Genomic DNA, 66,586 nt, shown 5'->3' on the forward strand with positions numbered 1-66,586 from the left:
TTCCCTCTCTGAAATCTGAGATTCTCCAAATTCCAATACTTTTAAAGTATCAACATGGTACCACAAATCTGATGATTCAATGTACATAAATACTGTTTCATTCACGAAATTGATAGAAAATATCATATAAAATTACCTTTAGGCCATGTGCATAAGACATTCATGAAACAATTGATTTTCATTTTCAGACCTGTGTCCCATCCACAAGATACTTCATTGTATACAAGAAAGTATTCTAAAATCAGAAAAATATCTGAAATTCTTAAAACTTCTGAACACAAGAATTTCAGATAAGGAATATTCAACATGTAATAATCCTAAACTGGAAACTCTTCCATTGCTTTTAGATGGATATATTTGAGCTCAGCTGGAAACCACACAGGGACCTATTGCCCAGGGCTCATGATGGCAAGATAAGTGTTGTCACAGGGACACAAAGACATGTGTACACTAGGCAGTTCCATGACCTAGTGTACACATGTCTACATGCTCCACTTTAAATTCAGCTTCAGAATCATCTGTACTATATGTTTCTCCTGAAAACATGAAATTAAAATCAAACTACTAAAAAATGAGCAATTTGCCAACAAGTATATCTCTATCTGTGGTTTGGATATGAAATGTCCCCCAAAGGCCCAGGTGTCTAAGTTTTGCTCCCTAACCTTACAAAATTGGAGTTTTGACAAGTGGTGAAAACTTTTTCTTTCCTTTCCTTTATATTATTTTATTTTTATTTAAAAGCTCTCCCTGTTCCCCAGGTTGGCCTTGAACTTCTAGATGTAAGTGACCATCCTGCCTCAGCCTCCAAAGAGCTAGGACTATGGACTCATGCCACCACACCTAGCTTTAGGTAGTAGAACATTTAAGATGTGAGGCCTGCTGGGAGGAAGTTAGATCACTGGGGTCATGCTCTCTAAGGGGATAGTGGGAATCCACCCCCTTCCTTGCTATTTCCCAGTTAACTATCTCCTTCCCCGTGTATTCCAGCAGAGTGCCTAGTGAGAATCAGAGCGTGGCCTGCTCTCCAGGGACTTCTGGGGTCCTCCACCTCTGCCCTGTGGACACCAGGACCTTGCAGGTCTGCACTGGCTAGCTCAGGACTTGAAGGATCCTGGAGCCTCCTCCACCATCTAGATGACATGAGGGTGGCGATGACTTGAGGCACCCAGAACCCTGCTGACTGCAGGTCTCCTGGCCCAATCCTGCTCTTCCCAGCACAAGCCACTGGTGAGGGCTTGGAACCTTTGGTGGCAGTTGTGGCAAGGCGTGGCGTGGGTGGTTCGGAATTCTCAAAGGGTGGCCAGGGCTTTGAGAAGGCATGTAGACCCTGGAGACCTCTGCCACACACTGGGCAGTAGAGCCGTGAAGACCTGGGCCCTCAGTGATGGCTCCATGCTGGTTCCCAGGGACCGCACCTTGTCAGATAAGGCAAAGGACTTAACAGCCCTAAAAGGTGAGTGAAGACCCTGCGGAAGGGGGGTGGAACTCTTAGAGACCCTGGAGCAGTGCCTCTTCCTTCTATCCTAAAGGACCAAGGGAAGATATCATGTTTGGCCAATGGGAAATGCCCACTTTGGGGAAGTTGGGAAAATTTAGGGCCCTTTGTAGAGGCCTGTGTATATAATAGGAAAAGGCTATTCACAGTTTGACCCCCAACCTTTTAAAACTTTTGCTACATCTGAACATTCCAGATGTCAGGAGGTTGCCGAGGTATGGCAGAGTTAGATTGGGTGGGTTTATGCAAATACCACACCCTTTTGTATAAGGCACTTGAGCATCCACAGATCTTGGTATCTGTAAAGGGTCCTGGAACCAAATCCCTTTTGGATACCAAGGGAGGACTATGCTACTATCACCTCTGCTGTAGCTACCATTACTACCATTCTTGCTCATCGTTCACACCAGGCTCCATCCTCTGAGGATGGCTGTGTAGGCTTTACCAGACACAGATTGTTCTCACTGGGACAGTATGGGAATATTTAGATTAAATGTGCATATACAAGAATAGTTCCAAAATTGTGGCTTTACTTTAAAAATTGACTAAAAGTAAAACCAGAGGTTAAAGTTCCCTAAATCCAGTTATTTCTACCCATTGGTAAAATTTTTGAGCACATATCTCTAATTCATTCTTATTAAATTATATATGGTAACACTTTTTTAAATATTATTTTTAGTTGTAGTTGGACACAGTATCTTTATTTCATTTTTATGTGGTGCTAAGGATCAAACCCAGTGCCTCACATGTGCTACCACTGAGCCACAACCCCCGCCCATGTAGTAACTTTTTGATAATTTATAAAGCTTGTAAAACACAAGTGAAAATTAAAAAAAAATAAAAAGCAAGAACTTTTTTAAAAAATATGTACATTTCTGTGATTACAAAAATATTAAAAACTAATAAGTATAACTGAATAGGTATTTATCTTAAATCTAGGTTCAGTGCTTTGAAAAAAACAGTAATTTGAAGAACTGATTTTAGGTTTCATTTATTTCCACACTTGAATTAATGACTATCACAGAGAAAACTATTCTCAGGAAGATGAGCTTATTAAAACAGAAAAAAGACATCTGTGGTAAAGGTTTACTAAACCTTGATCCATGTGCTAATTATGTAGAGGGTTTTTGGATGAAATCCAGCAAGGACAGATTCATTTATTTACATGAATATCTGTGTTATTCAGCTTTCCTTTGCTATAACAAATACCTTGGGTAATCAATTTAGAAAAGGTTAATTTGGCTCAATTTGGGAGATCCTAGTCTATGATTACTTGGGCCTATGGCTTTGGGTCCATGGTGAGACAATGTATCATGGAGGAACTGAATGATAGAACAAAACTGATCACCTCACGGCCTGAAGCACAAGAGAGAGGGGCAGGCTGGGGTCTCACTATCCCCCTTATGGGCACATCCCCAATGACCCAAAGACCTCCCAGTAGGTCTCACTACCTCTCGATAGTACCGCACTGGGACCAAACTGTTAACATATGGGCCTTTTGGGGGACCTTTAAGATCCATATTATAGAAATATCAATTTATTTGGAAGCTAATTTTTAAATGTTGCCTTTTTCCATGTTTTAATTGCTTGAGATCCACCAAGCCTCTTATTTCAGGTTTATGTGATTGTGAGGGTGAAGAAATACAATGTCTGCAGAGTAAGCTGACAGAATGGAGACCCAGGGAAGAGCTGCTGTTGTGGTACAAATCCAAATCCCATGGGGAGGCAGAATTTTTTTTAAAAACTTTATTGATTTATTGCAGTACTGTGTTAAATCCAGGGGTTCTTTACCACCAGTCTACATCCTAAGCCCTTGTTTTATTCTTTGAGACAGGGCCTCACAAACTTGCCCAGACTGACCTCAAACTTGTGATCCTCCTGCCTCAGACTTCTGAGTTGCTGGGATTAGAGATACTGACTGAAAACTTTATTTTTTTAAGAGTAGTTTTAGTTTCATAGCAATATTGAGCAGAAGAAACATAGAATGTCCACATGTCCCTCCTCCCACACCTACACAGCATCCCCATTATCAACACCCCCCATCAGAGTGGTCCATTTGTTACCATCAATGAATATATATGGGCACATTGTTATAACTCAGACTATACCTTAGGAGTCACTCCTAGTGTCGGACTATCTATGGATTTAAATAAGTGTATAATGACATGTACCCACCATTGTAGTATAATACGGAGTCAATTCACTGCCCTAAAAATCCTCTGTACTCTGCCTAGTCATCCACCTCAGTCCCAAACCCCCTGGCAAACACTTATATTTCTACCATCTCCATGGTATTAATTTTCCCAGAGACAATAGACTATGTAGCCTTTTCAAATTGACCTTTTTTTTTTTAGAAATATGTGTGTAAGTTTCCTTGATGTCTTTTCACGGTTTGACAAGTTATTTCTTTTTAGGGCTCAGCAATATTCCATTATGTGGTTGTTGACCTCAGTCTTTTCCTCTTAAGGACTTCAGCTGATTAGATGAAGTCTATGCGCACTGTGGAAGGCAGTCTGCTCATATAAATGTTAATTATATCTAAAGAATACCTTTACAGAAATAACTATAGACGGGTGGCTGACTGACTTTCCGGGTATGATGACCAAGTTGACACATAAAGTTAATCACCACAGAAAGTGGGTCTCTGTTTCTCCTCTCTCCTGTGGTCTCTGTGTGACCACCAAATGAATCTAAAGGGAGAGAAAAAATGATCACAGTTGGGTTTTAGAAAGATTTCCAGGCTGCATTATGAGGAGTATATCATGGAAGGCTGCTGTCATGGGCAATGGTGAGAAAGAGGAAAGATGAAATGGGGTCAAGTCAGGCAGGATGCAGAGACCTCAGCGACCAGTGAGAACACAGTCCCCAGTGAAGTTCCAGCTTCTCTTGTGTCATTCATAGGTCTTCAACCAAGACTTGAGAGTATCTGTGTCAAAGATAAATAAAGCCAGTTAGGGTTTTAATGAATAATATACTACACAATACAATAGTTACAATAGTGAAGACGGTCCAGCATGAACCAAATTCAACTCTGTACAACAATGACAGGGTATTTTAAAGGGAGAATTGAACTAGTGAGAAGGGAGGACGTGGGAAGGGCTGAGGAAGGAAAATGAAAAATTACAAAGTTAATCGTCCAAGTTCAGGTTCTGTCCTCCCACAGAGACTGAGACAGAGGTCCTGTCCTTCCTAATGATTGCATTCCAAAGCAATGGCTTTCAGGTCCTTGAGAAACATACTCCTGGGTTGTAGGAGATGCACACTTCTATATCCCAAGGGACAGAGGAAAGACTCACAATGGTAAATCCCTCAAGAAAGGGAGGGCAGACCCTCTCATCAAATGTTAGCTGAAACAAATGGTGAATTCTTTGAGCAGTCTTGAGTTTTCTGAGGTGGGTACTATAAGGGGAGGGGGTGGGTTCATCCTACAGACATGACCTTGAACGGTTGGAAACCATGTGAGTGTTTGTTCAAGTCTTTTAATGTGGAAAAGAGCAATAAACAAAATCACATGTGCAGTTTTTATAGGCCATAGTTGAGTTCTAGTTGAGAAGGAGGTTCAGCAGAGCCTGCCTAGAGCTTGGTCCAGAAGAGAGTCTGTATGATTCACTGCTGCTCATCCCCCAGTCAACCTTGGACCTAGTTTTGCCAATTCCCTCAGCTCCAGATTTGGCATACCTAAGGAAACCCTCAGGCTGGGCTTCCAGCATCTCTACCTCAGACTTCTGCTGGCCCAGGGGAGGAGTGGAGCCAGATAGCATCTGAGTCCCCAGGATGGGTTGAAATCCCTTGACTCCCTGTGGTGAGATGAAGAAACCCCATGCCTGAAAAAGAACAGGTAGGACTAGTCATGAAGCAGCATATGTGGCTTCTAGCTAGGTCCCCACCTTTACATTCAATGACTGGCCATGTTGTTCAGCCACAGCCACTCCCTATATCCCTGTGTCTGCTCTCCTCATGAGATTTCCATCAGGCTCTTATGGTTTTGAGGAAGCATGAGGTAAAAACATATTCACCATGTTAATTAATCCCAGACGAACATTACAAACTGCAAGAGCTACAACGCATGCTAAGGGGATTGTTGACTGTGCTCCTTGTACTTCCCAGGAGACAGGAAAGGAGGAGGAGTCTTTGTAATTTAATCAGGCTCCCATGGAGAGTCCATGGAAAAAATAAGTCCAAGGTCCCTATGTCCTCCTTACTAGAACAGAGCTTTCTCTTTCAAGTCCTGTGGTAATAATATTTTCCCAAGACAACCAAAGTGTTCCCCATATTCAGTGAGGGAAGAAGAGTATAATTATGATGAGATGTACTGATGAAAATCAGGGGCCAGAGTAGGGGCACAGCTCAGTGGTAGACACAAGCTTAGCCTATGTGAGGCCCTGGGTTTCCTCTCCCCCAACCCTGGAGGAGGAGATGGAGGAACAGGAGTAGGGGAAAGAGGAAGAGGAGGTTGTTAGTTGAGAACCTTTAAGGAATGGAATTTTCATTTTCTCCGACAGCAGCCAGGCTAAATAGCTCATTCTACATAATCTGTGATGCTATTTTATAGATGTTAAATTGTTATTTCAACTTGAAATAATATGGACTGTTTGATGCTGATTTGATTGAGTTCAATACACCTGTACTAAGATATATATTGAATTCTCTTCTCTCATCATACCATTTCTCTCTATTCAAATGGTTATAGAACCTTCTTAAATACTACCAGGCCAGTTCATAGAGTTGATGCATCATTTATTTATTAACTGCTGTTCTTTTTCGTTCTCTGCCACATTTAAGTTAATACTGTTCAGCATCAACACAGTCTGAAAGTTGAGTCCTCAGCTATAAAGTGGTCATGTAGATAATCCAAAACATGCTAATATAAAAATGTTTACAAAGTTCCCTAAATGAGAGCATGCTGTTAGAGAGAAATGATAGGAACTCATCACTGACATAGGAATATGCAAAACAGTGGGTTCCTCAATTTGAAAGCATCATATAGTTACTTCATTGAATTTTGTACCTGAAGGAAATTGTGAGAGAAACAAGTGTTTCTCACGTGACACCATGAGATGTCTGTCATTGTTATTCTCTCCATTAATTCTAAGGAAATACCTGGAGGTATCAAATGACAAGGTGTTGGATGCTAAAAAGGGGAATCTGTTTTATAAATATATCCATTACTTTGGGGGTGCCTTGATTGGGTGTATGTACTATAGATAGAAAATTTAAACAGGAAATGTAATCCGCACATTCTCTTGGAATACAGCATATCAACAAGATGACCATACAACTTGGTTTGTCTAAGGTCTCAGTTGTATTTATGACCATGGTGTTCTTCCCATTTCAGCACTGGACATGGTTTTTCCATTTTTAATGAAGTATTTTTTATTAATAGCTACAGGAGACACTGTGGCAGATCTTTACAGCAGTCCACTTATCCATCAGAGGGATCCCAGGATCCCCAGTGGATACCTGTAGCCACAGATAATACTGAACCCTATAGAGACCATGTGTTTTCCTTAGGTCAAGGATTTCCAACTCCTCATTTAAATGAATGACTATATAGCTTCTCTTTGGTGTGTTTAACTATACAGAGTGGATCCCCTGGACAAAGGGATGATTCACACCCCAGGCAAGACAGAGAAGGATGGTGTGGGATTTAACATGATACATAGAATGGTGCTCCAGTTTAAATTTAAGAATTGTTTATTTCTTGAATTTTCCATCTAATAATTTTGAAACCTGGTTGACTGCACATAACTTAAACCACAAAAATAAAATCCATGGATAAGGATTACTACTATACTTGTGCTTCAAATTTCTGCCACAGTGTTTCCTAAGTGCATATGAGATACTGGTGCTGCACAACAGCCTTAATGGGACCCAGGCTCACAGTAGGCCCAGGGCCAACCCTCCACTGGCAGGGCAGACACACACCAGAGCCCAGCCTCTTGCACAGCACTGTCTCTTCCACCAGCAGACTACTGCGAGAGCCCAGACCTGGCCTAGATCTACCCACACCGACTTGTGCAGGACCCAGATCCAGGGTAGATTCGATTTCGCTCCCCACCCCCATCCCCACTCCCTGTCGACCTGGGAGCCTAAGCCTAACCCACTTCCAAATTGGAACACTGTAGTCATCTCCATAGCCTTCCCCACACAGTAGCTTCTAACTTTTTGATAGGAGACAGGGTCTACAAGCAGCTGCATCTCAGAGCAGGCATCCCAAAGAGAGTGTGAAGCCGACCCTTTCAGCTCCATCTCTGTAAGACATTGCTTCCATCTTGGGGCACCTTAACTATTATCTTGATTTACCTTGGCTATTGCCATCACCACGTTTAGCATACATTGAGGGACACCAGCAGAGTCAGGAAGCCCAACATAAAGGTGAGGTACAGACAATCTGCATGGGTACTGCAAGAATATAAGGAAGAAACTGTAATATCTCAGATCCATGCTGCAAGAAAGGAAGACATATAGACAACATGCAACATGAAAAAACAAGGGAGGAAAGTGCCCCAAACAAGCCAGCATACTATAATAACAGAACCTGTGAACAGCAAAGATGATGAAATGTCAGAGAAGGAGTTCAGAAAGTTCATAATTAAAATGATCTGTGAATTAAAGAATGACCTAAATGAGCAAATACAGGCAAAAATTGATCTCTCCAACAAAGAGATCAGAGAGCAAATAGAGGTAGCAAAAGATTACTTCAAGAGGGAGAGAGAGACTCTGAAAAAAAAATAAACAGGCAGAAATTCTTGAAATGATGGATACAATAAACCAAATAAAAAACTCAATAGAAAGCATCACCAACAGACTAGAGCACTTGGAAGAAAGAACATCAAATAATGAAGACAAAGTTTACATTCTGGAAAATAAAGTTGACCACACAGTGAAGATAGTACCAAATCATGAACAGAACATCAAGAATTGTGGGACAGCATCAAAAGACCACATATAAGTGTTATTGGGATAGAGGAAGGCACAGAGTTTCAAACCAAAGGAATGCACAATCTTTTCAATGAGATAATATTAGAAAATTTCCCAAGCATAAAGAACGAATTAGAAAACCAAATACAAGAGGCTTAGAGGACACCAAATGTACAAAATTACAACAAATATACACCAAGGTACATTATAATGAAAATTCCTAGCATACAGAATAAGGATAGAATCTTAGAAGCTGCAAGAGAGAGGAATCAGATCACATATATGGGGAGACCAATTCATATCTCAGCAGACTTTTCAACCCAGACCCTCAAAGCCAGGAGATCGTGGAACAATATATACCAAGCTCTGAAAGAAAATGGATGCCAACCAAGAATCTTATACCCAGCAAAACTAAGCTTTAGATTTGATGAAATAAAAAACTTCCATGATAAACAAAAGTTAAAAGAATTTACAAATAGAAAGCCTGCACTACAGAACATCCTCAGCAAAATATTCCATGAAGGGAAATGAAAAATAATGATGAATATCAGCAGAAGGAGGGATTACACTAAAGGAAAATCTAATCAAGAGGAGAAACCAAGTCACATTAAACACCAAAAATAAACAAAAATGGCTGGGAACACAAATCTTATCTCAATAATAACCCTGAGTATTAATGTCCTAAACTCATCAATAAAAAGACATAGACTAGCAGATTGTATAAAAAAAAAGACCCACCAATATGCTAACTCCAAGAGACTCATCTCATAAGAAGAGACATCCACAGACTGAAGGTGAAGGGTTGGGGAAAACTGTACCACTCATATGGACTGTAGACGCAAGCAGGGGTGTCCACTCTCCTACCAAATAAAGTAGACTTCAAGCTAAAGTCAATCAAAAAGGATAAAGGAGGATACTACATACTGCTCAAGGGAACCATACACCAACAAGACTTAACAAATATAAATATATATGCCCCAAACAATGGAGCATCTATGTTCAACAAACAAATTCGTCTCAAGTTAAAGAGTCAAATAGACCACAACTCAAAAATTTTGGGTGACTTTAACACACCTCTTTCATCATTAGATAGATCTCCCAAACAAAACCCTAATAAAGAAACTATACAACTCAATAATACCATCAATAACTTAGACTTAACTGACATAAATAAAAAATTTTAGCCTTCAACGAGAGAATATACCTTCTTCTCAGCAGCACATGGACCCTTCTCTAAAATAGACCATATATTACGTGACAAAGCAACTCTTAGCAAATATAAAAAAGTTGAGGTACTACCCTGCATTCTATCAGATCATAATGGAATGAAATTAGAAATCAATGATAAAATAAGAAATAAAACCCACTCTAACACCAGGAGACTAAGTAATATGCAAAACACATCAAGGAGGAGACTAAAAAAAAAATAGTGGTGAATGAGAACACAGATACAACATATCAAAATCTCTGGGACACTATGAAAACAGTTCTAAGAGGAAAGTTCATTGCATGGAGTTCATTCCTTCAAAGAAGAAAAAGCCAACAAATAAATGACTTAACACTACAAAGCCCTAGAAAAAGAAGAACAAATCAATACCAAAAGCAGAAAATAATTAAAATTAGAGCTGAAATCAATGAAATTGAAACAAAAGAAACAATTGAAAAAATTAATAAAACAAAAAGTTGATTCTTTGAAAAAAATAAATAAAATTGACAGACCCTTAGCCATGCTAACAAAGAGAAGGAAAGAGAAAACTCAAATTACTAACATACATGATGAAAAAGGAAATATCATGACAGACACTACAGAAATACAGAAGATAATTAGAAATTATTTTGAAAACTTACACTCCAATAAAACAGAAAACATTGAAATCACCAAAAAATTTCTAGAGTCATATAATTTGCCCAAATTGAATCAGGATGATATTCCTAATTGAAACAGATCAATTTTAAGGAACAAAATAGAACATCAAAAGTCTACCAACCAAGAAAAGCCCAGGACCAGATGGATCCACAGCTGAGTTCTACAAGACCTTTTAGGAAGAACTAATACCAATACTCTCCAATTTATTTCAGGAAATAGAAAGAGGCAGTACTTCCAAACTCATTCTGTGAGGCCAATATCACCCTGATACCAAAATCAGGCAAAGACACATCAAAGAAAGAAAACTATAGACCAACATCTTTAATGAACATAGATGCAAAAATTCTCAATAAAATTCTGGCAAATTGAATACAAAAACATATCAACCCACTTGAATCAAAGTGTGGAATATGATATGTCAAGAAATTTGTAATGTTTTGAACAACCAACAATAAAAAATTAAAAAAAAAAATATCAAAAAGATCCTGTACTACAATCAAGTGGGATTTATCCCAGGGATGCAAGGTTGCTTCAACATATGGAAATCAATAAATGTAATTCATCACATTAATAGACTTAAAGGTAAAAATCATATGATTATCTCAACAGATGCAGAAAAAGCATTTGGCAAAATACAGCATCCCTTCGTGTTCAAAACACTAAAAAAACTAGGGATAACAAGAACATATCTCAACATCATAAAGGCTATCTATGCTAAGCCCAGGCCAACATCATTCTAAAGGGAAAAAAATGAAAGCTTTCCCTCTAAACACTGGAATAAAACAGGGATGCCCTCTTTCAGCACTTCTATTTAACATAGTTCTTGAAACACTGGCCAGAGAAATTAGACAGATGAAAGAAATTAAAGGGATACACATAGGAAAAGCAGAACTCAAATTGGCAATATCTGCTGATGACATGATTCTATACCTAGAATACCCTAAAATTTCCACAAGAAAATTTCTAGAACTAGTAAATGAATTTAGCAAAGTAGCAGGATATAAAATCAACACCCATAAATCAAATGTATTTCTGTATATCAGTGACAAATCCTCTGAAAGGGAAATGAGGAAAACTACCCCCTGTACAATAGCCTTAAAAACAAAACAAAAAAATACTTGGTATCAACTTAATGAAAGAAGTAAAAGATTTATATAACGAAAATTACAGAATCCTAACAAAAGATGTCAAAGAAGACCTTAGAAGATGGAAAGATCGACCTTGCTCTTGGATAGGCAGAATTAATATTATCAAATTGACCATACTACCAAAAGCGCTATACAGATTTAATGCAATTCTGATCAAAATCCCAATGGTATTCCTCATAGAAATAGAAAAAGCAATCATGAAATTCATCTGGAAAAATAAGAGACCCAGAATAGCTAAAACAATCCTTAGCAGGAAGAGTGAAGTAGATGGCATTACTATGCCAGATCTTAAACTATAGTACAGAGCAATAGTAACAAACTATAGTACAGAGCAATAGTAACAAAAACATCATGGTATTGGCACCAAAATAGACTGGTACACCAATGGTATAGAATAGAGGACACAGAGACTAACCCACAAAATTACAATTATCTTATATTAGATAAAGGTGCCAAAATCATGCATTGGAAAAAAAACCTTTTCAACAAATGGTGTTGGGAAAACTGGAAATCCATATGCAACAAAATGAAATTAAACCCCTATCTCTCACCATGCACAAAACTTAACTCAAAATGGATTAAGGACCTAGGAATTAAACCAGAGACCCTGTGTTTAATAGAAGAAAAAATAGGCCCATCATGTCGAATTCTCCATCATATCATATTAGGCCCCAACTTCCTTAATAAGACTCCTTTGGCACAAGAATTAAAAATCAAGAATCAATAAATGGGATGAACTCAAACTAAAAAGTTTCTTCTCAGAAAAAGAAACAATTTGTGAGGTGAATAGAGAGCCTACATCTTGGGAGCAAATCTTTACCCTTCATACATCAGATAGAGCAATAATCTATAGGGTATATAAAGAACTCAAACAGCTAAGCACCAAAAACACAAATAACCCAATCAATAAATGGGCCAAGGATCTTAACAGACACTTCTCAGAAGATGACATACAATCAATCAACAAATATATGAAAAAATGTTCATCATCACTAGCAATTAGAGAAATGCAAATTAAAACTACTCTAAGATTTCATCTCACTCCAGTCAGAATGGCAGCTATTATGACGACAAACAACAATAAGTGTTGGCAAGGATGTGGGGGAAAAGGTACACTCATACACTGTGGTGGGTCTGCAAATTGGTGCAGCCAATATGGAAAGCAGTATGGAGATTCCTTGGAAAATTGGGAATGGAACCACCATTTGACCCAACTATCCCTCTCCTCAGTCTATACCCAAAGGACTTAAAAACAGCATACTACAGGGACACAGCCACATCAATGTTTATAGCTCAATTCACAATAGCTAAACTGTGGAACCAACCTAGATGCCCTTCAATAGATGAATGGATAAAAAAATGTGGCATATATACACAATGGAATATTACTCAGCAATAAAACAGAATAAAATCATGACATTTGCAGGTAAATGGATGAAGTTAGAGAAGATAATGCTAAGTGAAGTTAGCCATTCCCAAAAAAACAAATGCTGAATGTTTTCTCTGATAAAAGGTGGCTGACTCACAGTGGGTAGGGAGGGGGAACTTGGAAGGAATAGACAAACTCTAGATAGGGCAGAGGGGTGGGAAGGGAAGGGAGGGGACATGGGGTTAGAAATGACAGTGGGATGTGATGGACATTATTGTCTAAAGTGTGGGAGACCATCCTTGCACGTGACTAAGTTTCCTCCCTGGCTGGGTGTGAGGCGCTCAGTCACTTTTAATGTGGCAGAGCTTTCCACACCCTTCTTGAGTTCGAGAGCTTGTCCGTGTGGAGGCATGTCTCACCACTGCCCCAAAGATCCAATCATTGCACCTGACCTTGCAACACTGCCCCCCTTGACCTTCATTGGATGGGATTTCCCCAGAATTCTTTGTTCCCCAATAAAAGGCCTCTCCCTAGCATGCTCTCTTTCTCTCCCTAGCCTCTTCAGTAAAATTTCACTGCCCCCCTGGGGAGCTTGACGCTGAAGGTTCAAGGAGCTGTCCCAGAGCTGGTTTAAAGGTAAAAATCGTGTCTGTGTCTTTAATTTAAACTCCCTGATGATTTTCCCACGATGCCGAACCATTCACACCATCTTTGCTGGCCACGGACTAAACTAAAGTACATGTATGAAGACTCAAATTCGTGTGAATATACTTTGTAGACAACCAGAGATATGAAAAACTGTGCTGTATATGGTGTAATAAGAATTGTAATGCAGTCCGCTGTCATATATTAAAAAATCAATTTAAAAAAGAGAGATACTGATGCTGACCTTCAGGCAGTGTGCACTCAAAAAATAAAATCACATCAGTTATTTGACCAGAGGAGATTTCATATAAAATTGTTCTTTCAGGAAAGGAGAAAAGTAGCATGTGAAAAGGGGGGCAGCTGTAACCTCGAGGCCACAAACAAGTAAATGATGAAAAGTCTGGGGTCTCCGGAGACCAACATGCACGCACATACAGAGTTCAGGCTGATGAAAACCCTTTTGAAGAGGACAAAGCTGCCATGGGAACAAGAAGATGACCACTGGCAAAGGCAGGGTCCGCTGGGGCAGCTGGCCCACAGAAGTTGTCTGTCATAGCAGCAGGGTATGGGCAGGCTAGATGGAGCTGGACTATACAAAACAATTTGCCAAGTAGGCATACAGTTGCTTGAGGTTGCAGCCATTGTGACTACAGAAATGGCCATCACACAGGGACCACGTGAGGGTGTGGCTAGAGATGGTCATCATGGATTGCTGGGCTTCAGCACTGAATAATCTGGGCAGGGCCAGAACCTGGAAGGGAAGTGCTTTTCTACTATGTCCTCCCAGGGTCTCACCAGTACCTTCTATTGACAAATCCCTGCATTGTGACAGCTGGTAAAGTGATAACCTTCCAACTCCAGTTTTACAGACATGCCAAGGAAAGGTGGACTTAGAACTGAGAGACAATAAATTGATGACCAAAGCAACAGTGCACAGGGTCTCACTTTAACCTGTGGTTGAATTCAAAAGGTAATCAGATAATCTGTTTTTACCTCGCTGACACTTTCCTGAAATCCCACACTTCAAAGACAGCATATAAAGAACAAACTCACTGATACAAAACCATATGCTTGGTCATGAGTGGCTGGGTAAAAGTAAGTCTTCTGGACTCTAGTACTGGGAAGAGAATCATTTGATGCTGCCTTCCTGGTCAGCCACTTGCCTGTGCTGTTACTCATGCTTTGGACTTGTTACAGAAAATACAGAATATAGAAAATTATGGCAATGGAAAGAGACAAGCAGCATTGGAGATGGAAAGAGCAAGGTTTATTCACCACCAGTGTGGACTTAATGGAGTCTTTTCCAAAGGCTGACCACTGCCCTTTGTTCTCAGCATCTTTTATATAGTATACACTTCCGAGTTTCAAGACTTTCTCATAAAAAAAAAGACTTTCTCATGCAAGTAGCCTTGAAGGCTCCCCCTTTCTCCAGGCAGCTCTGGTTCCTTCCATAGCTGCTGAACAAGCGTGATTACAGAAGCAGAAACTAGCAGGTTGCAGCTATTAACAGAGATAAAAGGAAACATCTTAGGTAGGAGTTGCAGCTGCATTTTCCTCCATCTTGACGGTCAGAATGCATCTGATGCCTGTAGAAAAGATCAGTTTTACCACTTGTTGGTATTCTCTCATGAGTAATAGATGAGAGGCTGTCTCTTTTATGAACAACCCACATGGAGGCAGAGTCCACTCACACAACTCCAAGGACAGCATGACACCCAAGATTGCATGACAACTCTGGAACATGCCCATCGGATAAGTAAGCATCCTCAGTCCCTTGGTGAGTAACCTTCATCCTCAGTCCCATGGTGAGCAATCCCATTGGCCCCACTGTCCTCCTTCCAAAGCTCTTCCCTCACCCCTCCCTTCTCTGCCCTCCCTCCTCTGGCTCCACTTCAAGGTGCAGAGTTTAGTGAACATCTTAGTTTCTGCCTCCCAGAAAATTTTCCTGAGACTCAGTCCTGTTGGTTTAGCTTCCCACCTTAATCAGACAAATGGAAAACAAGCTTGTTTTGCCCCAGATAATTCTTGTCACATAAGAAATATGTCTAGTTAACAAATTAAGATAAACAAGCATTTATTGTGAAAAGGCAAGTATTGTTCTAGATACAGCCTGTAAGGTCCTTGCTTAGCATCTGGATGGCCATCTTATGTGACAGCCAGCATTTTAAGAAAAATTTCACTTTCCCGCCCAAAGGCATTTCTGAGAAAGGCTCACCACTACTTCATACCAACCCAACCCTTCACCGCCCTCATTAGGACCTGCCCGGCTCTGATCCCTGACCCTGCACCATAAAAGTCCAGAACCCCAAGCCTGTTTTGCCTCTCTCCATCTATGGAGAGACGGCCTCTATTTTTCAGCTCTGACAAATAAATTCTTGTGTGTATCTCTGCCTGGTCTCCGACTTTCATTTCTCGCTCCCCGGTCTCCCGGTTCCTCGCTTTCCTTTCACAGCCGATAACATAGTGCACAGAAGAGCAGAACTTTGCTCTTCAGAAGTTTCTATCCATAGAATATTGCTCAATGAGTCTGTGGTGGTGGACTGGGGTCAGGGCATCAAGACAGAATCATGCTTTATTGTTGTGGGGTCAACACACCTGCCTTCCATAGCAAGGTGATGAGAGACCAACAGGACGTGTCCACCCATTAGATAAACAGAGTCGACCACCTCAAAGACAGCCTGGGAAGCCATGTGTCCATAGTACATCATGTGGGCCCGAGGCATCCCAGCCTAGACACCAAGTTAGGGATGGTGGGTTTTACTCCAAGCAACATAGGAACCTGCACTAGTTTCCTAGGTGGTGATTTGGAAAAAAAGTACCACAAAAGTGGGTGCCTAAAAACCAGCAAAATTGCATCCATAAGAGGGATTGACATCTGCACTCCTGAAATCCTGTGTACTCCCTGTCCAAGACTTTTAGCAACAGTCATGAGATGATTTTGTGTGGGAGGCTGTGTGGAAGGTGCTGAGGCACCCACCACTGCTGCAGGCACCACCGGCTCACCTCTTTCTTCCCTGCACACAGTATCATGAAGATGATGCCATAGAACATGGAGGCCTCTCCTGCCTTCTCAGATGTGATTTCTCCAATAGTTGCCACCCACCAGCAGGGAGAGATTCCTCCTGGCCAAGGTCACAGCTAAAAATCATGTCTACACTGGCTCCAGAGGAGCTGGCAGCTCTCTCTTAAATCACTGCTACCTTAGAAGCCCCCATTTCCTTGTTGGAATTGGAAACATGTCTTTTTTTCTAATGTTAGAATTTACAGTTGGGAAATCTGTTTTCCCTTAGGGCTGGAAATGTCACCTGATCACCTGTTTGAAACCTGAAAAGTAAAGCAAATAATAACAGTGGCAGAAAATAAGCTGGTACTTACTATCAGGCGTGAGGATGTTTCAAAATATTTAACTTTGAACATTTAGCATGGAGAAGAATGAACTCTAAACCCTGGACTCCATGTGTGTCTGTCTGTCCTTAGGATGTTTTGAAGTTTTACTGTTCACCTCTATGAAGGTATATTTCTATTATCCCAAAGTTAGGGCTTTTTACTCTCTTCTTTTGCCAGATGGCACTGCTCAAATGATTTTCAAAGTGAATATTTTAGCCTTCAAAAAAATAAACATGAAATGGCATGGATGGAGAATTATACCCATTTCATTTCATTCACTATTTTGTTAGATGTATAATTAGAATACGTCATCAATCTGGACATTTTCGCAAATATTTTTATCAATCCCCATGTTCTGTATCACTGATCAGTCTGCTCACTGTGGTATGACAATGTTTTTTAAATTCTTTTCCAAATAAAAAATAATCTTTCAATGAAATGTGCTTAGATTTTAAAATGCACATACTCTCTCTCAGGCTCTTTTCAGTAATACAAACCAGTAGTACTTTTGCTTCCAAATGTCTTTAATCTTCAGCTTTATTAGAACAGTATTTGTGTACTTGGGGACAGAGGATTTTTAATTGAAACCCAAACCCCACCACACTAATAAAACATTTGTGTGATATGGCAATTGGAAGGTTATTGAAAGGAAATTCAGAACCAGATCTTGGTTCACTCAAGAAAGTTAATAAGCCTTAGCCTTATTTGAGAGATAGGAACCTAGAAGGACACATGCTGGTAAAATGAATAATTTTAAAATGATATACTTTTACATTCTATGTTCCAGGTACTATTCTAAGGGATTAACTTGGAATAACTTCTGATTCTTATAATCTTGGGGATAGGTGCAATTATAATATCCATTCTGTATATTTAAAAAATGAAGGATAGAGAAGTTAAACGACTTTACTTGTCTAAGGTTACATCAATCACAAACACTGGTGGCAGATTTTGGAGCCCAGGGTTCTAGGGCCAGAATCAGAATGAAACGCAGCCATTTGCTCTGAGATCCCAAGAACTTCCTGGCATAGTTGTGACTGATCTTAATTCCATCCCATTTTCTACTTCAACTAACACTTTAGAGAATCACAAGGATCTTCTTGGATCCATCTCTTCCCAAAGCATCCATCCAGTTGCCCCACTGGTTGGGCTCTTGAAGCTTCCCTATTCTGCATGTGTTCACCATCCCCACCAGCTGGATTGTGACAGGCTGAGGGACCCTGAGGAGTCTTATAGATCTTCCATGTGCCTGCAGAGTTTGAGCTTGGGCAGGGCACCTTGGGTGCTCAGGAGGGCCCTCCTCCCAGTGTTTGACCAGGTCTGTAACAAGCACACGTAAGACTTCTCTTAGGCCTCTCCTTCCAACCTCCCAACTTCCCCATCAAAGCCCAGAGCCACTTGATCTGGCAACATCTGTCTGTCCTCCAGCATTCCTTCTTCATTGCTGTTCTCTTTGAAGGGGGGAAATGAGGTCACACAAAGTGACACCATCTTTCTCTCTTTCCAGAAGCTTCCTCTCCCAGCTGACCTGACTCAAAGCTCTCCAGTCTGACACCTTTCAGACTTACCCCCTCTTTATGTTGAATTCCCATTCAGTTAGAGCACACCCTGTCTCCTGGCTGTCTATCTTCCTCTTATCTGACATTCGTGCATGGAATCATTTAGACTTTTAGAATTTTGTCATCAGGAACAAAAGCTGTTACAGACTAGAGTAGGCTTGGTGATGGGATAGGACAGAGTTCTTCCAGGACCACATGGATGGGGGAAAATGTAAATAGTTGTGAGCAGTTTTAGATGTGGTTCTCAAAGTGTAGTCCTAGCACCAGTGGTGTTAAGGAAAATATGGAAAAATAGGGAACACTGGCATTGGAAAGAGAAGAGCAGCCCGTGGAGATGTAGAAGAGCTGCAGGCTCAGCAGAGCCTCCTCCAAAGGCTGAGCACTGCCCTTTGTTCTCAGTATCTTTTATACAGTACAGACTTCTGGGTTTCAGGACTTTCTCATGCAGGTAGTCTTGAAGTCTCCCCCCTTCTCGAGGCGGCTTCTGTTTCTGCCACAGCTGCTGAGCAAGCATGATTATAGAAGCAGAAACTAGCAGGTTGCAGCTATTAACAGAGATAAAAAGAAACATCTTAAGAAGGATTTTCCACTTCAGACTATGTATGAGAAGCTATCCTTTGGTAAACTCAATGGAAAACTATAGTTTGGACACATAGAAAATACATATAGGGAGGGACTGAGGTTGTGGCTCAGTGGTAGAGGGCTTGCCTAGCATGCATGAGGCACTGCGTTCAATCCTCAGCACCACATAAAAATAAAATAAAGATATTGTGTCCACCTTAAAAAAAAATACATACAGGGAAATAGAAGTGGAAGACTAGTAGAAAAAGAGACCAAACTCTTCTGCTACAATGGTTTTTTTCACTCATTGTATAGTAAACAATCTCTAACCATTTATTTTGTTTAAAATACAAGGAAATAACAGCAACTCCTTTAAAGATTAATAGTGTTTTGTTTTTAGCACTGGGGATAAAACACAGGGCCTTATGCATGGTAAGCACATGCTCTACCACTGAGGTACACTCCCAGAACCAAGTTAGTAATTATTTATAAGAAATTTTTTTCCCAAAGACAACAATCTAACCCATGTGACAGCAAAGGATATATTTATATATGAGTTTGTATAGCACACTTACCGTTTGATCAACTGTGATTCTAAAATAATTTTTAAATTAATTTCTAAATCTGTTTGCTGCCCCCACCCAGCTCAGGCAGCTGAACTAAGATGGCATGTGTGAATTTGCAGGCACAGCAAATAAAACACAGACACGATTTACCTTTACACAAGCTTCAGGTCGGCTTCCCCCACTCTTGGCCTCAGGCTCTCCAAAAAGGAGAGAAAGAGAAAGTCATGAGAGGTTGGAGAGAGAGAGAGAGAGAGAGGATGTCAGCTTTTATTGGGGAGGACTATTGTTCTTAGAAACTTCTATCCAAAAAAGGTCAGAAGAGGCAGGACTACAAGGGAACAAGTGAGTGTAACTCAACCCTAGGGGAACTTTCCACAAACAAGACCTCCTTGCAAGAGCATGAGAAGAAAATTACCTCTAGATAGGGAAGAGAGGTGGGAGGGAAAGGGAGGAAGAAGAGGAGTTGCACGAAAGATGGAAGGAGACCCTCATCGTTATACAGAATACATGTATGATGTTGTGAGGAGAAAAAAAAAAAAGTGTGTCACATTAGATTGGATAGAGAGAAGTGATGGGAGGGGAGGGGAGGGGAAGGGGTGATAGGAAGGGCAGCAGAATAGAATAGACATTATGATTGTTGTATGTATATAGATGACTGTATGATCAGTGTGATTTTGCAATCTGTACAATCAGAAAAAAAATGAGAAATTATACCTCAATTGATTCAAATGTATGAATTGCCAGAACTTGCCTAGCATGTGTGAGGCACTGGGTTCGATTCTCAGCACCACATATAAACAAATAAATAAAGGTCCATCAATACTAATAGGTTTTAAAAAAATGTATGAATTGCCAAGATCATTGTAATGTCATATGTAGCTAATAAAAAAAAAGAAAAGAAAAAAGAAGAAGACCTCCTTCTATCCAGGTGGTCTTGGACCAGGTCATAACAAATGCAGTGGTTGGCCAGAGCCTGAGCCATCAGGGACTGGAAGGTGTGGTCATTCAGTGTGGCTCCACACATCTGTTGTTTTCAAAAAAAAAAAAAAAGGTGAATCTACCCTTTGGTAAACTCAATGGAAAATTATAGTTTAGACACATATGGGCTCCATTAGCTGAATTTATGTTGTGAATTGGCCAAATAAAACTATTTAACACATGCTTTACCCATCATTTATTTTTTATGTGGTAAGAACCCATAAAGTCTACTTTCTTTGCTACTACAATATATTGTTATTAATTGTAATTATGATGTACAATAAGTAAATTTTTAAAATAAATCCATCTTCATTACCTTCATCATCCACTTTATTTTTACGTGTCCTGTTTGAACACACTACACAGGCAGCAAGTCATTTGTAGATGTATGTAGGTGTCATGGAGGTTTCAGACCCTAAATAAATAAATTCTATGTTTTCAGGAAAATGTGCAGATGATTATCTAATCTGATTTCTCTGTGTGCTTAGCTTTTCTGTTTCCTCTAAGCATGAGAAAGGAAATGTTATTTCCAAAAAGGGTATGTTCCATGACCTATACATTCAGAGGAGCCAAAACACTTACTTTCACCATTCACCTTCCCTCTAGGAGAGGGCACATCTGCTTCCCAGAATGCCCTGCAGTTGCAGCAGACACCACCATGTGCAGAAACTAGAGCCAGAGGGATGGGGTGGGGAGGGGCAGTTTCCATCCTGAGAGAGCCACAAGAGCTAAATTCCAGCCTGCCTTTGACCAAGAAAGTGCTTATTTTAAGTGCTTACTTAGGAAATTCTGGGTTTTGTTTTTATTAAGAAATGGTAAGTTTTCCTTAGAGACATTATTTTCAATGTGGCTGTAAGTCGAGTTAGATTTGTGCACGTGGCCAGTCCAAACAGCCTGAATAGACAGGATTACTGCCACCAATGACTGACCTTCCTTCCAGAAAGTCTCCAAATGACAGAAGAATGAATCCAAACTATTCTCTTTTGTTTATCCTTTTCTTTAAGTGCGTGTTTTCTGTCCCTTGTTCCACTGTAGGGCTGAAAACACCGGAAGCATCCTGTTTAGCAATCCCAAAGGAAGAACTTGGAGGACTCAACGGAGACATTTTGGACATTTGAGTACTCCAAGGATACAATAGAGGGCCACCCCATACCAACAAGCCGGGGGACTATGTAGGATGTGTTGCACACCCCTGCACAGATGGCTTTCTTCAGATGTTTTATGAGTTCTTTTCTTCACAACCAAAGTCACTCTCTTCAGATCTTCTCCCAAGGAATGAAGATAAAGGGAGTGGCCAGCTCCACCTGTCCATGTCTCTTATTACCACATTCCTTTAGAAACCTTATCTCACTGAAAGCTTTTCCAGGCACTCAATACATGCATAATTTTATGGTTGTGAATTTTGAGAAAATGAGTAATATACTTTCCCTTGACGTTCTAAAAAATATCTAAATAACTATGAGAAGAATGGATATATATATATATATATATATATATATATATATATATATATATATGAGTCTGGGAATGTTTTTCAAAAGATGAAAAGAAAATGTATCAAAACTTTTGTCTGTAGATAAAATACAATGTTAGAAATGATGTCTATGTCAAAAGGTTCCTATCAAAATGAAATTCACATATGTGAAGGGGTTTGCATTTGGCCTAAAACAAGAAAAACACACACATCCATAAGTGGGCCTAGGGGGTTGGGGGTCAAAGCTGTGCTAACCATTTGTGTTTAATCATCTTGCCATTACTGTGGCAAACTATCTGAGATGATCAACTTACAAAGAGAAAAGGTTTATTTTGGCTTAGTTTCAGAAATTTCCATCCATGGTTGATGGACCTGCTTTTAGGTAGTATATCGTGTCGGGAGCTGATGGAGGAAGCTGTTCATTCATTGTGACTGTTGAACAGAGAGAGATAGGAAGGGGCCAGCATTCCAATAGCTCCTCCAAGGTTATGCCCTCATGACCTAACTTCCTCCAGCTAGGCTTAACCTCTTAAATGTTCCATCCTCCCAATAAATACCACTATTTTGAAACAAAGCTTTTAAGCCACAGAACTTAGAGGATAGTCCAGATCCAAAATATACCTGTAAGATTGAATTGGGATAATTTGTGCCTTGAGTGCCACATTCAGTATCCATGTGGAAATCTGAACCCATGTTCCACCTGATTACAGTTTTGCCCTTTGCCCCAAGATGTGAACTGAGGGAGGGGGAGAATGAAAGCTGAGCCCCAGGGTAGGTGGAATATACTTGGCCTCAACCCAAGATGCCATTCTCCTTTCCCAGACTATGTACTATAACTAAGGGAAGAATAATCCCAAGTCCAAGTACTTTATTTTACATGAGTGTATCCAAAACCAGGCACCTCACGTCCTGGCTCTGGCTACCACATGCATGTGAAAGCCATTCATCTGAGCTCAGAGTGTGGTCCAGCCAGGAACTGGGCTTGTACTGATTGCTGGGGCTTAGTCACTTCAACAAAGAGTCAACTGAAATGACATGAAGTCAAAGGGAGGGACAAAAGGATAGGAGTGATAAGAACAAGAAAACATCTTTGCATATAAATTTAATGACTTATGGGGAAAGAACAGACCCCTCTAAATTCCATAATATTTAAATATATCAGAAAGGCTTATTTTCCTGTGGAGTTTCAAAATAACATTTTTCTGATTATACATGAATACAAATTGTTACTCAACTTTGTGTCACTGTGACAAAATGCCTGAGAGAAAAGGTCGAAGGAGGAAAGGTTTATTTTGGTTCATAATGTCAGAGATTTCAGTCCATAGTCATTTGACTTCATTGTTTCTGGTCCTGTGGTGAGGCAGCACATCATGGCAGGGATCCATGGTAGAGCAAAGCTGCTCAACTCATGGTGGCCAGGAAGCAAATAGAGACAGGAAAGAGCCAGGGACTAGAGAGAGCCTTCAAGGGCTCGCCCCCATGGACCTACATCCTCCAACTAAGCCTCACCTTCTAAAGTGTCCACCGCTTCTCACGGCCCATTAAGCCATGAGATCAGAGCTCTCACGATCCAATCACCTTCCAAAAGCCCCAACTCTGAACACTGGAGACCAACTCTTCAACACATGAACTTTTGGAGGACATTTCAGATCTAAATCATAGCAATTATAGAAAATTTAAAAATGAAAAACATTCGTAAAATTAAGGCACAAATCACCCCCAGGGTCCCAGTGTCTTTCATAAAAGATGGAGAAGCATTTTTAGGTGATTGTTTTATTCCCCTGATATGGAATCAAATTCTGAGTGAGGCCATTTAATAGACAACCAAAGTAATGTAACCCAGAAAGTACCAAAAAGCCTCTCAGAGTAGGACACTTGTTGCTTACGGGTCGCTTACTGTCATAGGTCTGTAGCAGATAGGACCACTGACATTCACCTTCATAATTTAGTACTGTTATGGCCCCCTGGTCCTTATCCCAGAGAAAGGAAAGAAGAGCACCTTGATCCCTGGATGGTTACAAACTTTTCCGCTCAGCTACCACCAGCCCTGGTCCCCTTCTTCCCCCTAGCCAGACCCTTTGCAAGGCTGTGTGGACATTAGGTTGTGGCTACTGGTGGTAGCTCTGTGACACTCTCTGCAGTGGAATTGTTGCCAGAGATGAAAACTTTTTTTTTTCTGAGTCTCTTCTCATTTTTATTTTTTAAAAAAGATTTAGGAATGGGAAGAAATGACTAAGTTACTTTATTTTTTAAATCTGTCAATGCTACAGTAACTGAATAAATAAGATTTTTTAAAGTTCAATGTTTATAGATACTTATTAAAAGTGAATTATAAGCCATTAAATAATAATGATATACACCAGGAAGGGATTTAAGCAAGAAAAGTCATGTCATTTCACCACAAGAAATAAATAAAGACTATAGCTGGAGTTTGATAGCCACAGCTTTAAATCTTTTTTTTTGAACATTTTTTTAGTTGTAGTAATAATACCTTTATTTTATTTATTTAGTTTTAATGTGGTGCTGAGGATCGAGCCCAGTGCCTCACACTTACTAGGCGAATGCTCTACCGCTGAGCCACAACCCCAACCTAGCTTTAGATCTTGTGGTAGAATTCCCAGCTCTGTCAGGTCTTTATGGTAGAATCTTTCTTATGGTTCTTAGCTGGAATAAATAGAAAGCAGTTAGGAAATTTCTTGCCCTGTGATCCTAACAATGTTAAAAAGAAAGTACTCTTTTTTAACAAGCCTGATATGGAAAAGAGAAGGAACAATTACAAATGTTTTGGTGGCACTGAAAATCCTATGAAGATGGGCTGGGGTTGTGGCTTGAGGGTAGAATGCTTGCCTAGCATATGTGAAGCACTGAGTTCGATTCTCAGCACCACACACATTTTTTAAATAAATAAAATAAAGGTCCATCAACAACTAAAAAATATGTAAAAAAAAAAAAAAAAAAAAAAAGAAAGAAAGAAAAGAAAATCCTATAAAGGAGTTTGGTTGTTTTTTTTAAGCAATACAATAAAATAAGATTAGCCAGTTTATCTGGCTGAATTAGACTTTTCCAGTTACAAAGTTAAAATTTCAAATAAATACTATATTTTTCACTTCTTTTCTTGTAGATGATGGACATGGTATAGACATAAATAGCTGCCATACTTCACCTCAGGTGACGCTATGTGCCAAAGTTTACTCAAAAAAAAAAAAAAGGATCTTAGATAATATTCCATTTATAGGGAGTTTTTGAAAATAGCACTAATATGCCTGGCTAACTGGCTATCTACAACATCAAAGTGAACATGAAATTCTAACAATAAGAGGTTTACCAAAGAAATTTGTTGATGGTACAATGGTTACTGTGCTTTTAGTGGAAAGTCTAATAGACATAAGCAAAACTTGTTCTGGGTCAATTTCCCACAACCAATTTTCTGTCACAAATTTGTGTCAAATCTCTATTTCTTTCTGTCTAGACTTTGAACCTAGATTAGTTTGAGAAATGGAATCACTCTAAGGAAACTACATAAATTTTAGTGGTATTTAATGTATATTAAGTGGTATGTGTGTGTGTGTATAAATAAAATGGATGTTCAGGATAAAATGGTATATCAAAAAAATTGAAAACATTTAGGAGGGAGGCAAGGGAAAACATCAATATCAAAAATATTAAAAATGGTAAATGTAAAGCAGGGAGCATCCTATTCACGCCACCAGATATGTCTTCATTAAGTGTACTCTTTCCAGTTGGTGTGAACAGCCCAGATGAATAGAAGAGAAGCCGTGAACTGTAAGGGAGTGGAAACACAAGCCAGGTATAAGGACCATCCAGATTCACCAGACACATCCTTGGGTAGCTCTAGATTGTGCTGGAGTAGGCCAGCAACCAAACAACTTCCTAAGCCCAGTGTACACAGACCAGCCAGGAGACGGAGAATGCCCTTGGCATGGTGGGGGGGGGGGGGGGGGGCGGGGGGTACGAGCTTCGGCAGATACAAGCACAAAGTCCAATCCAAGCCCCAAAGCACATCAAACCTAGACTAACAAAAGGAAAAAGGAACTGGCACTGCCAAAAGTAGTTCCCCAGTAGATCAATTCCACTATTATGTTTTCGGGATCAACAAAATTTCTCCATGAACCTCTCATTTAGTATAAAATGCATGCATTTTGTCACCTTATCAGATTTTGTCACCTTATCAAATGGCTGTCCTTTCTGGTGGAGCATACCAATGTGTGTTTTGGGGTATGGTGATACACTGTCTCCATACTGTGCCATTGTATCAGAAAAGTGCATCATTATAAGTCTTTTCATCTGCCTCATCACTAATGAAGTCTTCCCAGAGGCTTTTATTCAAATCACTTGAATCAATTGAACTGGAAATCAATATTCATACCCAAAGCTGTGCCAACTGAGGCTGCCATGTAGGTGGTGGAAATGAGGCTCAGCACACAAGGAATTAATTATAAATGCTTTAGTGAAACAGTTATCCACTCTGGCATTCAGACTGCCCACCTGTGTCTTCTTGCTCTACCAGCTTCACCTTCAGCTCAGAACACAACACCCTACTCTCCCGGCACCTCCTCTGAGGCACTTCCCCCAGAGCTCACCCTCTTCATAATCCAAGATGGGAACTTTTGATTCAGAAATGGTGGAAACAAAACTGAGCCAAGGTTTGGGAGCACATGCAGGGAGGGCTTTAATTGGGGAATAAGTAGGACTTCCGCTGAAGGGAAACAGCATGATGGAAGAACCAGGCAGCTTCCCTAACAAAGGGAGATGGAAGGTTTTAATTGATATGCGGTGGGGGGGGCTAGGGTCTGGTAATTTACCACCTGCCCAGAGCATGGTTCCAGTTACATTTTTGTATCAGACTCAGACACCAGGTAGTAACAGTAGAGTTGTCCCAGGATTGGCTGAGCTACTCTTGAAGCTGCCACCATCATCCTGTGCAAATGTCCTGGCCTCGTGGCTTGATCTGGGTCTTAGGAAGGACCTTGGATGCTTGTGCTGCTGCAGCTGGTGGAAAAGCACCAGGGTGGCAGAGTAGAAGAAAACACAGAGCAGCTTCCCCCACCAATCAGTGTGTCCACAAGCAGAGCTGAGTGGAACTGACCCAAGTGCTAAGGCAGCAAAGGGGGCAGAGATTAGCATGAAGACAGAGATAACCAGCCTTTTCATTCCATCCCAGTCACCTATCAGACACCTACTGCAGGCCCAATGAAGTCAGTGTTTTCAACAGAAGTGGCCCTCAGGTCCCTAAAAAGTAACCTAGGCCACCTTTATCATTATATCCCACATCAGAGGTGTCATCTACAGTAAAGCTACTAGGAAACCAATAACGTGTCCACCCAGCTGTGTGACCTCCAATATTAGTGATTTTTAAGTTGACTAGGAACAAGCAAAGCTAGAGGGTTTGCTTCAGTTATTCCCCTAGTAATAATTCCATCTTATGCAAATAGTCAGCTTCTGTTTTCATCAGTCTTGATGACAGATCTGTTGAAAGGAACACAAGAGTAGAGAAAAATATTATGCTACTACAAGGGGTGACAGTTTATTATACCTAGGAGTTTATGTCATTGTCCCAGCCTTTTGCCTCCCCAGGTTCTCAGAATCATCATGTTAAAAACTGATCATGCCCCATGTTCAAGTCCTTGTTCCAAGACCCTTGTCTAAATTCTTCAGAAAATACCAAGTGTTATACAGAGGAGGGAGAAGGATGCTATTGTTTGACTGATTTGTCCCCAAAGATTTCTGTTTGCCACAAAGGCTTAGTCCTCAGTGTGGAGATGCTGAGATGGGGGAAGCTTTTAAGAGGCAATCAGGTCATGAGGGCACTGCCCTTGGAAAAGATTAATGCAGGTCTCATGGAACTCGGTTAATTCCTGTGAGAATGGGCTGTTATAGGGGAATCTGGCACCTTCATACTCCACTTGGCACTTATATGCATGCTCCCAATGCTATGATCTCAGTTACCATGAGGCCCTCGCCAGAGCCAAGCAGAAGCCAGCACCTAGCTCTTGAACCTACAGAACTGTGAGCTAAACAAACCTCTTAAAAAATAAAATTCCCAGTCTCAAGCATTGTGTTATTGCAACAGAAAACAAACTAAGACAAAGGGTGAGTTACCAAATCAGCAAGCACTTGCCACCCCCCACTTTCCTTTCCTCACCTCAATCCTAATTTCCATGTTCCCTGACATTCACCAATTCCATTCTGTCACCACAGCTTGAGTACCATAGGTAAAGTGGACCAGGTGCAGAATCAACATATGAGTAGCAGCAGTGAAGTCAGAGGCGGGCAGTGGAGGTCCTCCCCACCATGCCTTGGAAAAGAGAACCTGGCCCATTGGTTTCCCCTGTATTGCTGAATGCTACAACTGCATTTCCAGCAGGTAACATTAGTGGCTGCAGAAACCATGGCCACTTTTTTTGATAATATTTGCCATGAAGAAAGTCACCTGGTATAGACTCACACATTTGTTAGGTTATGTCTCTGACCCCTGGCACAATTTGACTTGTCAAGGTAAGGAGGCAGTATGTGTGTGAATAGACCCATGACCCACCAAACCACAGGGAAGTAGAGATGCACGTGGAAAAGGGACTGATTTCTCACTGGGCCTAGTTACGTGCTCTCCCACCTCCATGGAGTCTTCCAGAGAGCTCACAGAAATTTTAGAATTTTTGAGCTCCCCATAGGAGATTCCTGAGATGAGCCCTCACCCCTCACCCCTCCTCACAGCTCTGCATTCTACTCTAGTCTCTCACTAAAAATGAGATGAGATTTTTCATGCCACGGTGGAGAAGAGAGAGGCACCACTTATCTTCTTATGCCTGGAGAAGGGCCAACAGTGATGGCAGTTATCTGCCCACAGTGAAGCCACAGGGTCCTTCTCAGCTGCAAGGGGGTAGGTGACGGCTCATCCCCGGCAGGGATGAATGAACCCAGCAGCCAAAGTGACCACAGACCCACAGAGAAGGGCAATTTCAGATCCTGGAAAAACATCTCACATGCAAACAGTAGTCGACATGGGTATCCAAAATGGGCCCTTTATTTCTGAATTGTTACACTGCACTAATAAGGTCACTTGGGTCACAGGCACGTGGTGGAGTGTCAGAAGAAAAGTGGGTCAGAGGGTGAAAGCAGAGGACTGCACCCAGAGATGACTGTTTCCTCACGGAGAAGAAACTCGTCCGCAGAACAGAATCCCTCTGGTCCTGCTGTGCTGGATGAAGAAGAGGAAGGGGTGGTCTGCACAGAAGCGCGCAGTGAACCTCATGCACCTCATCATCATGATAGCGGCAGTGGCGGCTGCAGCTTCAGTACCCTCCTCATTGACCTCCACAAAGGACTTGTGCACGACCTTGGACAGATACAGGTCTTTCCTGGATGACATTCCAGAAAAGTCTGCCCTGGCCTCATCGAAGGCATCGGTCATGCCCAGGCTGCGAAGGACTTCCTCCAAATCATAATTTTCCTGTAGCTTAAACCGAGGGAGGAAAACCTCCACCTCCTCTTCATCCATCAGGTCTGGGTTGGTCCACTCTATGTATTTCTCATAAGTAAGTTCCTTCTCCACCTAGAAGGGAGTTGAACATGTCAAGACAGAGCACATGCTGTCACACAGGGCCACGTGCGATAATGGAGATGCTCCATGTTGTGAGTGGGAGCCTCACCTTGGCCAGAGGTGGTGCTAGTAGTAACCAAGGTAAATAGAGCTCAGGGACAGCTCAGCAGGAGAGCTTGCCTAGTATCTGCAAGGCCCTGGGTTCCATCCCCAGCACAGACACAAAAAATAAAACAAAATAAAAGGCTAACTGGGAACGGGGGAAAGCAGCTACACCAGAAACCCAATGCCCTTCCCCTGCCATCACGGCCTCGTTATGGCTTAGTGCTCCTTACCGTTTTCAAGTCAATGTGCTCATCGGGCAGCATGATGATCATATTCAGCTCCTCGCTGACGTAGGGAAGGACTAGAATCTTGGTGAATATTTCCCCTATATAGGTCATTTTAAAAGTAGACTTCTTAAACATCATTTGCACAGGCTTCTCCTCATTCTGTAAGGAAATGGACAACTGTTGAGTAGAAACTTGACCCAGCTGGCACATTGGACTATACCACAGAGGTTAGCCCCTGTGGGCCCCCGGAACACTCTTGACCCAGTTTCTAGGACAGGCCATGAGGTTCCTCCTGAACCCCTGTTATGGTTAGACACCAAGTGTCCCCAGAGGCCAGTGTGTTAACGGTTTATCTACAGTGTGGAGCTATTGGGAGGCACTGGAATCTTTAAAACGCAGGGCCTAGTAGAAGTTAGGTCATTGGGGCAAGTCCTTGGAGGGGACTCTGAGACCTGAGCCCTTCCTCTCCCCTTCATTTCCTGAGAGGTAAATGGTCTTGCTTAATCACGTGCTCCCACCTTTGCCATTCACAACCTCCATGCCTAAAAGCAAAGGGCCTGCCTCATCATGGATGGGAAACTCTAAAAGTACGAGCCCAAATCAATGTGTTCCCTGTATAAGTGGATTAGCACAATATTTGGCACACTGACAGAATGCTAAGAAACCTCCAAACACTGAGGTGCCCAGACTCACACCCAACACCTTTCTTGGTGACTTCACCTAATGACTTTGAACTTAATCCACAAATTTACAGTTCTAGCTGGGACCTCTCCCCTGGACTCCAGGCTCATGTATTATACTGGCTGCGTGACACCCACACTTAGACTAAAAGAAAGTCCTAATGTCACACATGACTATGGGCTCCTTATATCCCCTTCCTGCTCCACCTACACCTCTGCCCATCACAGTGGGCAGTGACACCATGCATCCAGTTGTCAAAAGCCACGGTGCGTCCTTGCTCATGTCTTTCTCTTACACTCTGCATCTCACTCCTTAGCAGATTATGTTGGCTCTACCTTTGAAATACAACCAAAACCTCATCTGTTGTTCTTTCTTCCACTGCCATCACCCTATCCCTGGAGTACAGAGATGACCTCAGAGGGATCCCAGTGAAATGTAAGTCAGATCACACCCCTCTGACTGGACACCATTCCATGACACCCCTTCTCCTAGGAGCAAGATCTGAAGTGCTCAGTACATCCTATAATCACAACAACAGCTCATCTCCCATTCCTTGTCTCTCCTCACCTCTTACTACTCTCCCTCTGCTGGTTCCTACACTCACAGGGGTCTCTATGGAAAATCAGGGTCATTCTATCCCTCACCTGTCCACTCATCCCTACAACCTAGAGGGTGTAGCCTTTGCCTCTTCCTGGTTTTTACTCAAGTATCACCCTCTCAGTGAATGCTTCCTTGATACACCTGACCTGCAGCTGTACCCCCAGCCACAGTTTCCTGTCTGCCTCCTTTGTGTCTCTGCAGCACTTACCACTGCCTAACAACTACTAATGTCTTATTTAAGATTCTGGTCTCTCTCTCAAGAAAATGTAAGTTTCATGAGGCAGACATGTTCAGCTAGTCAATACGGGGCACACAGTAGGCACTCAATTAACATCAGCTGAATAAATGAATAAAAAAATTGATAAGCACAAATAGCAAAGGGCCATCCTCAGACCATGAGAAAAAGACAGAGGACAGTGACCACATCCTACCCTACAATACTGCTTAACTTATGAGTACTCCACAGTTTGATACCAGCAGCTACTATGAAGTTGTTTTTAGCTCCATGCAACAGGCCCAGCTGAGGGAGCTCCCTAGTTCTCTGGCACAGCACACCATTCCGGATCAAATGCAGTAAACCAAAGACATATCTGCTGTCACTTTCTGTCTCCGCCTTGTCGAGCTTGCCTGAACTAGACCTCAGCCACAACAGTCTCCTGCCCTTGGCTCCTCAAACATGTCCTTGGCCAGGACTTGGCACACTTTTTCCACAAATGGGTGGACAGTAAATATTTTGGCATTTGTGCTACAGATAGTTTCTATCATAACTACTGGATTCTACTGCTGTGACACATATAGACAAATAAGTATGTGTGTGCACCAACAAAAACTTTATCTGATAAACTTGATATGGGCCGACTTTGGCCCACAGGCCTCAGGGTGCTGACCCCACCTTATTCAATTTCTCTGCATTCCCCTCCAGGACCCAAGGTCTCCAATCTTATAATAGAAAAGAATCTAATCTTGGTAATTTAATGACTCACTAAATATATAATTATGTTAGTAAGCTTAATCTCACTTAGAAATGAGGAATCCAAATGAAAATCCTTATCAACTCAAAATCCATGTCCCTGGAGACACCCCTGCCACACACTCTGTGGGCTGGTACAGTCAACCCCTGCTGCAGCTCCACCCTCTCCCTCCACTGCAGAAAGCAAGGTAAACTTCTTCACTGCTCTGTATCGAGCAGAAACCATGTGAGAGCAGTTCTGGTTTCCCTCTGAATACAGCGGCAGAATCTCCAAAGAAAGCCTTTTGCTCTCCATCGTCTGTCCTTCCTGCTCCATCCTGCCTGGACAGTGGAGGCAGTATCTGAGCCCTCCTGTGAGCACGAGGAAGAGGCCACAGGCTGAGGGTGGCAGAGCAGGGAGAGCTGGTTCCAAAGAGCATCACCCCAGTGCCACATCAGCCCTGGGTTCTCCTCTCCTCTAGGCCTCCTGGGTGGTGAGATGAGCTGTGAGCTAAATTGCAGAGATCTGAGCTAAACTGCAGAGATCAGATGAATGAAGCCCTAACATACATCTTGTTAAAGATGAATTTCAAGGATAAAAAAATCATATTTTGAGGGGAAAACAGGACAGTTCAGTGCATAATAAATCTCAACACAAAATGTATGTCTTGAAAAACTGAAGGTTCAGATCCAAGTGGACGAGGAAGATCTAATTTATGGTCAGTGATCAAGAACACATTAGTCCACCCTGTCAGCTTTGCAGCATGTCAAAAAAAAAAACTCTATGATTAAAAATACTTTTAAAAAATTGGATTCTGTGAGAGAAAGACACCAGGCCATCAGCAAACAACACCTTCCAAGCTGAAGGTGGTTAAACTCAAGAGTCTAATTCTGTGTATTTATCCCTTTGCTTGTTTTTAAACAAAAATATGTACTGGTGTTATCCTTACAAACAAAAGAAGACTGAAGATCAGTGATTGGTTCAGTATTTCCTGAGCACCAGCTACATACAAGTCAGCATTTATATGACAGCCATCTGCCCTGGGATGGTTTTCCAATAAAAGTAAAAAGTACTTCAACCACTGCAGTGTCTTGGAGAGACCAGCAGAGGGCATAGTGACAGCTTAGATAAAGGGGCAGAAATCAGATACGGCTTCCAGAGGGGACACCACTGTTAAGAAAGAAGTGTGGTGGGGTCCCAGATGCAGAGTCCATTCACCTGTCCCATGCCACCACAGCTTATGGGGTTCCTTATTCACCAAAGCTTGGCTCTACAGCCCAACATCATGAGGGTTGAGGGTTGAGGGTTGAGGCTGCCATTGCTATGAAACTGGCATACTGACACTTCTATCAAGAGACAACAATAAGGACCTGGTAAGATGTCACCAAGGTCACTGTGGCCTGGCTGCACCAGAGGTTTCTCTATTAGGGTGCTAAGAGTTATCCTGTTGCTGAAGTAACAGGGAATCTTGCATGGGATTGCCTATCTTTTATTTCTCCTACTAACAGCCAACTTCTTATGATTATACTAGTCATATAATCTAATACCTCCATATTGTCACATCCTACCTCCTAAACACCTCAGCCAACCCCCCCAAGCGCCCTTCCACCATGAAACTGTAAACCATTATGCAAACCTACTGACTATATGGTTGAAGATAACCAAACTCATCATTTCTGTTTATAGTGACAAAACTGTAAAATATAACAAAAATGTAAAAATAGAACCTAACTGATACATGGCTGTTCATTGAGTGCTATAATATTGAAATCTCCCTCAAAAGTGAGATATTGGTAACCTGTAGGCACACTATAAGACAATAGGACAGAAGCTGTAATACCTCAGATCTACACTGCAAGAGAGGAAGACACATAGACATCATGAAAAAATAAGGGAGAAAAGTGCCCCAAACAAACCAAGACACTGTAATAATAGAATCCATAGACAGTGCAGTAGGTGAAATGTCAGAGAAGGAGTTCAGAATATACATAACTAAAATGATTTGGGAAATAAAGAATGACCTAAGTGAGCAGATACAGGCAAAAATCAATCACTCCAACAAAGAGATAAGCGAACAAATTCAAGTGACTATTGATCACAAAAAAAAAAAAAACAAACAAACAAGAAATCCTAGAAATAACAAGCCAATTAAAAAACTCAATAGATAGTATCACCAATAGACTAGACCATTTGGAAGACAGAACTTCAAACAATGAAGACAAAATATATAATCTTGAAAATAAAGTTGACTTCACAGTGAAGATGGTAAGAAACCATGAACAGAACATCCAAGAATTATGGGATACCATCAAAAGACCTAATTTAGGATTTATTGTGATAGAGGAAGGTTCAAAGATTCAAACCAAAGGAATGCACAATCTCTTCAATGAAATAATATCAGAAAATTTCCCAAGCAAGAAGAATAAATTAGAAAATCAAATACAAGAGGCCTATAGGACACCAAATGTACAAAATTACAACAGATCTACACCAAGACACATTAAAATGAAAATGTCTAGCATACAGAATAAGGATACAATTTTTAAAGGCTGCAAGAGAGAAAAAATTAGATTACCTATAAGGGAAGACCAATTCGGATCTCAGCCGATTTTTAAACCCAGCCTCTCAAAGCTAGGAGTCTTGGAACAAAATATACCAAGTGCTAAAAGATAATGTATGTCAACCAAGAATCTTATATCCAGCAAAATAAAGCTTCAAATTTGATGTTAAAATAAAAACCTTACATGATAAACAAAAGCTAAAGAATTTACAGAAAGCTGTACTACAGAACATTCTTGGCAAAATATTCCATGAGAAGGAAATGAAAATAACTATGAAAATCTGCAAAGGGAAGAACTACAATAAAAGAAAAGCCTACCAACGGAGAAACCAGGTCAAGCTAAATACCAAAAATAAACAAAAATAACTGGTAACTCAAATCATATCTCAATAATAACCCTAAATGTTAATGGCTTAAACTCACCAATCAAAAGACATAGGCTGGTAGAATGGATTAAAAAAAAAAGACCCAACAATATGCTGCCTTCAAGAGACTCATCTTATAGGAAAAGAAGCCCACACATTGAAAGTAAAAGGTTGAGATAAAATATACCATTCACATGGTCTATGTAAGCAAGTAAGGATTTCCATCCTTATATCAAATAAAGTAGACTTCAAGCCAAAGTTAATAAAAGGAATAAAGATGGACATTTCATATTGCTTAAGGGAAACATACATCAACAAGACATAACAGTTATAAATATATATGCCCCAAACAATGGAGCACCTACATTCATCAATCAAACTCTTCTCAAGTTCAAGAGTCAAATAGATCACAACACAATAATTCTGGGTGACTTTAACATACCTCTTTCACTACTGGATAGATCCACCAAACAAAAGCTAAACAAAGAAACTATAAACTCAATAATACAATCAATAATTTAGACTTAACAGACATATATAGACTATTTTATCCATCAACGAGCGGAAACACTTTCTTCTCAGCAGCATGTGGATCCTTCTCTAAAATAGACCATATGTTATGCCACAGGACAAATCTTAGTAAATACAAAAATGCAGAGATACTACCCTGCATTCTATCATACCACAATGGAATGAAATTAGAAATCAATGATAAAATAAAAAATAAAAACTACTCCAACACCTGGAAACTAAATAATATGCTATTGAATGAACAATGGGGTGCAAAAGATATCAAGGAGGAGATTAAAAAATTCTTAGAGGTAAATGAGAACACCAATACAACATATTGAAATCTCTGGGATACTATGAAGGCAATGCTAAGAGGAAAGTTCATTGCATAAAGTTCATACAAGAAAAAGTCAACAAATAAATTACCTAACACTACATTTCAAAGCCTTAGAAAGAGAAGAACAAATCAACCCACAGCAGTAGAAAACAGGAAATAATTAAAATCAAAGCTGAAATCAATGAAATTGAAACAAAAGAAACAATTGAAAAAATTAACAAAAAGTTGATTCTTTGGAAAAAATAAATAAAACTGATAAACCATTGGCCATTCTAACAAAGAGAAGGAGAGAGAAAACTCAAATTATTAACATCCATGATGAAAAAGGATATATTATGAAGGACACTACAGAAATACAGAAGATAATTAGAAATTATTTTGAAAATTTGTACTCCAATAAAATAGAAAATATCAAAGGCATTGACAAATTTCTAGAGGCATATGATATTCCTAAACTAAATCAGGATGATATACACAATTTAAACAGATCAATTTCAAGCAAGGAAATAGAGGTCACCATCAGAAGCCTACCAACCAAGAATAGCCCAGGACTGGACAGATACACAGCTTAGTTCTACAAGACATTTAAAGAAGAATTAACACCATACTTCTCAAACTATTTCATGAAATAGAAAAAGAGGGAACACTTCCAATCACATTCCATGAAGCAAATATTACCCTGATTCCAAAATCAGACAAAATCAAAGAAAGAAAACTCAGACCAATATCTCTAATGAATATAGATGTAAAAATTCTCAATAAAATTCTGGCAAATCAAATACAAATACATATCAAAAAGATAGTGCATCATGATCAAGTAGGGCTTATCCCAGGGATGCAAGGTTAGTGCAACATACGGAAATCAATAAATATAATTCATCACATCAATAGACTCAAAGATAAAATTCATATGATCATTTCAATAGATGCTGAGAAAGCATTTGCTAAAATACAGCATCCCTTCATGTTCAAAACACTAGAAAAACTAGGGATAACAGAAACATACCTCAACATTGTAAAGAATATCTTTGCCCCAGGCTAACATCATTCTAAATGGAGAAAAATTGAAAACATTCCCTCTAAAAACTGGAACAAGACATAGATACCCTCTGTCACCACTTCTCTTTAACATAGTTCTTGAAACTCTAGCCCAAGCAATCAGACAGACGAAAGAAATTATAGGGATACAGATAGGCAAAGAAGAACTCAAATTATCACTATTTGAAGATGATATGATTCTATACCTACAGGACCCAAAACATTCTACCAGAAATCTCCTAGAACTAATAAATGAATTCAGCAAAGTAGCTGGATATAAAATCAACACCCATCAATCAAAGACATTTCTATACATCAGTGACAAATCTGTTGAAAGGGAAACTAGAAAAACCACCCCATCTATCTCAAAATAAATTTAAAAAATATTTGGGAATAAATTTAACAAAAGAGGTGAAAGAACTCTACAATGAAAACTACAACACGTCAAAGAAAGAAATTAAAGAAGACCTTAGAATATGGAAGGATCTATCTTGTTCTCAGGTAGGCAGAATTAATATTGTCAAAATGACCATACTACCAAAAGCACTATACAGATTCAGTGCAATCCCAATCAAAATCCCAATGCCATTCCTTATAGAAATAGAAAAAGCAATCATGAAATTCATCTGGAAAAGAGTAAGAGATCCAGAATAGCCAAAGCAATCCTTAGCAAGAAGAAAGAAGCTGGTGGCATTACTATTCCAGACTTAAAACTATACTACAGAGCAATAGTAACAAAAACAGCATGGTATCGGCATCAAAATAGATCTATACATCAATAGTACAGAATAGAGAACTTAGAGTCTAACCCCAAAACTACTGTTATCTTATATTAGACAAAGGCACCAAAAACGTACATTGGAGAAAAGAGAGCCTCTTCAACAAATGGTGCTGGGAAATCCACGTGTAACAAAATGAAATTAAACCTCTATCTGTCACCATCCATAAAACTCAACTCAAAGTGGATTAAGGACCTAGGAATTAAACCAAAGACCTTGTGCCTAATGGAAGAAAAAATAGGCCCAAATCTCCATCATGTCGGATTAGTCCCCAACTTTCTTAATAAGACACCTGTGGTGCAAGAATTAAAACCAAGAATCAATAAATGGGATGGATTTAAATTAAAAACTTCAGGGCTGGGGATGTGGCTCAAGCGGTAGCGTGCTTGCCTAGCATGCATGCGGCCCTGGTTCGATCCTCAGCACCACATACAAACAAAGATGTTGTGTCCGCCGAGAACTAAAATAAATAAATATTAAAATTCTCTCTCTCTCTCTCTCATCTCTCTCTAAAAAAAAATAAAAATAAAAAATAAAAAATAAATTAAAAACTTCTTCTTAGCAAAAGAAACAATCCGAATGGAAGAAATCAAAGGAAGATTCTACAGAAAATTCTACAGAATGGGAGCAAATCTTTACCACAAGCACATCAGGTAGAGCACTAATCTCTAGGGTATATAAAGCACTCAAAAATCTTAACACCAAAAAAACAAATAATCCAATCAATAAATGGGCCAAGGAACTGAACAGACACTTCTCAGAAGAGGATATACGATCAATCAACAAACACATGAAAAAATGTTCAACATCTCTAGCAATTAGAGAAACGTAAATCAAAACTACTCTAAGATTTCATCTCACTCCAGTCAGAATGGCAGTTCAAGAAATACAAACAACAATAAGTGTTGACGAGGATGTGGGGAGAAAGACACACTCATACATTGCTAGTGGGACTGCAAATTGGTGCAGCCATTCTGGAAAGCAGTATAAAGATTCCTCAGACAATTGGGAATGGAACCACCATTTGACCCAGCTATTCTATTTCTCAGTTTATATCCAAAGGATTTAAAAACAGCATACTACAGGGACACAGCCATATCAATGTTTATAGCAGCACAATTCACAATAGATAATTATGGAACCAACCTAGATGCCCTTCAGTAGATGAATGGATAGGGAAACTTTGGTATATATACACAATGGGACATTATTCAGCATTCAAAGAGAATAAAATCATGACATTTACAGGTAAATGGATGAAGTTGGAGAATATAATGTTAAGTGAAGCAACCCAATCCCAAAAAACCAAAGACCAAATGTCTTCTTTGATATGAGGATGCTGACTCATAATGGCAATGGCCAGGGGAGCATGAGAGGAATGGAGAAACTTTAGATAGGGCAAGGGGTGGGGGGGGGGGCGGGAAGAAAGGGGCAAGTGGATAAGAATGATGGTGGAATGAGTCAGACATCATTACCCTAAATACATGTATGAAGACGTGAATGGTGTGAAAATACTTTGTGTACAATCAGTGACTTGAAAAATTGTGCTCTATATGTGTAATATGAAATGAATTGCATTCTGCCATCATGTATTACAAATTAGAATACATGAATAATTTACTTTAAAAAAAGAGAAAGGAGTGTGAAGGTATTGAGGAGAATGGGGAGGATCCAGGTCCACGAGGACCCTCAAACACCAAATTTGGAGTTTGAACTTTATCTCAAAAGTTCTGAGAAGCCAAGAAAGACCTAAAGTTAGCCTGAGAGCTACACCATCAGATTTGCCTTGTAGATTAACACACCAGAGCAAGTATGGCAGGTGACAGTAGGGGGTGCCAACAGAACCCTTGGTGTCATATAAAAAGAGGATAAGTATGAAAGCAAGGCCCCAAGGCTTCAGGGGGTCCTTGCTGCAGGGCTACCCTACGCCTTGCAAGACACAGGCTCCATGTGGTGGCCTTCATGATCTAGAAACCACCGCAAACACAGGCCCTGTGTCTGGGAATCTCCTTTGTTACTATGCAACATTCACCTTGCTGACTTTAAATGGTCTCTCCTGGGTGAGCTCTTTGTCAAACTGTTTATCCCAGTTTCCTTTGAAGTAGATGGCATTCACGAGAACCAGTTTAGTGTTTGTATTCAATGAACCTGAAGACAGCAACTCTGTAATTTTATCTGAAAGGAAAAATTAAAGAACCAGTTAGCTAAGAGTTTTCTGATGGGTGCATCAGTGATGATACGGAGAGGGGCCCACCTCCTCAAATGGTCAAACACAGAGATAAAGGATCACATATGCCCCAAATAATATAAACAGATATTTGTCATCAAAACAAAGCAACAGTCCTGGCACCAAGAAAAAAAAAAAAAACTTTAAAGTTCTGGCAAGAAAAATACCATCATTTGAATAAAACATAAAATGAACAAGTAGATATCAGTAAGTGAATTAAAGGACTATTAAAAGAAGGATTATAGATTTAAATTTTTGAGGGGCCAGATATGTTTACCCTTATTTAAACACTGCACTACACCACACACACACACACACAACACACACACACACACACGTATGTATTGAAGCATCACGAACAGTTTTGTTATTATTTTTAGTACAATTTTTAACAATACTATTATTATCAACTAAAAATATTTAAATTTTTAAAAAGATGACTGGTTACAAGATGCTCTTTACAAATGTAAAAGCACAGTTTACCCAGACATAGTGGTACATGCCTATAATCCTACTGGCTTGGGAGGCTGAGGCAGGAGGACTGTAATTTTAAAGCCAGCCTCAGCAACGTAGGTCCTAAGCAACTTAGCAAGACCTTATCTCTAAATAAAATATTTTTAAAAGGACTGGGGATTTGGCTCAGTGGTTAAACACCCCTGGGTTCAAAGCCTGGTACCACAATTTTTTTTTTTTTACTTTTACATTAACTTACATTAAAAACCACAGGTAAATGAAGATACTGCTAAGCAACTTGCAATAATGCATGAAAACTGTGAAGCATGAACCCACACTACAAAAGACACAGCCGAGACCTGTCATGTGAATTTTTCCTTTGGTGAAAAGAAAGAACAGCCAACAACAAAAAAATTTAAGTGTGGATTGCTGACTACTGGAAAACATCACGGACACACTGAGAACAGCAGAGAGAAGAAGCTAGAGAAAATGTCATCCACTGACAGTATTTCAGCAGCAGATTTTAAAGTCTTCAAGAAGAAAAATATCATTCTTCATATTTGACAATCTTGTTAAGGAACTGAAAATAAGACTGATTAAAATACTTAAAAACAGAACAGGATGGGACTGCAGCTCAGTGGAACAGCATCTGCTCAGCATGCACAGGGCCAAGGGTTGGATCCCCAGCACTGCAAACAAAGCAACAACAACCCCACCATCAACAGAAACAACAAATAAAAACTATGTTTTTACCTTCTGTCTTTTTAGCTACCCAGGTGTTTATGTGTTTTCTGGACTCCTCTGTAGCATTCAGAAAGTCAAGCTCTTCCATCTCTGCTTGGTAGAATTTCTGGCAGGAATCTTTAAAAGACTAAATCAGAACGACATAATTGCATGGTTCCAAAAATAATTAACACCAACAGTGTACTTCTTTAATGTACAAAGCACAAAAATCAAAAATGTGCAGATTTAAAGATGTAATTTACAAATAAATATGTAGAATGAACCTAAAATCCACCTTCTCAGTTCTTGGCCATCTTTAAATGGCCCAAGTATCAAATAAACTTCATTGCATAAAGATGGCTGGATCTTTATGGGACTTGCTAAGCTTCAAGAGGTAACTGGGAGGAAGCTGGGATACAGTAACTGTGGAGAGAGTGCTAACCCAGCAAGAGCTCAGACACCACTGCGCTCTAGAATGAGAGAGGCTGAACACAGAAAGTAGAACACAGGAAAGCAAGCCATGATGATGACGATGATGATGACGACAACCCTGAAGTAGATCCGCATACGCTGACAATTGAAGAACAAAAGAAAAAAATTGCAAAACAACATATGTTGGATAAAGGCATAAGGCAGGGAAAATTACTACAAAACAAAATTTCTACATGTGCAGGAAGAACATATCAAATCCACAAAAGCTCTAATTCTGGGAGGGATGACGGGTTGTGGGAAAGAGGTTGATGAGGGCTCTTGCTTTGCTGGCTTTATTGCATTCTGCACAAAAAATATACTCACGTGTGACTTGAGTAGTTTTCTAATTTTTTAAATGAAAGGGTGTGAACAAATACATGAGTAACCAGAAACCTGAGTGAATTCACAGCCCAGGCTCTTTCAGCTGCACCACGAGTCCCCCTCCTCCCAACCACCTTGCTTCATCAAAAGCAGCGAGTATGACTTACTGAGAGGAAATCATAAGACTTTTCTCCAAAGAGCCTGTTGGCTGTTCTAAGCAAGTACTGTGTGTCCGTCTTGTTCACTTCAGTGAGAAGGGACTGGAAGCTCTGGTGGACATCTCCACCTCCACTGTTGCTGCTTTTATTTAAAGAAAGTACCTGAAATCAGAAACACAACAAAAACACACCATTGCAGTAGGCCCTGACTACAGGGAACAAGCAAACTATACTAAACTTGGCATAAGAACTGTGCAGATTCAAACCACCAACCAATTAGAGACAAAAAGTATCTTGAAAGCTCATTCTCCAGTGTTCCTCCCAGGTTCCTTCTCCGTACCCTGTCAGTATTGGTCTAGCGGAAATGGCTTTCCACAATGCAGGTTCTTTGTATCTATAGCCTAGCTGGAGACAGGGCTACCAGCCAGACCTCCCATCTCTGTGAACACAGACTGCTCCTAAAAGTTGTAAGGTACAGTTTTTCCCACCCTTAGGTCTGGAATGGCTCTGACCAACAGAATTCAGCAGAAGCAATGCTGTCCAGGCCTGAGCATTAAAACCCCTAGCAGCTGTCCCATTCACTCTTTTGTACCCTGCTGCCATGATGGAAGGAAGTCCAAGCTATCCCCTTGGAGGATTTGCTACACACAGGCTGAGTTGCCTAGAAGAGAACCAAGATGCCAGATGTGAAAGAAGACTCCTGGGACCTTGCAATCCAGCTGCCCATTGCAATAGTAGCGTGAATGACCCCAACTGGTTTATATAACAGGGAGCATTAAGAACTGCCTGTGAGGCCACCGAATCTGAAAAACAATCCACCATTATTATATCTAGCCAGTAAGTTTGGGGATGGTTTGTTTTGCAGCAACAGATAACACATGCAGCAATGCAGAAGTGTTCTAACATAATGAAAATATAAAAAACGTGGTACTGGATTTGGACATGGCAGTTGACAGAGGCTGGAGGTATAGGGATGAAATTACTACTGCAGACTACAGAAACAGGGGCTTGTGATATGGTAGACACTGCTGGGGAAATAAAATGTTCACCTGTAGCAAGAGGTAAGATAGGGCACGTTCCCAACTCCCACATCTGCCTAAGATGCCCGGGAAGCATGTACCTGCCTAAGTTATAGAGTATGGGAAGAGAGAGATGAGCCAAAGAAAAAATTATTCCATTTTCAAGCAGAATTTCAAGGAACTATTTCTAACCCAGGTCTTGATGGGTAGAACATAAAGGTGTTTCTTATCTCGGAGCTCCCTCTCCAGTTGACAAAATGATTCTCAACATAAGAAATGACCTAATGGTAGAGCTCAAATCCATGGCTTCAGGAGCAAGGTCAAGATCCACTTTGTAAAAACCTTGGGACAACAAAGGCAGCATCTTGTAGACCTCTAGACAAAGGGGTTTCTAAGCAACTCAAGGACATTGTCCCACATCACCCTTACTTCCAACCCAATACACAGTCTGTCTCAAACAGGCTTGTGCGTGTGGCTTGGTCCAGTGCAACAGGCTATTTTACTTGAGACCCGGAAATCCTACAATGGTTTTAAAGAAGTTATAAAACCTTGTAACTAAAAGGTGAGACAGTTCAAAGTGAAGAGAGGTCCTTGAACCCCAACTCTCTTTTGGCAGGAAGAAGGCTACAGGAGCAACAAATATGGCCCATTTCTTCTGGAAAAGGAAGGGAGGTGCCAAGCGCTAAGTCCAGAATGCACAGGGGAGTGCCATGGCCTGACATGTGAGGGACCAGGAATGCTCCCCAGGAAACCTAGGTGGAGCCAATCAAGGAATATTCCCACCCTGAGGGCAGAGGAGCCTGGCACACACACCTGGCTGGATTTGGAAATTGCTACAGTTCAGGGACTGCAATGTGCTCACAGGGGTGCTCAGCAGGGGTAGCATGTGCTTCTTGTCAACTCTCCATCCACACCCTTCTGATACCCTCTGATATCCATCCACAGCAATCCCTTTGGGATTTGAAGTGTGGAGAATCAGCTCAATTGACAATTGTCAGCATTTACTATTACTCCCAAAGGACACCAGGTACCTGAGCCATCTGGACTGCGGTGGTTCCGTTTGCCCCCAAGAGGACCATGGCCAGGGCCGAGGAGATGCTGATGGGTGAGTAAAACACATTTTTTGAACTGTCTTCACCCAGCGTTTTCAGAAGGTTTAAGGCAAAGGTGCCGCTTGCTTCCAACAGAGGATCCATGATGGCGAGCCTGGAACGATGGATTTCAGATCAGTATCACATGAACACAGGCTCACAGGCCAACTGCACTTCCCCTCCCGTTAACGCCACTGCTGCTGTGGTGCAATAAGCAAATGGACACACACAGAACTCTGAGGATCTCTTTTGAGGTCTCAAGATCATTTTATGTCCTAATATTAAATGAAAAAGAAGAGTAAAATTTAATACTATGATCCTATTTTGTGAAGACCTGTGCATGGGCAAAGTGTAGACAGGACACATGCACCACGTTACTGCAGTCACTTCCTGGAGTGGGTAAGAGAAAGGGTGATTAACTTTGGCTTCCACATCTGTATTCTTTGTGTGTTGTAAGGACTTACTGTGTCATTTAATTTGAAAATCATTTAAAATTATAAATTCACTTGCAAAGTTAAAAAGACATGACACACAAGTGTTTTTATAATTTGGGAGCGTTCCCCATTTTAGGGTAATCTAAAGCCTTAAAATAAATATGGGAAATAAAACCACATGAGACCCTTCTCTCCTCTAAATCAAATACCCACCCATCACCCCCAACAAATGAGGGTGCACATACAGGCATGCTCAATAGGACACCACTTAACCCTCAGTTCTCTTTCTAGGAAACCTATGCATGGGACAATATCTGTGGAACACTGAACAAGGTCCCCAGACACATCCAGGTCCTAATCTCTGGAACCTGTGAAATTTCCCCCATGTGGCAAAAGAGAATTTGCTGCTGTGATTAAGAATGGACCATTCAGGTGGCCCCCAAGTAGAGTCACATGTAGTTTATAAAAGGGGTTGTCAACCTGAGTAAAAAAAAAAGAGAGAGAGAGAGAGGGAGAGGCTCTCTAGAACAAAAGATTTCCATTCAGAATAGAAAAGGGTTGCAAACCTGGTGGGAAGACTATGAAAATCAAAGATGCATGGGAGTAAGGGTAGGGAGGATGAGACCAAGAGAGAACTTGTAATGACAAATAAGAGCCTAAGCAGCCAGGCGCTGTCGTTCATACCTGTAATCCCACTGGCGTGGGAGGTTGAGGCAAGAGGATTGCAAGTTTAAAGCCAGTCTCAGAAACCCAGCAAGATCCTGACTCAAAATAAAATACACTGGGAATATGGCTCAGAGGTAAAGTGCCCCCAGATACAATCCCTGGTACCAAAAAAAAAAAAAAAAAAAAAAAAGTGATTGGTCTCAAACACCCTTGCTTTATGGCAACAACTGGGCCTTAGAGGCCCATGTTCAATTTTTCTAGTCCAACAATGGGGAATTGAGGTAGGATAGAAAAACTAAAAGATACGTAGAAAACAGACAAAAGGAAGGACATGGAGAGTATCATTTTAATCTGAAAGTCTCATGCCTTATGACAAAGTTCTGCATGTGTTTCTTCCCAGATCTGTCACTCCCCAAGCCAACTGAGCTAATTTCACTCCCAATTTTCTGGGCAATCTGTCAATCTTTCAGTTGATGGAAATTCATCCACTATGAAAATTACCTTGTGCATTGTTGATTGTCTTATGTAAGAAACAGATTAAGCAAAGAGAGAGACGATATTTTAAGAAACATAAACTAGGGTACTTCCAATGTGACTTACCGGTCACTTAGCAGAGATCATATCAGTCTAAGAATCCTGAGAATTCCAGACCATCATAAACCATCTTGTGATCATCACACTGAAGTCCTCCTCACATACCTTCCCATTTCCACCCTTCACCAAATTTCCTTTAAAAGAGCCCGAGAACCCCCAAATCATCTCACTCTCAAGATGACTCACATTCCCCCCTGAATGTCTATATTCCTTGCTTTCTTAAATAAATCTCTGCCTCAGACATGTTCTTCAATCCATTTCTGCACATCTATCAAGAACCCCACTCATCCTAAGTTGAGGTCCACCCCTCCAGAAACTCCTTAGACCTCTTCCAGTGACAGTATAACCTATGTCCTTGTTTCTTTTAATGAAGGAATTGTAAAGTACAAAATCTGAATACTCGAGAAGGAGATGAGTACTGGTTCTGATAGAAAATAGAGTTGCTGCTCAATTCACAATAAGCCAAACTGTGGAACCAACCTAGATGCCCTTCAATAAATGAATGGGTAAAGAAACTGTGGTATATATACACAATGGAATATTACTCAGCAATAAAAGAGAATAAAATTATGACATTTGCAGGAAAATGGATGGAGTTAGAGAATATCATGCTAAATGAAGTAAGCCAATCCCCAAAAGCCAAAGGCCAATGTTTTCTCTGATAAGTGAATGTAAACCAAAATTGGGGGGTGCACATGGGATGAGTGATGGAACTTTGGATGGGCAAAGGGCGGGGAGGGTGCATGGGGGTAGAAAAGATGGTGAAATGAGACAGACATAGTTACCAGAGTTACATGTATGATTGCATGAATAGTGTGACTTTACCTGAGTTAAGCAGGTCTATAATGAGCTGCACAGGATTTTACCCCCAAAGTTTTGAGGTACCAATTCATAGCTTCCCTACCACCAGCTCTGCTGTTAAGAACTTTCCTGACATTCTGACCCCAGCTCCATCTACCCTATAACACCCCTACTCTTTGAAGCTTATGAAATCTTATCCCCATCCCTGATATCCAGAAATGTCCTAGTGATGTGTCCTTCTCTGGGCCCAGTTCATTCTTTTTGGTGGAGATTTGGAGGGCCCTTTCAATGTAGCAATTTAAAAATTTCTCCTTCCTACTCAGGGAAAACAAATTAAAGTGCTTTCTCACTTCCTGCAGAATCTCTGTTCTCTGCTTTTTTACCTCCTATTTGTCAGGCACTAACACTCTTGGAATGAACTCATCTGGGACTTTCCAACCTTCTGAATGTCACAGCACACACAAAGAATGATACTAGTACTATACTTTAGGACAAGGTTACTTGCTGTAGAGGTGTCCAGCTCAAATCTCCAGCCACCAGGCTGCCCCCTCCAGCTGCCCTGAGTTGGAGAGGTCAACACCTTGACAATATCCCAACACACAGTGAAAAGTTCTACTCAGACCTTTTACTTCTCTTGCATTGTCTGTAACAATTACATTTTGTCCCATTTTCTGGAGAAAGGCCATTGTCCTCCAATCTTTCTTTTTTTTGGGGGGGTTAATATCAGTTGTTACACTTTTTAATTTCCAAGGACTCTGTTTTTCTCTGATGTCCTTGGTTCCAATTCCTCAAAGAACATCCACTATAGTTCTCTTGAGCTTCTTTTGCACCCTGCCTTGTCAATCCCTGGTGTTTGGCTATTGTTGGTGTGGTGGTGGTTGGTGTTCGTTTTATTCTATGTAGGTTTCTCTTTCATGCTTAATATTCCCAAAAGTGCCCACCAAACCCTGGGTGTCAGTTCATATTTAGGGGAAAACACAAAAGGCTGCTGGAAATTCTGTTTACAAAAGTGACACTTGTCAGCTGGGGGTTTCTCTGCTGATGTGATCAAGGAGTCACAGTAGCTTTTTCTGCTGAAGAATGGCAAATAGAAAAAACCCTGGTCTGGCTGCTGGCTCTGATGTATAAGTAGCTGGAGTGAGGGCTGGGGTGCTTCTGCTAGATCCCTCTCCCCTCATTTCAGCCCAGTGCTTTTCTCATCAGTTCTTGCAGGGCTGAGACCTGACCTCCTATCAAGGGGCTGCTAGGAAAGAGGGGGGCTGCCTGGTTGCCAGGGCAGAGGGGATGGCATCTGAGGTTCAAACCACTCCATAAACAGACTTTCTACGAGGGGCCCTGCTGCCACCTGCACTTCACCCTCCCTCTCCAGGGACTCCAAGGTTGAGACTGTCAGCTCCTCTGGGCTGCTCCTTCCTCCTCCCTCCACAGACACTGAGCTCCTTCCTCTAGCCACTTTCCTGCTCAAAACTCTGCTGGCATCTCTTGTCCACTGCTCAGCTCCTCTCTCCTTGTCTTGTCCTTGGTTTTAATGATTTAAAGAGCTCTTTGCCTGTTGGGTTAGCAGGGTTTTATGGAAAGAAGAAGATGAATACACAAGGCCACAAATATACCAACCATTTTTGTAAAAACAATAGAACAATATGTGAATGCTGGAAAGCCACATTTCTTGAGTTATTACTTAGTCCCTCTTTTGTCATATATGTGTCCAAGCATTAAATCCCATGTATTAAAATCTTTATTTGTCCTGAAACATAAATTTGAAAATAAACTGGAACTATGACATAATCATAAAACAATTTTCATTTTTTCTTTGCAATAACATATAAATCCTTAAAAATCAATTATAAAAGGATTAGAGTTCCAATCCTAAAAAGAGAAAGTAATCCAAATTCTAAGATATTCCAAATAATAAAGAAAATCATAAGCAATCTAGTGAGATTTTTTTTTAAATGAGTTCTTTCTCTTACCTATTCATGTTCCAGTAACAAAGATACACATTTCACAGATGGCATTGCAAACTCAGTGCCTAACAATGGCCTTTCCAGTGCCTACTTCTACAGCTGCAGGAAATAAAGATGTGGACACTTCATACACACACATAGACACACACACACACACACACATACACACACATATAAAATTCATACACATTTCAAAATTACTCACTGCTTTGAAAATAAATAAAAACAATTTTATAATTGTTTTTTATAAATTGTTTTATAAATAAAAACAATTTTAATCATTGACATAAAAAAGAGATTAAGGCTCTCTTAATGAGCTACTTTATACATATTTTGAACATCTAATAAATCTACCCTAGGGTTATTTCTTTCCCTGAATCATGACCAGTAACTTTGAGCAGTTCATGTTCACAACTGAATTTATTCAATTGATCAAGTCCAAAAAAATTTTAAGGTGTCAATCTTTGATTGTGTTCTTGACTTCTTCGACTAACAGTGTTTTCATTTCCTACAAAATGTAACCATGTAAAGTCAATTTAAATGGAAACTTGGGTTCCTGTTTTGTCTCTGCTTTGCTTTATTGTGCAGTTGCAGGTGTGTCTGGGTATGTGTGGTTGTGTGTAACTTCTCTGAGCAGTAGATGCCTAATAGGTAATAATTAGAAATTATTTTCTTCTTCTGATGTGTTCTTGTCCCAATCCCTGATCCAGCCATCTTAGAAACGTAAGGTGTGTGGTCTTCCATGTGATCCTACAACATCCACCTGGCTACTCTCATGGGCAGATAGATATAAGGGGGGAAATACTGATGCTGTTTGTTCTAATTTCATTCTACTGTTAATGGCCTGAGTTAAATGTAATAAAATGCCTTGGAATGGAATCTTAATTATAGGGATCCCTAAGTATATGAGGGTACAGGACCTCCATAGCAAATCAAAACCCTCAGAAGTTCAATTACTTTATATAAAAGGTTGTAGTATTTACTATAACCTATGCCCACCCTCCTGTATTCTTCAGACCATCTCTAGATTACTTCTGTCAGCTAATACAACGTAAGTGCTATATAAACAGTTGTTAAACCATATTGTTTAGGAAATAACAAGAAAAAAAGGCTGCATATGTTCAGTAGAGAATCAATTTTCCTCCCAATATTTTTCATTCACTGTTGATTAAATCTGTGGATAGGTAACGTGTGGATATGGAGTGCCAACTGTATTTTGCTTATGGAACCAAGTACCGCCTTTGTCAAGGCACCAAATCATAAGGGATGCAATTACTCAGGGGTAGTCATGAAACACTGGCACATACCCAAGATATACTGATAAAAGCAGTCATTCAGGGTAATCACGTACATGTTACTGAGCCTCAGCACTGCAATGCTCCACCCCTAGGCCCTGAATCCAAAAGTTCCTTAATTCATCTGAATTTATCCCAGCAATCCTAACTCATAGGAGGAAGGAAACAGGCAGCCAGGGCATGTTCCTAACATCAGTATAACTAACTGAACCCCATGCAAGATGAAAAACCAGACCCAGCTTCCCCCTGGTATCTGAGTATTTCTCACCCCATGTGAATATTAATTTTCCATGAAGTCTGTCAAAATTGAGCTTAAGGTACCCTTCAACAGATGAATGGATAAAACAATGATATATATATATATATATATATATATATATATGAGATGGGATATTACTCGGCCTTAAAGAAGAATAAAATTATGACATTTGCTGGTAAACGGAGCAGGAGACTATCATGCTAAGTGAAATAAGCCAATCCACAAAAACCAAAGTCAGAATGTTTTTTCTGATATGCCAATGCTAATTCACAATGGGAGGTGGCTAGGGAATAATAGTTACTTTAGATTAGGTAGAAGGGAGTGAAGGGAGAGGAGTGGGTATGAAGGTAGGAAGAATAGTAGAGAGAATCTGACATTATTACCCTATGTACACATATAACTATACGACCAGTGGGATTCTACAGCATGTATAACCAGAAGAATGAGAAATTATACTCCATTATATATAACAAAGTACACTCTACTGTCTTGTATAACTAAAACAAATAAAAATTTATTTTAAATTTGAGTTTAAAGGGAAAGGAGAGAAGGAACTAATTTAAATGCCAATTTTATCCAACACACAACCCTAAACATAAGTAAAACTTTTCCCATATTCTCTTATTTTAAAAAAAAAAAATTGTAGGCGTAGACAGACAGCATGCCTTTATTTTATTGGTTTATTTTTACATGGTGCTAAGGATGGAACCCAGTGCCTCACACTTGCTTGGCAAGTGCTGTACCATTTGGCAGCCCTAGCTCCTCCACATACCCTCTTATCCTTGAAAAGACCAAATCTTGTAACATTTTGCCTGCAATAAATTTAATTAAGAAAAAAAAAAAAAAAAAGATCCTTAACAAGTTCTCAAACGATCCTCGAGTGAGGAGACCACGGCTCCTGCACGGGAAAGGCGCTGAGGGACCCCTCTCCCGCCGCCCTTGGCACTGAACCCTCGGCCTCTCACGCCTCCAGCCCTGTGGGTTCCTAAGGCCCAGCTCCCTGCTTCAGGAGCCCGCGGCCTCCGCGTCGCCAGAAGGAAGCGGTCACCACTGGCCAGGGACGGGCGGAGTCACCTGTGGGCTCGCGATGGGCTGGGATTACGGGTGGCCGCGGGACGAGCGGGGTCACCTGCGATCCAGGATCCCGGAGCTGCAGCTGGGCCGGCTCCGCGCCGCCCCCATCCCGCTGCAACCGCCTGCCCCTCGGTCGCTGAGCCTGCGCGACCCGGATCCGGGCGGTCCACCGCGGCCCGATCCTGCCCACAGACTCACCGGGTGGCGTCACCGTCCGCGGCGGCCGCGGGGATCCAGAAGGGAACCTGAGCCGACGCTGCCCCCGTGCCCGGCGCCGCCCCACTTCTCCGGGCGCTGGCTCCCCGCGTCCCAGCCCCGCGTGTCCCCCGCCGCCACTCCCGGCCCCAGGCGCTTTCCCCGAGTTGGAGCGGATAACGGACCCCCGCGTGCCACGGCGGTTCCCACCAGACACGTACCCCAGACTCTCGGCGCCACGGCCCACGGCGAGCAGAGCAGAAGGAAGATGTCCCGGCCACCAGGCCTCAAATACCCGCCGGGGGGGGAAGCGGGCGGAGTCCCGGGAAGAGAGCCAGGGCGCCGCGGGGCCAGCAGCGGCCTTCGGCCACCGCGGGAGGAGGCGGGGAGAGGGAAGGCAGGGCGGCGACGAGGAGGCCGCAGGTGTGCAGCAGGTAACCACTGCACTTTAACCCCAATCCTGCGGGCGGTCTGCCCCGCTGCGGACTCCACCCGTGCTGGCGGGGCCGTGGGTCCTCTCCCGTAGCAGGGGTACGAACTTCATTGTGGCGGGGACTGGAATGGCGGATGAAACCACCGCCTGCTGCTCCGGGAGTTTTCCAGCAGGGGGCGTCAACGCGCACCCCACCAACCTGTTTACTGTGAATAAGTAAGAATAATATTACTTAATAATTAAGTACCAGCTTTTAATGGGCATAAATGAGTGCCGAACCGAAATTTTAAATGAGAAGAAAGAAAAAGTTTAATACTGGGGCTGGAGGTAGAGCTCAGTGGTAGAAGCGCTTTCCTCGCATGGAGGAGGCCCTGGGTTCCATTCCCAGCTATGGAAAAAAAGATAAGTGAGCAGAGCTCTTTGCTCAAAGATTCCAGTACTCTGAAGGAGACCCCAAGGTACTACTGACAAATAATGACAATGAAAAAAAAAATGACAATGAAAAAGGTTTAATGTTTGGCTAATAATCCTCCGTCTTCCAGAGCCATACCGTTGTTTCTTTTCTCCCTGTGGTTATCCTGTAGGAATATTATTTTCCATAATCCTTCAAGACATCTTTTCATGTGTTTCAAAGACATCACCTCATTTCTGTTTGTCTTTCCCTGTGAATTCTTCCTGACCTATGTTCACTTTTAAAATTTGTTCTTTTTCTTTTTTGGTTACCTAAGATTGAACCTGGAGTGCTTAACCACTGAGCCACATCTCCAGTCAGCCCATTTGTTGTTGTGAAAGACCCACCGATTCCCTGTCCAAGAAAGACGCACGAGGCACTGGCTGCAAACGCAAGAGGTGATTTATTGATACACAGGCGCCTGCGGGTGCCCAGTGAAACCTCAGCCGGAGCTTCGGTGAACTGGCACACCGGGCTTTGGGGTACAGATCTTTTATAGGGTACAGTGGTCAGTTTCCCTCCTAGCACAGTAACAGGTATCTCATTGGCTCTTTTGAATCCAGCATATAGGTCACTTAAAGGGTAAACTTGTTTTTCACTATAGGTTCCTGGAAAAACCATATAAAAAACCATTTGTTATTCATTGTATGGTTTTTCATTGTATGATCCCGTTTGCCCAACCGTGCCGGTTCCTTTCCCAACCATCCTGTCCTTTCTTAATCGGTTACACTTAACTGATTTTCTGAAAAATACATCTGACGTCTGTGCAGGTGCGGAAGCAAGCCCTGGTGATTTATTACTGGGCCTAAAGTTATTGGGCTGGGGTCTTTCATTCCCCCCTTTTTCTTTATCATGGATAGAATCTTATATCCATTGTTCTGCTTGCTCAGGTTCTTGGATTAAGCTTGTGTGTGACCCTGTTTGTTGTTTAAGCAACTGGTACTGTTGAGTTAGAACCATAGTTTGGATTATAGAAAGTCTCTCTCTCATGAATTGCACCAATCTATTGAGTATGCAGGGTCCAAACGTTAGGATTATTAGCAGAATAACTAAAGGTCCCGCTATGGTGGATAGCAAAGTAGTTAACCATGGGGATTTGTTAAACCAATGTTTAAACCATCCTTGTTGTGCTTCAAATTTTTTTTTTTTTTTTTTTGCCTTTTTGCCAACCTTTCAGTGACTTTTTTCATAGTTTCCCGGACCACCCCCGTATGGTCAGCATAAAAACAACATTGTTCCTTTAAAACCACACAGAGACCATCTTTCTTAAGGAATCACAGATCTAATCCCCTCCTATTTTGTAGCATGACTTCTGCGAGGGAAGAGAGAGATTTTTCTAAGGCAGTGATAGACTTGGTCACTTGATATTAGACCCCCGATTTATCTAACTACACTGACTACCTAACTTTAAATCTGGCTTTATTATTTTTTTTTTCTAATTTGGGAACTCCTTAGTGCTGTGAGGAAGGGGGACGAAGAGAATCTTTCTGGCTTCTTCAGGCTGAAAAGGGACGGCGTGGGGCAAGCAGTTTGGAGTCCCCCTTAAAAATATTGGGTCTATCGAGTGGTCCATGATGAAAGTCTAATTGAGAAGTAATAGGCTGGAGGGCCATTTGAGTGATGGGTGGTCTATAAGAGAAACAAGAACTTATTAGTACTGGAACCATATTGATGCAGTAATAAATGCCACAGCACAGAAATATGCCGATGAGTATAATGGCCAAGACAAAGATTAACATTGTTTTTTTATCAGGCAGTACCAGGAACTAGGAGCTAGGATATTATTTCCACGAAAAAGTTGCTGAGAACATGGCTTCCATCTGAGCAGGTAAATCTTTAAGGATATTTGTCACATTGTCAGAAATGTCAGGGATGTCAACACAACAACTAACATGTAGGGTTACAGATGTCTTTTTCTTTAAGATATAGTTTAATAATTTAATGCCATCTGATCCTGCAAAATCCTTTTATTAGTATAACCTCTGTGTCTAATAGAGAAATTTTTAATTTTGCTACTTGGGGCTGGATAACCATATTAGCAAACATCAAGCCTACCTGCGTTGGCTAGAAATAAAGGCCTTAGACTAAAACTATTCTAGCAGTCCCTTTGACAGTTATCAGGCATTTCTGTCTAAGAATCTCTTTTGTAGCCTCCAGTTTACTTATTTATGGAAGTTACATTTAACTATTATTATCATTTAAGATGTCCAGGAACAGCTGTGCTTTGGCTTTGACTGTCTTTGCTAAGTGTTTAAGATGAAGCAAGTCAAAACTGACTTTTGTTTCTACCTATTGTTTACAGTCAGCTGAGTTATCCTGGGAGTCCTCGGGAACTTCATAGCAGCTTTTCAGTTCTGCTAGTGCCATTTGCGCTAGGATGGGCCCAGGCCTTGCTTGACCATATGGCTTCCCTCAGAAGCATCAGGGATGTCTCCCTTTTCTAATGACCCTCCTCTGTACAGCAAATGCACCGATTGGCTTTCTGTCCTCCACTGGTCTCATTAATCTCCCTGCTCAGGAGGTTATGTGGCCTAGAGTTGCTGAGCCCTTTGGAGAAGTCCCCTATTCCCTGATTCAGACTGACTCAGAGGGCAAGAGCCGAATATTGGTTTTCTTGGCCCTTTTAATTTAACTAATTTTAAAAACTTGATCTTAAACATCCAGCAAATAAGTTAACAGCCTTATATTAAGAGCACTGGGCTTTAATGTCTATCTCTCTATCCTGTAGGTGATAACTCCTTATCTTATGTTGACCCAGGTTGTGTTCTTAAAGCAATACCTCTTTAAAACATTAACAGGCAATCCTTAAACCATCTATAAGTAAACTACAAAACAAAAACTAGGGTAAAAACATATTTAGCTTATATAATAGCTACCTTGAATTCTGGCCGGGTTATACATCATAATTTCCTGTTTGAGATCCTAGTAATCTTGGCAAAAACCTACTTTTGGACACAACTTTAACTGTACTGAAATCTGGCTTACTTTTTTCATAGCCACTTTCACATGTAGTGAGATGGGACAGAGCCTTATTTCAAGTAAGGCAGGGCTCTTTATAAATCTCAAGTACTATAGTTCTGAAGCTGATCATTTTACAAAGTTTACATAAATTGTTGTTCAAGTTTACATGAACATTAGCTAACACAACATAATATCACACCTAAAACATGAATTAAAGGCTGAAAGCTTTTAACTTCTTATAGAAAAGTAGTAATGTACTTTTGTGTTTTGCAATAAAACCTTTACACAGATTAGGCTCTTATTAACTTAAAAATACATGAATTGTATCTCAGAGTAGAAAGTAACATGGAACCGTACATATCTTATTGATAACAAGTTCAGTTATAGAACACAAATGATATAATTGAATCTCCAACATTTTTTTTTTTTTAAGCCTAAAATTACCATACGACTTTAGAACACCAGCTTGATATAATGTTCTTTTGAAGCTTTTACCTTACAGACTTGTATACCTGGAAGATATGAACACATTAATAACACCATAATTACATAAACCTCCTTTTGTTCACATTTTGAAACAATACTTATAAACTTTTAAATTTAAGCAGAGTTAACATTTTATTAGGGCCTTTTTGAACACCTAGAGAAACTTATAAGCTTAATTTTGAGGACATTTTTACTTTTATCTGTTTACCCAATCTAAATTGAACCGTTTGAATCACGTGAATTAAAGATATTTGGATCTATTTTTAATTTTTTAATTATTATTTTTTTTTTTTTTATGAGCGCTCCTCATCTGTCAATTGTTATATCACTGTAGGATATATGGACATACACACATACAGACATACCGACATACAACACATAACAAGAGTGTGCACACATAACAATAATAAAGGCCTCGTAGCTTTTTGCAGATGAAATCTCCATTGCAATGTTTTTTGTTTTTTTTTAAAAAACTTTACTGATCAGAAAATCATTAACCTAGGTCTGCAGGATCAGAATCACGAGCTCAAAAAAAAATACAGAATCTAAGAAAAAAAACAAGAATCCTAAAAAAAGATGACTGGCCAGTAGTTAGTAAATACCATACAATTTACTTCTTGGTTTGGTCTAGTTTGAGTTCAGGTAAAAAGACACTTTTACCTTTTTTTTTTTTTCCTTGGGCCTGAGCTCCAAGCTGCTTCTGTTTGCATATCAGTTTAAGCCCTGACCAAGGTCTGGAAGGAGCAGGGAAAAAAACTGCTATTTTGAGCAGACACTTTAGGCCTAAGACATTTTAACCTTAAGTTATATTTCCAGATTTAGATGTTGAAAATTATGATACAAATTTAAGAAGCAATTTCCAAAATTTAAAATTTTATATCTTTTTACATTAGAAAAACTTGTTCACATAAAACTGGAAATAGGATCTCTACCATCAGAAGAAATTTCTTTAGTACCTCTAAGCCACTTTGCTTGTTCTGAAGTTTCTAAAGTAGCATTGAGTTACATTAAATTTGCCCACACACTACCATATATATCTGAAATTAAGCTTTGAAAATTTCTAAGACTATTGCTATTTAATTATCTAATGTCATTTTTATGAGCCAGACCAACGTTTTAATTTCTTTTCAGGCTACCCAGTTCAAAATTGAAACTCTTTAAATTTTTTTTTTTATCCCAAGTATTTAAGTTTTTTTTTTTTTTTTTTTTTTGGCATGAACCATCTGAAATCAAACTAAACAATTGCTTAAACCCAACTTTTAACTGCAAGATAGTGCAATGCTTTAGAAACCCATTCAGATACCAGATTGTTACAATAAAAAAATTATTATTATTATTATTATTTTTTAGACACACATTTAACCTAGATTATCCCTAAGAAACAATCAGACAACCAGATAAGAAAATATCTCTCCAGGTTTTGAACTTTCATTTAATTATGACTCCCATCAGTGGCACCATAGACTTTCCCATGAGTGGACCAGATGTTTTCACGTAGAGGCAACTATAGGTGTAAAATCAAGGGTCCCAGTGTGACTGGCTTTACTGCATTCAGTGTCCCTTCTTTTTAAGTAAACAGAGGTGGCATAATCCTTAAGATGTAGATAAGGACCCAGGGAACTCCCCAGAGCTAAATGGCTCTGGCAGCTGCTGGGAGTCCCTTAATCCTATCTTTCACCCATAGGATCAGTTCCTCCAGTTTGGTTTGACCTTAGGCATTAGGCATTTTTTTTTTCTAACTTTTTAGTAGCCAGCTCCCAAAAAGTCCATCCTCTGCTTGCAGTTGTTTCGAGTGCTAGGCTTCCCCAAGAGAGCAGAGTGGGGACTCCTTAAAAGTCCCCTTGAGAGTGTTAAAATTTGTGACTGAAAATTTGGTTCCCATCTCTAAAGCCAATTAACACCAATTTAATAATGAGGACAGGGCTTTGAGAAAAGTCAAAGCGAGATGTCAAAGTTGTTAAATCCCCAGCAGGCATCTCTATTTGCACTCAAGCTGGTTAGGGGGGGGAAGAAAACATTGCTTCCCTAGTCTCAGTATTCAGCCTTAGATGGAATTTATCATCCGCCTTGGGCTGCATTTCCAAGCAGCCCGACTCCAGGAAGACCCGTTTGCTTCCTGGGCCCTGTGATAACACTCGGGAGGTTTGGGGACCCGGTCCGGGACAGATCCATCATACCGCCGGGTGGAATCTTCCCGGCGGACTGCGCGGACCCCACCCATGCAGGAGGAGATTCGCAGAGGTCCTGAAAGGTTAAAAGCCATGATCTGGATGGCCATGCGGCCCGGCTGAAAGACAATCTCTGACTTTGCAGATTAGAGAGAGAGATGGAGGGACTCTCCTGGGGGCCATTCAACTCCGAGGGTGGGCCAATGTTGGCCACTCCGTGGTACAGAGTGTTACCCATTTTTTTTTTTTTTTTAATTTTTACGGACTGGTTGTCTGCCCGATTTCGGACGTCCTGCCAATGGTCAAGGGTAAGACTCAAGGGAGTTGTCCCATGTTAGTCTCAGGTGGAATGAGAAAATGCAGAGGCAAGGAGACAGATACAAATCAGACAGGACACAAAACACAAAGAACGCTGCGCGGCTTCGGGCAAAGGCAAGAAGACAGACACAAATATCAGACTGGACACAGAGAACGCTGCGCGGCTCGAGCACCAACCGAACGTACCTGACGGATTAGGGAGAGGAGGGATACCGTCACCTCCGTCACCCACGAGTACAGTGTACTCTACAGAACATTGGAGGCCCCCCAAGATGGGCCTCCCTGAGCCCCTGGGACGTCTCCCAGGGTGGCAGGGGAGAAGTCTGAGTTCGTCAACTCCTTCTCAAGCTGCCCAGAATACAGAGCGATTACGCGTAATCGTACAGACGCTGCGCATGAACAGATAACAAGATAACAACCAGACAGACAGAGACACAAAATGACACGAACTGGCCAGCTTACCTCCCAGTGGTTATCGGGTGTTCCTCGGGCAGGGATCCGGACGGGGTTACAGGAGTTCTCCTGGCTGGCTCGCCAAATGAAAGACCCACCGATTCCCTGTCCAAGAAAGACGCACGAGGCACTGGCTGCAAACGCAAGAGGTGATTTATTGATACACAGGCGCCTGCGGGTGCCCAGTGAAACCTCAGCCGGAGCTTCGGTGAACTGGCACACCGGGCTTTGGGGTACAGATCTTTTATAGGGTACAGTGGTCAGTTTCCCTCCTAGCACAGTAACAGGTATCTCATTGGCTCTTTTGAATCCAGCATATAGGTCACTTAAAGGGTAAACTTGTTTTTCACTATAGGTTCCTGGAAAAACCATATAAAAAACCATTTGTTATTCATTGTATGGTTTTTCATTGTATGATCCCGTTTGCCCAACCGTGCCGGTTCCTTTCCCAACCATCCTGTCCTTTCTTAATCGGTTACACTTAACTGATTTTCTGAAAAATACATCTGACGTCTGTGCAGGTGCGGAAGCAAGCCCTGGTGATTTATTACTGGGCCTAAAGTTATTGGGCTGGGGTCTTTCATTTGTTATTTTGGTTTTTGTTGTTGTTGTTGTTGTTTTGAGATAGAGTTTCATTAAGTTGCTTACGGCCTTGCTAAATTGCTGAGGCTGGCTTTGAACTTGTGATCTTCTTGCCTCACCCTCCTGAGCTTCTGATATTACAGAAATGTGCCACTTGCTCAGCTTCTTCTTGGATCTTAGCATCTCTTTATATATAAGCATTATTAGTGCTTTGTGATATAATTCCTGAATCACACCCCCCTCGACACCCTCCCCCCACTTATCTGTTTTCTGACATTGCTTCTGGTAACTATGGCATACAGTTTTTCATGAAGTCAAATTTAGTGACTTTCCTTTATTGTTTCTAGGCTTTGTGTCATGGTTAGAAAGTCTGTGTCTAGATTACCAAGTTCACCAATTTTTCCCACTATTTGTATGGTTTCACATTTAGATTGCTGGTTCATTTAGAGTTTATCCTGGCTTATCAGAAATATAGGTGGGACTTTAACTCCATTCTCCTTGAACAGGTTCTTGATCTGCTGCTATAGTCTGAGGATATCAGACTCACTTCTTCACTTTTCCAAAGATTCTCCAGAAGCCTTTGGTCTCAGACTAGGGTAGCACTGTTGATCCCTCTTGTTCTGGGGCTTCAGCCTCTTGGACTATGCAGCTATTGGTTCTTCCAGCTCTCTAGCCTGCACATGGCCATTGTGGACTATCCAGTTTCTGGTCCTGTAAGCCAATCTAATAAGTCCCCCTTTTATAATTATACTTCCTGTTGATTCTGTTCCTCTAGAGAACCCTAATACAGGGGGGAAACTATGTCTACACTGAGCATATGTGGTATAACAATTATCTACCAAATATTTACTTTGTATTGGGTATTAAAAGTGATCTTGAAATGACCTAAATATATGGGAAGATGTATAGACTCTGCAAATACTATTCCATTTTATATAAGGGACTCAAGCACATGCAGATTTTGATGTCTGCAAAAGCGCTATCTTAAATCCAAGAAGGATTGTTTCTAGGACTATTTCAAATTTGAAGAATTGATTCTAATTATTTAAATTAAAGAAATGTTTACAAGTCACATAGGTTAATAACACGAAGCTCAGCAGCCTTCTAAAAACCTTTTTCAGAATAAAGTTGCTTAACACATCTTTCCACCTTTGTATAACACAGTCCTAACAGGCTCATGATGAAAAATAGAATCAAAATAAAAATATCAGGTTTTTAATCATATATGATAGGAATACACAATTGGAGAACTATTCTAGTGAGTTAGTAGTTCTGGTGTTCATGTGACCAAGGCCTGGGGCTTTACTTGTGTATAATCCAACATGAAAATCAGTTTGAACTGGCACCACCTGAGATGCTTATAGGGCCTTTCTTCCTCTTTTTAGCCATTTACTACAGGGGGCAGAAACAGGTGCTGGAAATCTCTTTTTTTGTTGTTGTTTTTCTATTTTGGTTCCTTTTTGTTTATTTGTTTTTTTGTTGTTGTTGTTTTCATGCTAGGATTGAACCCAGGGTCTCCTGAATGTTAAGCACAGCATGTGCTCTACCACCAAGCTGCACCTGCATAGTGGCTGTGATGGTGATCTTTAATATGACTCTTGGCAAACCAGTTTCCAGATAAAGGATAAAGGTTACCACTGATGATAAAGAGTAAAGGTGGGGCTGGGATTGTGGCTCAGTGGCAGAGTGCTTACCTCGCACATGTGAGGCACTGGGTCTGATCCTCAGCACCACATAAAAATAAATATAAAATAAAATAAAGATAACCTTTACTCTTCTATTTTAAAAAATAGAAGAGTAAAGGTTATCGCTTGCTACCTTGGAACTTTTCTTCTTTCCTCTCTTCCTCATTTAATGAGGAACTGAATAATTGGTAAATATATTCTTCTCCCTAGGTGGGGTCAAGAAAGAGGAAGGAATGATAAGCAGGAACAAATCCATGAATGCTGAGTATCATCTGCAACTTATTTTTCCTTAAGACTTTTGTGTCTGTATCTTCCCCCGTGGAATGTCCCCAGGTGTCCTGGAAGCTGAGTTTGGAGGGCTGGTAAGCCATTTCAGTGCCAGGCAATAGCTGGAGAAGGAGTGCCACTATCAGAGGAGGATAAGCAGTGGGATACAAGGGTGCCCAGTCATTTGCAGAAGATTACTCAGCTGTTACTCAGAGGTACCAGTGATTCATTGGTGTCTAATACTTAAAAAAATTCACTATAAAACTAGTCATGACAACAAAAAGACCTGATCCCAAAAAAGGTCTCTTAACTCCAGCTTTAATTGGTCCCTGATGCTAACAATGATGGGCAATCGCTCTTACATGGTAACAACTTGACATTTTCTTTTTCCAAACATCCCTGGATGGTTTTGAAAGGACTTCAGTACTCCATGCAAAATAAAAGCTTTCTTGGCAGCTAGACAGCAATCTGAATTTATAATCAATAAACTGGAAATAAAGATGTACCGGGAATCTGGTCATAAGTACTAACACAGCTTGTTTTACTTCCTTATTTGGAATTGTTTCAATTAAATATTTTGTTTTTCTGTTTTGTGTTCTGTTTATTTTTCTTTTATATTATTAAACCCAGGGCCTCAAGCATGCTGAACATGTGCTTTACCACTAGGTCTATATATATTGTATGTTTGTAAGCAAATATTAGATTGTTAGATATAATACATTGACAAAGACACCTTGGAAAACAATGTAGCCTCCCATTTAGCTTATTGAATTCAAAGTACATTTGGTATCAGAGCATCAGACTGGAACTCACATATGAATGGATCAAACAATAGAAACTAGCCAGGTATGGTGGCAGGTACCTGTAGGCCCAGCCACTCGGGAGCCAAGGTTGTATGATCACTTGATCCAGGAGTTTGAGTCCTACCTGGGCAACATAGCAAGACCTCATCTCAAAAGAAAGAAAGAGAGAGAGAGAGAGAGAGAGGGAAAGACAAAGAAAGAAAGAAAAGAGGAGAGAAAAAAAGAAAAATCATGTTTGTCTATAAAGAACAGCCATTATTTTAAAAAATAAAGGGGGGGTGGAATTGTGGCTCAGTAGCAAAGCACTTCACATTTGTGAGCCACTGGATTCGATCGTCAGCACCACATAAAAATAATAAAGGTATTGTGTCCATCTACAACTAAAAAAATTTTAAAATAAATAAAGGGCTTGGAATGTGGCTCAGTGATTAAGTGCCCCTGGGTTCAATCCCTGGTACCAAAAAAAAAATACAGCAAGTAATTATTACCAATTTTGACCCCAAACTGGGTCCTTTTTCCCTTTTGGAAATACAGAGCCAATAAATAAGACCCATATCCAACTCAGGAGCAAGGAAAGGTTTAATGTTGGTCAAAGAATAGAAGAAACAGAAGACAAGGCCTTGAAAATCAGTTTCTTGGCTCATTGGGTATGGAAAATCCTAGATAGAGGATAAAATAAATGAGATAAGAATTTTCCTTTTTTTTACTAGTCTATCCCTCCCCTTCTAGAAATTTGAGCACCACCTCTTTCTGCTCCTTTTATATTTCTTTCTGGTCTCATCATGGCGACTGTCAACCTTCATGGCACTGGAGAGTGTCATTTACCAGGAAGATGGAATTATAATGAATTTGGAGGTTATCAGGTGGTCACTCGGGCAGCCATCCTAGATCCAACCCATTTTTGCCAGCCCACTTGAGGAGGACTTCTGATCTTCAGGCTTCCGTCCTTAAAGATGAACAAGATTAGGGTGGGATTAAAATTCAGCAAGATTGTGTAGGCATCAACCCCTCACCACATCACCTGTCCAGTCCCCCTCTCCAACCACTGGTACACAACAGTGATTCAGGACCTTGAGGCAGGAGGGTCACAGTTTCAATGTCAGCCTCAATAACTTAGCAAGGCCCTATCTCAAAATTTTAAAAAAGGGGGTGGATATGTGGCTCTATGGTTAAGTGCACCTGAGATCAATCCCTGGTACCAAAATAAACAATTATAAAAACCTAGATTCTGGTTTTAAATTTGGTGGCTTAAATTTTTATTTTTGAAAGTCCTGCAAATAATTTATCTTAATTATAGCCAGCATAATTACATGTACATTTCATTTATAACATTTGTTCTTCAGAAACCTGCAACCTGCTTAGACAATCTGCAATTTGTTTACACCTTTAGCTTTTGAGCTTTTGGCCTTATTTTTCTTCCCATTTGGAAACAATCCAGTCATTTTACTTTAGGACAAAAATCATACTTTATTATACACAATCCTGCTTCATTCAAAAACATTCTCTAAAAGATATATCCTCATCCTGGTAACTTTCTTTGTATCTTTTCCCCTTACATTTTGTTTGAAGTAAAAGGTTGTTCTGACTTGTTTCTCTCTTACATGTAAATTTACATTTTGAAACAATCCATTTAAGATTTAGACAAATCACTCTTTTCTAACAAAATACTACACTTTCCAGTATTTTCATCAAAATGCAGCTTAAAGTCTTTGTCTTTTTTTTTTTCTTTCTGTATAGAATTGCACTTTAACAGACTTTTTCTTTTTAATATTTATCTTTTAGGTGTAGATGGACACAACACAATGCCTTTATTTTTTTTATGAGATCCCCGGGTCTCGCCTGTGCTAGGGGAGCACTTTACCTCTGAGCCACAATCCCAGCCCTAGAATGGCACTTTAATACATGTTAATTAGAACGTAAACTCTTAGAAACCTTTTTGTTGCTTTCAGTACCAGGGATTGAACCCAGGGATGTTCAACCACTGAGCCAAACATCCCCAACCCTTTTTTATATTTTATTTAGAGACAATGTCTCACTAAATTGTTTAAGGCCTAACTAAATTGCTGAGGCTGGGCTTTGAACTTGAGATCCTCCTGGCTCAGCTTTCTGAGCTGCTGGGATTACAGGTGGGCACCACTACCGCTGGAGAATCCTTATTTTTAAGTAAAGATCCAAGGAAAAGCGATGTAAGTTATTTTCCTTTATACCAACAGTTTTTAAAAATACATTTAATTAATAGATAGATAGAATCTTGTTTTAACTTTCGGAATCCAAGACCGCTTGAATTTATATTTAGCAATTGATTTTTCAGCATTGTAATATATAAATGACTCAGATGTTTTATCTCCATATACATAAACATTTATCCCCTATATTTACCTAATTCACACTTTTAGATTTCCCATGAAAACCAAGATAGACAAGCATAGTAAATGCCTTATTTATTTGTTAAACCTAAACATTGATAATGTCTTTAAAACATAGAAAGCAATGGACATTGCATCTTAAACACCTAACAAATCAATATAATCCTGAGTGGCCAGCAACCTAGGCAAAAAAAAAAAAAAAAAATTTGTTAACAATTTTAGAGATCTTTAATTTTATCTTACCAACAAAATTAAATTAACATTTGTGAGATATATTACATTAAATTCTACTTATAAGAAAGAGTAAAAAGGTAATATTAATTTACAAAATGAGAGTTGAATACAAGTTATATTCATGAAAAACTGAACCAAGCCAAGGTCATCTGTTTATATGACTGTTGTTGTTTGAATCTGGAATGTCCCCCAAAAGCTTATGTGTTGAAGGCTTGATCCCCAATGAGCAATGTCCAGAGGTCAGGTTTTGGGGAAGTGATTGGATCATAGTGGTTCTGACCTTATCAGTGGATTAATCCATTGAAAGGATTAATGGCGTGAATTAACTACTGAGAGGAAGTAGAAACTATAGGCAAGTGGGGGAAGGTTAGAGTTCACTGGGGATGTGTCTCTTATCCCTAGTTCCCCCCCACCCCGTCCCCAACTCTCTCCTTCCTGGCTGCCATGAGCTGAGATCTTTCTTCTGCCATGCCTTTCTTTCTTTTTGTTCTAGTTAGTTATACATGACAGCAGAATGCATTTCAACTCATAGTACACAAATGGAGCACAACTTCTCATATCTCCAGCTGTACATCATGCAGAGTCACACAATTTGTGCAATACTACATGTACATAAGGTAATAATGATCATCTCATTCCACCATCCTTTCCACCCTCAAACGCCCCCCTTCCCTGCCCCCCCAATCCAAATTCCTCCATTCTTCCCTAGCACCCCACACACATCCTAGCCAACACTTATTGTGGCTTGTATTCTTGAAAATTGCCATTCTGACTGGAGTGAGATGAAGTCTTAGAGTAGTTTTGATTGCATTTCTCTAATTGCTAGTGACGTTGAACATTTTTTTCATATATTTATTGATCGATTGTGTAAAATCTGTGAAGTGTCTGTTGAGTTCCTTAGCCCATTTATTTATTGGATTATTTGGATTTTAGGTGTTAAGTTTTTGAGTTCTTTATATATCCTGGAGATTAGTGCTCTGATGTGTGTGTGGAAAAGATTTTCTCCCATTCTGTAGGCTCTGTCTTCTTGTTATTGTGTCCTTTGCTATGAAGAAGCTTTTTAGTTTGAATCTATCCCATTTATTGATTCTTGATTTTACTTATTGAGCTTTAGGAGTCTTGTGAAGAAAGTCAGTTCCTAAGCCAACATGGTGAAATTTGGGCCTACTTTTTCTTCTATTACATGCTGCGTTTCTGTTCTAGTTTGAGTTGATTTTTGTGCAGGGTGAGAGATAGAGGTTTGGGGGATTTTTTTTTTAATTGCTTTTATTTTTTAAATACATGCCAGTGTTCTATATATTACACATATAGAACACAATTTTTCATATCTCTGTATATAAAGTATGTTCACACCAATTCATGTCTTCATACATGTACTTTGGATAATGATGTCCATCACATTCCACCATCATTGCTAATCCCCTGCCCCCTCCCTTCCCCTTCCACCCCTCTGCCCTATTGAGACAGATAGAGGTTTTATTTAATTTTGCTACATATGAATTTTCAGTTTTCCCAGAACCATTTGTTGAAATGTTTTAACTTAGGCATGCTGGTCAAAAAAAAAAAAAAATATCTACTTAAGGGGCTGGGGATATAGTTCAGTTGGTAGAGTGCCTGCCTTGCATGCATAAGGCCTTGGGATCAATCCCCAGCACCACACACACACACATACATATACACACACAAAGAATATCTACTTAAGTGCACATAACTCAAAAGTGAATTTATCATAAGAAGTGCCATAAGATATGAAGGTAAACTCAATAAAGAATAATTACAAAATTTCTGCCAAAAATGAATATAAAAATTTCTGCCAATAAATATAAAAATTTTTGTCCAAAATGAAGCAGCTAGGGAAATCCTAGCCCTAAGAATTCCAGGGGAAGTTTACGTTGGTGAATGCTGGATTCAGATGTATTCAATGTTATCTCCAGAACTCATTTTGTGAGAGGGCTTT

The 66,586-nt window shown here is 40.5% G+C and overlaps 1 protein-coding gene, 1 long non-coding RNA gene and 1 pseudogene across 2 annotated transcripts; all 3 read right to left on the minus strand.

Moving 5' to 3' along the window:
* Window positions 1-25,040: 25,040 nt before the first annotated feature.
* LOC139706279 (claudin domain-containing protein 1 pseudogene) lies at window positions 25,041-27,856 on the minus strand (annotated as a pseudogene).
* Window positions 27,857-28,984: 1,128 nt separating this feature from the next.
* Window positions 28,985-51,819, minus strand: LOC114102757 (serpin B6-like). The gene is made up of 7 exons (XM_071613633.1): window positions 51,644-51,819; window positions 44,080-44,258; window positions 42,043-42,191; window positions 41,114-41,231; window positions 39,713-39,855; window positions 29,864-30,019; window positions 28,985-29,540 (listed from the first exon to the last, which is right to left on the minus strand). The coding sequence occupies exons 2-7, from the start codon at window positions 44,246-44,248 to the stop codon at window positions 29,136-29,138; spliced, it is 1,140 nt and encodes a 379-aa protein (XP_071469734.1). The 5' UTR covers window positions 44,249-44,258; window positions 51,644-51,819; the 3' UTR covers window positions 28,985-29,135.
* An 871-nt stretch (window positions 51,820-52,690) lies between these two features.
* LOC139706069 (uncharacterized) lies at window positions 52,691-59,271 on the minus strand. Its single transcript, XR_011707784.1, has 2 exons — window positions 58,702-59,271; window positions 52,691-55,779 (listed from the first exon to the last, which is right to left on the minus strand). It is a non-coding gene; the product is annotated as an uncharacterized lncRNA (long non-coding RNA).
* Between the last annotated feature and the right edge of the window lie 7,315 nt (window positions 59,272-66,586).

This window comes from Marmota flaviventris, chromosome 6 (assembly GCF_047511675.1).
Source record: "Marmota flaviventris isolate mMarFla1 chromosome 6, mMarFla1.hap1, whole genome shotgun sequence".
Lineage (NCBI taxonomy): Eukaryota > Metazoa > Chordata > Mammalia > Rodentia > Sciuridae > Marmota > Marmota flaviventris.

What these genes read in the sequence shown, in the direction of transcription:
- LOC114102757 (XM_071613633.1), bottom strand. Translation starts at nt 44,248, where the DNA reads ATGGATCCTCTGTTGGAAGCAAGCGGCACCTTTGCCTTAAACCTTCTG. An exon ending in AGTCTTATGATTTCCTCTCA is followed by an intron (nt 41,232 to 42,042) that starts GTAAGTCATACT and finishes GTTCTGATTTAG; the next exon opens with TCTTTTAAAGATTCCTGCCA. An exon ending in GACCATTTAAAGTCAGCAAG is followed by an intron (nt 30,020 to 39,712) that starts GTGAATGTTGCA and finishes ATTTCCTTACAG; the next exon opens with AATGAGGAGAAGCCTGTGCA.